This window comes from Mixophyes fleayi, chromosome 3 (genome assembly GCF_038048845.1).
Source record: "Mixophyes fleayi isolate aMixFle1 chromosome 3, aMixFle1.hap1, whole genome shotgun sequence".
Taxonomy (NCBI): domain Eukaryota; kingdom Metazoa; phylum Chordata; class Amphibia; order Anura; family Limnodynastidae; genus Mixophyes; species Mixophyes fleayi.
Window position 1 is genome coordinate 81562787 of NC_134404.1, and position 72089 is coordinate 81634875.

At 39.2% G+C, this 72089-nt stretch overlaps 1 protein-coding gene across 1 annotated transcript; it reads right to left on the reverse strand.

The window, feature by feature from the left end:
* Positions 1–6354: 6354 nt before the first annotated feature.
* AGTR1 (angiotensin II receptor type 1) lies at positions 6355–59053 on the reverse strand. Its single transcript, XM_075201904.1, has 2 exons — positions 58912–59053; positions 6355–7929 (listed from the first exon to the last, which is right to left on the reverse strand). Exon 2 carries the CDS (start codon positions 7889–7891, stop codon positions 6806–6808), a length of 1086 nt encoding a protein of 361 aa, XP_075058005.1. The 5' UTR covers positions 7892–7929; positions 58912–59053; the 3' UTR covers positions 6355–6805.
* Positions 59054–72089: the final 13036 nt, after the last annotated feature.

Sequence of the window (72089 nt, forward strand, 5' to 3'; positions counted from 1 at the left end):
ATAGGGGTCTATTTACCAAGCATTTTTCCTGTGGTAAACCCCCGAAAACAACAGTTTTCAGGGGTTTACCGTGAAATCACTATGTACTATTGAAGCATCGCAGCAGATATCTCAGATATCTGCTGCTTTGCATTTCCTATCGTTTTTCTGAGCACTCCCCATAACAGTGTATGGGAAGTGCTCAGAACCGCTATGTTTTAAAGGCTAACTAGAGAAAATTTTCTCTTTTTTTACATGTTAATGTACGCCATCTGAAGCTGGCGTACATTAACATATCTGAAAACTTTCGCTGAAGAGCAGAGATGGACAGCGCATGTGTGGAGGGATCATGTGATCCCTTCCTGTCAATCATCCTGCAGTTTGCCGGCAAGGATGTTACTGCGCATGCACCAACTATTCAGTCGGTGCATGCGCACCAACAAAAAAAGTAAAAAAAAAAAAATAGAAGATCATCGCAGCCTTGAAAAATGAGAAAAGACTGCGATGATCAGGTGAGTCACTTCTCAGGGACAGCAGGTTATCGGCACTGCTGTCCCTGAGAAGTTTTTTAATACATAGCCATTACTTTTCAATCCTTATCAAGGAGATAAGGATTGAAAAGTATCAAGTCAAAAAAACGAAGGGTCATAAATAGACCCCATAGAGCGAAACGCGCGTTGGCGTTTTGCCTCGCTATTCCCAGCATACTATCAGCATTCTACTTGCAGCTTACTCTTAGCATACATTTTCTCCTGATCGCTCCCCAGTTATTTATTAGGCAGGGTTTTCACATATACCCGCGGCCATAGGGAGATCATTGATATAGCTTTTTTCTATTTCCGTGATGCCAATATCATTGGATTATATTGCCTAAAGATTGCTAAAAATACCTTGGGCTTCCTTTACCCTATGTGGTACTAAATCCAATTTTGGAATATTTTTTTAAATAAGTTGGGATCTTTGCACTTATAAAGGTGTTTTATGACTTGTAGCAGAGGCAATGCAAATAATTTTTGCATTTTAACTCACTTTAACACTGTTTGTTCTTTCACATATATTTTTAATATTTCGCTCTCTATCTAACCAGATTATTTTAATGCATACCCAATAAACTTTATGTTTTATTCCTTGACCTTTTGGAGTGCCCCTGCCTAAATACACTTCTTGCCTTTCCTTTTGTTCCATTTACTAAATTAAGTGTTATGGGAGCACCCACTAGGAGTTCACTAGGTATTTGCATTAATTAATGCTACAAATTAGGTCTTCATATATATCTGGTGCAGTCTCCATACCTTCTTGTGTGACAATAACACAGTTGCAATTTACAGCCAAGTGTTAACCTGAAGCTTATACTGAAAGGCACCTGGCAATAGCCGCTAGAGTGTCTGTATCTCCACTCAACATATAGCGGGATTTGGTAACCAAGCCACTACAATATCAAGTGGAAGTTGGTAGCTGAGTCCTTTTGCTCACTGTAGTAGCATGGAATCCCTCCATGTCACACAGCTTGGAATACTGACTCACGCAGCCGGCTAAACCAATGATGGATGTTTCAGAATGACGGAACCTGAATCCCTGCTCAGCCTCCCCACAAGGTATCACTCAATCAATGTTTTGTGTCCATTCGTTATACCCATAAACTAGCGATCTTTCCTGTTGCAGGCTGCATGGTGCCATGATGTCTGGACTGATGTAACTGAATAACATAGGGATAGCTGAAGACATGATTAAATTACCCCCCACCCCCAACCCATGCAATCTGCATATCTCATCAATCTCAGTGATCGAAGAATGTATCCCATTATCTCTGGCACTCACATGGTTAAATTTTAAGAAACAGGATTCCTGTGAACATAAACATTTAACTATACTTGGCCAATCATATACTTAACTTTGAAAGAACCCTCTCTGTCTAGGTATGGCCATTGTGGTTATCTATTAAATACAGCACTCACAGTATAATTTTACAAAGGTAGTTGTTACTATACAATATACATATATTTGTCGTTAATACATGGTGCATAGAAAGTGTTTAAAACTGTCCATTTTTATTACTCAAGTCAGCCACCCTGTGTTCCCCACACCATTTACCATATTTACCATGACAGGACTCTTTGGTGAGCCATTTCGAATTCCTCCTCCTACTGAGAGTAATGCTGCCAGTGAAATAAGACCATGCATGTGCATAGTGGTGCGAACTGGCGAGCGATCTAGAGCAGTCTCTCCGGCGGATATGAACCCCATTAAAAAGGTAAGTTAATGTGCAGGAAATAATATTAGAACATGTGAAATTACAATTTACTTTATTAAACACTAAAATAAACATATGTTTCAATACCAAAGTACATTACATTCAGAAAAAAAAACATTAATTGAACAGTATATTTGTACCTGATACAAACAATTTAAACAACGTGTTACAAAATATAATACATAAAACAACACACTTTAAAAAACGATAGTTGTGATACTTCCCATGTGCCATTTTCTAAAAATAATACAAAATGTAACTTGAAACAGAGCAATACGGTATAGAGTCCAAACTGCTTTCTGGAGGACACATTTTCCACTTTAAAGACAGTAATACATCATTTTCATATTTTTGCTATTTTTTAGACTGAAATTTCACAACTAACCTGTATATCTCTATACCTACAACTTATGCATTTAAACAATCTTTTGTACACTGAGAATAATATACAGCTTTAAAAAGACAATTTATTCCACTTACTGCTGAAAAACCTGCAATAAAAGTGACGATATGTGTACAAATTTACTTTCTACACAGTTTACTTGTCTCAGTCAGAGACTCCAAGAACAAATGATCACTGCAAAGCGCATACTGTACAACAGATGTACAACACTGATTATGTCTCTTCTTCGTAATTATGTTGTAAGCTTATGATTGTTTTTGAGACAAAAATAAACATAGAAATGGCAAGGTCCACAAATATTATAAATATATATTTACATCAGTCGGACAGCCTTGGTTGATGAACTTCATTAAAAAAATGAATATGCTGTAAGAGTAAATAATAAAAAAAATATATATTATAAAGTAACTGGGTTTACCAATTGGTCACAATTTCTTGCCATTTTTCTGAACTAGTGCATCCCACAAATCAAGCAACTGATTTGGATAAGTGGAGGAAGGTAGTTTAATTTGTTGTAGTTTACTAAACTTGCTATCTAGAGTAATTATTCAGTATGGCACATCTGAATTACCATGGACGTCTCTTTACTATTAGGATGCAACATAGTTCCACCCACAATCGCAGAAGTCATCTTGACAACTCCATTTAGCAAAAGCTAAAATTTTAGAGCTGTACAGTATATAAAAATACCTTTGATAGCGTTGAATGGTAATATATTAATTTTAAATGTATGCACTTTCAGGCTTTGCGCACAATCCCCCATCTCCAGATCATGGCTGTAATGAACAAAAATACAATCTTTAAAAATGTTTATTTAAAAAAGATAGTATATATGATCAAAAAATACCTGCATCTGATACCACTCCCCAAGCCCTGGATTAAAAGTACCCATTCTTGGTATCTCTCTCCATGGGGGAAGCAATATTATGGGATTAAGTGATAGACTGAGCTTACTCTAAATATGCAAAAGTAACCATGAGAAAAATTATAAAAAACTCTATATTCTTGAGAAGGTAATGGATATAAATTTGGGTAGAACAAAATGTTATAAAGTATTTTCTGGTGAAATTGATGCAGCACGAATCCCTGAAAATGGGCCTGGTCGCAGAGGTGTAAACATCCTCCTGTATTGAAGGGTTTTATTGTAACTAGCTCAGGAGAATGTGCGTATATGCAAACCATATTTTACCGTGTTACAGTCTTTTATATGAGGGTTGAAAAATATAGTCCATGTTCCAGTAAGAATTCTAAAAGGCAGAATGACTTTTAAATGGACTTGTCAAAGCCCCATTTTATGTATTATTAACTTATAGCTTTATTATAATTTTTTTTTTAAATGTTATGATTGGACCTATTTAAAATCACGGGATATGTGGTTTCAAATTTCCATAAAATAACCCTTATTTGTATTTTGTGTACTGTATAAGTGCTAGACCTTAATAAAACACCAGCTTTACTGATGAACATTCAGAATGCAATAGGTTAAATTGGTGCCTTTTCAAAGTCAACAGTGCAAAAATAGTTCAACACAGCCAGCAGAAATATACCTATTTGTTACAGTATTCAGGTAAATGTAATCTAACGTCACAAACACACATCGACTTTTGATGTGAAATAGAAAGTGTAGAAGGTTTTATGTGAAAAAGGTATTTATATTTGCTATTAGAGTTTTTGAATCTGATTTGGTTGTATTTTCAGTCTTTTTTCATTAGCTTTAAAATTGTGTTGTTACAGATTGCTTGCTTTTTATAGCAGTACGCTAGAAATAGGGCAACATTTTCAACCCCCATAAAGAAATAGAAATATGGTAAGTAGATATTTGTTGAATGCTGTAGGTACATGTTTAAAGAATTTGATGTTTAAAAAAAGAAATAAAGTACTGTTAAAATGGATTGTTACTGAAGACAATTGTTTCCATTTAGCTTATAACATTCAATTTCAGATTCTTACATTTAGAATTGATAATGAGAGCTTTTATATAAATATTTGTGAAGATTCTAAAATGCCATTTGATATCAATTCTACTAGTATTTTCTTAATACTGATCTTTAAAATGACAGTAAGAATATACTGAATAATTAAAGATACTGTAAAATATTGATTATTAATAAAAATATTAGTCATATTATTCTAAGAAAGCTGTATCCTTCCTGTTTATTGTAATGTGTTTGTTTTATTAATGTATTTATTTTTACAACATATAAACCAGTGGCATTTGCAAAAATCTGCAATTGTATAATGCAATACAAGTTCATTTCCACAAAATATTTTCAAATGAGATGCAATTGTTTTTCCTTTTATACCAAAACTGCTGTCATGCATCACCCATTTTATTAAACTGACTGTATAAACCATAATTGAAACATAGGAAACTTTAAAGACTTTGTAAAATCAGTTATTCTTTCATAGATCGACATATAGAAGTAACATGTAACATTTATTCAATAAAATATTGAATGTGTTCTTACATAAATATATATTATTTTTTATGTTTTGCTAACATCTTAATAAAACAGAAAGCTTTCCTATTTCTAGGATGATAAACTTGGAGAGAGGTTATAAGAACTAAGAAAAATATTAAAGTATAAAGTCAGCGCAGATAAAATTAGTTGAGATATGCTCTTCTTATTTGTGTATTTCAGGAATAGGATCAACAGTAACAGCAAATGCCATGAAGGTGTTGAAGGATTTTTATGTAAGATTGATCATTGTTAGAGGACTTATTATACTCATACTTCAAAACTGGTTACACAGTGGCCTTCAGGAGATAAAGTAGGGGATGCTACAACAACATATCTCTAACCTGTGAATTTTAAACATCCAATTTTCTGTTCTCTGTAATTATTTGCTTCCAAGAATAATCTGAAACTGTAACTAACATGTTGCTAGATATTTCATAAATGCTCAATACTGTCAGTGAATGACATTTTAATTGTTTGTGGACTATCTAAACTATCTGCATTTTCAAGTAAATAAAGCATTTAGTGAAGCTGTTTTGGACACATTTACTCATGTATTGAAATATTCAACATTGATCCACCATCCAACTCCTGTAACTCATTACAGCATAACTAAAGGTGGCCACACACAGACTGAGTGAGGGATTGAAGTACAATTTGGCCATATACGTAGGTGGTCAAACTGGACGACATCCAACCATTGGCTCCTTGAGCCAAACTAGTGAACTGCTAAATGAGGGTCTGGTGGTGTAATCTTCTGGACAGATTTGCCATGTCTTGTAATAATAATATGATTGAATCTTAGTCTTATCAGTTTTGGGCATCATGATTGCATTGGAACCACACACACTATAATGTACGACTAACTTGCCAATATCACGTCTGATATTGCAGTGTGTGGCCAGCATTGAGTATTATCTTACTGCTGTAGACAAGTTGGTAAGCAGAAGCAGAAGAAATATTATCAAAAAGTTGCATTTACATAAAACTATCAAGTGTTGCATGTAAATGTAGAAACAAACTTGAAACATTTTCAGCAACAACAATTTATATTACACTATTATACATTTACAATGTAATAGGAATTAATAGTGTCAAAGTAAGCTTAAATAAATATACAAAATAAATAATGCTATAAAACTATAAGCCTTTCACATCACTTTTTGCAAAGCACACAATTAATAAAAAAATAAATTGTGATAAGAATATATATGTACATAAATATGAGAAAACATATAATGTAATGTATAACATGAATATGGTAAAGTATGTATATTCTATATGTAAAAAATAAACAGATAAATATGGTGCATTATGGAATTTTTTACAAAATGAGGTATTGTAACAAATGGTCATTCACTCATTCAAATATTTCCTTTCAGTGATGAACACATAAATTATATTCTTGATTGTGATGTAAGTGAGGCTATTTTACACATAGTGTTTTTTTTGGAGGTGGTTTAAAACATTCACTAAATCAAGCTATCACTATATTCAGCAGTTATTTTGTCAGCATTGGTTTTGTATTGCATGTATAATACACCATCTTTTATAACAGTCCCTCAGAATACTGTTCATTGACTGTCAAGTTACTTTCTCTGGTTTTTGTAAAGTTTTACTATACATGTACCCTTATAAAACCTAGCGTATTTCCCAACTGTAAATTGTAGTTGTAAATAGTGCAATTATTTTGCTAGAGTAATATCTACTGTACTAAACACTCTCAGTATGTAGTTCATCATGTTCACTGACCCTCAAAGAGTTTTTGACTGAGGAGTTGTGATGGTCTGAAGGACGATATGAAAGGGTACTCATTTTTGTGCTCAGATTTGCATGTTTCCTGATTTTTGGTGGTATGTATTTGAGAAGTTGCAGGAAGTGTTTCCTGAAATTCTTTCCGAAAAACCCATATAAAAAGGGGTTCAAACAACTGTTCAAATAAGCAATACAAATGGAGATTGGCATGCCAGTGTCAACAATGTCTTCAATATGACAGCTTTTTATTTTTTTGAGCTGAATCAAAATATCCAGGAAGGTTAACACTTGATGTGGAAGCCAACAGAAGAAGAACACCAGAACGATGGCCACTATCATTTTAAAAATATCATCATTCCTAGTCCTCCCCCTCTGTCCATGGAATGTGGCCTTCAATGTCTTGCCAATAAATGTGTAGCTAGTCAAAATAATGAAAAAAGGAATAAAGAAACCAAGCACATTCTTTGTTATGCCCAATCCGATCAAGACTGTTTGTGTATTGTTGGTATAAAGGAAAGCACAGACTGTTATGTTCGCTTGTTTAATGGGGATTATCTTGCGATATATAAATGTGGGTAGACTTGCCAAACACGCAGTGAGCCATATGGTGAAACAAATTATTCTGGCAACCACCATTGTACGTCGAATACGAGATCTCATTGGGTGGACGATAGCTATGTAGCGATCAATGCTAAGACACGTAAGTAAGAATACAGAAGTATATAGATTTAAGGTGATTGTTGCTGATGCCACTTTGCACAAGAAGGTGCCAAAAGGCCAATTATAGTGCATGGCTGTGTAGGCTGCCCATAATGGTAATGTAATCACGAAACACAAATCAGCAATAGCTAAATTCATCAAAAATATGCTGGCCACTGTCTTCATCTTCATGTAGCAATAAATGACAATAACAACAAGACTGTTCCCAAAAACTCCTATGACAAATATAGTGCTGTAGACTATCGGAACGGCAATAAATATGTAACCATGTCTTCCTGACTTGGAGCACTCAACTTCAAGCTGTTCTGTTGATATGTTCACCATCTTGAGATTTGTTTAATGCCGCTTGATAAAAAATATACCTGCAAAAGAAAATATATAGAGAAAAATAATTAGATACAATACATAACATATACATCCATGATTTATTTATACAAATTTTGTTGGATTATTCTTTATTTTGCATATTTAATGACACATATCTTATTTTTTAATTATATTTTGTATTGAATATGTTAAAATGTATTTATAAAGAAAAACAATAAAGGATCAAATGTCAATTGCAGTAGCAAAAAATTGTCAATACAACAGGAGATTCAGGTTACGGATAATATTATTGTGAAAGATAAACAACAGCATACATATCAAGTTCAACATTATTAGTGTGATGAATATTATAGTGATGGATATCTGACTGTATTATAATTTTCAATAAAAGAACATGACTAATGAGTCTAATAAATTCCTTTCCAAACTTTGGAGGATAGTGGTCACATCAGTTGTATAATACATATTTGGAATATTAGCTTCACCATCTAATTAAATACATTCTGGCTTCTAGGAATGTTTCTAAAGGAGAACTATATACAAGAAATTACAAGGTGTGAGCAGTAGATGATATTTAACAAATTCTAAATTGACAAGGAAAACAACATTGGTTACATCTCTCAATGAGAACAAAAAAGGTTTGCAGCCCAAATCTCCCATGGTTATTATAGTTTCTATAAACAGGTGACAATATATGGATGCTAAAATACCTACAGCATAGTGGTTATGTACAGAATACCTACATAATTGTGGTTAATTTGTTAGAAAACAAATAAAGGACAGTATTCTTTGCATTTCTAAGCATAATTTATTCCATTTATGTAAAATACTCATCCAATATAGATGTCCTCTTATAAAGCTATTATACAGTAGATAGATAATGTATTGCAGCAAAAAGCTATTTACCCTTGTTAGTAAAATGTAATGTCATCCCATTTTGGGCCTATTTATTAAAAATGTGTAAACTCCTGTGAAAACTACCCCATGGAAGACCTATTTTAAAAAGGTTCTTGGTGGTACAAGGAACGCAACAATCCTCTTTCTTCTATTGCCAAACAATGAAAGGAAAAAAATGTTTTAATATTTAGATAAACCATTTCTTCAAACATAAATATTTTACTATAATTATATTGTTTTTTTAGATATTTTTTTAAATATGTTTTTATGGAAATATTTTAGTAATAAATTGTGGTGATAAAATATTTTCTATCTCTGCAATAGACGGCAATAGAAAATGTGTCACCACAGATTACTAAATAGTGGCCTGAGTCACATAGTGAGTTTACTGTTCTGCACATCCCACTTTAATTTGCTATGGTGACCAGCAATAGTGACTATCATTGCATTACCATAGCTCAGTATCTCTGGATTTAACTGTGATAACTGTTGTGCATCTCATACAATAACCAAGAACACCAAGCCTCCGTAATGAGGTGGGGTTGGGGCATATTTAAAATACAGTAGATAAATATTAACTGCTGCCACTCTTTTTCTTGTGTTGATGTGGGTGGCATAGTGCTAAGCACACTACCTGAATGCTATCCCCAGTATTTTCCCCATCACCCACTACAGGGTAAGGTTGGTGGTTGAGATATTTTGTAGGTGCACACCAAGCACTGAAATGAGCAAAATTCTCATAGGGGATGGGGATGTCCATCTTCATAACGTAGTTTTACATATGCATTCTTTCACTAATAGTGAAAGTAACACCAAGAAGTACCATCCTGTTTGCCACAGCTCCCAATATACTCATTCCTGTTGTACTCTTCAGCATCTGGACAATTAGGGGCTCGTGTTTTTTTTTATTTTGGGGCAAGCACAATTCACTAGTTCTAAAAATAGTGGTATGTGTGCGCATGCTCAGAGGTAAAATAAAGCGTATTATACACCATCTCAATTTGCATTCAACTCAACATAATCCCCTTAATGGCAAAAGAACCTTATTGTTTGTATATAGTGATAATAGAAGTGGTGCCCTCCATTTTCTTAGTTAATCGGTCAGATGGCTTATTTTAAACCTCCTTGAAGCTTAAAAATATTCAACAATAGATAAAATACTAATTTTATTAAGATGACTATGTGATCTATTGCTCGAAAATGTTCAGTTAGGCTGGGTACACAGTGCAGAAAATTTCTTCCGGTGCGAGATCTTTAACAATTTTACCAACAACAGTATACGATAGTATGGTTTTTTACCTCTGAGCATGTCTACAAAGCACTGGTTACGTTTGCAGCCTTATGTAGACTGAGACGCTTCTTACGCTTCCAGCTGCTTGTGACCCCTTATGATTGAAGAGACAGAATGGGACAAGGGGGAAGAGTGTAAGGGCGGGTCAGAGCAAATGTGACTTATGTAGCCCAAAATTCAGATGTATATGCGCCTGCCAGGAGATGGGAAACTTGCAGGGTGCTTGTTCACTTCTGTAAGTTGCGAACTGATAGTGATGACGGTCAGCTTAGAAGCTTCCAGCTCATCATACCTGAATAAGATGTTTCTTTTTTTGGGATGCAATTTCTCTCTGCCCTTTAGACTGAAATTGAGTCTAACTTTACATGATGTCCAAAGTGTATATAACTTCCAAAAATTAATGTTCAAGATTAACACTCACTGAGTGCTGTTCAGAACAGAAATATCTCAGGATATATTATGCCCCCCACTTTCCTTACAACAAATTCCACCACCAGCAGCACTATTTATGTGTTTACCCCACTCAGGGAAGGGCGGGCAGACACAGGGCCGGATTAAGGGAATGGAGACCCCTGGGCTAAGGGCGCCTCCATTCCCCCGTGAGGTCCCCAATGTGAGCCACCCACCGCCCCCCGTACCCCATGAGGCCCTCCCCCCAAGCACTTACCTGTCACTGTAGTCCTCCGTCCCCGGCACGCTGTAAGCTCCTTACTGAGGAGATCTCGCGAGAGTTCACTCGCGAGATCTCCCCAGTAAGCAGATTACTGAGTGCCGGGGACGGAGGACTACAGTGACAGTGCTCAGCAGCATTGATCGGGCTGGGGGCGCCCCCGCCCCCGGACCGATCAATAATGCTGCTGAGGACTTTCAAGGGCCCTCTGGATGCCCGAGGCCCCTGGGCTATAGCCCAGTTAGACCTCGGGTTAATCCGGCACTGGGCAGACATTACCCCGGGGCAAGCAAATAGCACTGGCCCATAAATAGCGGCCCATCCTTAAAGGGTGGTTTTTGGTACAATATATATTTATCTATATAAAAAAAGCTATTTTGGTGTTGCTTAATCCATATAAATATTGTTATGCCCCGGCCCAGAGCTGGATTAAGGCTCTAGGGGGCCTGGGCACTTTATACAGGGTAACCCCCTATGATGTGACATGGTTATCATTTTAGACAAATACACAGGCAATACTGTGTGCACTACTGTTAGGTGCACACAGTTCTACCTTCACGAGCAGTACATGGTGAAGCAGGACATACCTCCCAACTGTCCTAAGTGAAACAGTCACCCAAATTCTTTCTTTCCCCGATCTGCATATCTCCTTCTACAATCACGCAGTACCGTTGCCCTGGAATCTTTTGCCCCAGCTGTCACTATCACACATTTGTCAGTCCCTGCCTCAACCCACTGTCTGGCACTTCAAATTTACCTGTTATCTTCCAAAATGCTCCGAACTTGAATAATTCCGGTAGGAATTCATGCATTCATGCAGACTTTCTTCCATCAAGTTCATTCTCTCCTCTTCACTAAAATGTCCTACATCAATCCTCCAACACCCACTTCAACGCCACATTCCCTCCCCCCTCTTCTAACTCCCCTCCACACTCGCTGCTCTCTACTTTTCTACCCCTTTCACCTCCAAACTTCAGTCCATGCCTCAACAGTCCCTTTTCAATCACTCTGCTAACTTTAATACTGTTGACCATTCACTCCTTTTGCAAACTCTCCAATCTATGGGCCTCTATAACATTGTTCTCTCTTGGTTTTCCTCTTACCTCACTAATCTCTCCTTTTCAGTCTCTACACCAGGCTCCATCTCCCCCTCCCACTGTCGGAGTTCTCCAAGGATCTGTTTTTGTTCCACTGCTCTTCTCCCTCTACACCTCCTTCCTTGGTGACCTCATCAGCTCCTTCTTTCTCCATTACCACCAGTATAGTGATGACAACCAAATCTGTACTTCCACCCCTGATATCTCCCCTCTTTTATGTCTGGCGTCTCTCAGCCATCTCGTGGATGTCCCAGTGCTTTCTTAAGACCTCTACATTTCTAAGAAATAATCATCTCCCCCCCCCATACAGGGCTCCCTTACCTGCCTGTCTGTCTTTCAGTTGCTAGCACTACCTTTTTATCAGTTCCTCAAGTCCACTGCATAGGGGTCATCACCAACTCCCTCTCCTTCAATCCTCATATTCAGTCCCTTGCCAAATCCTGTCATGTATCCAAGATCTGGTACGTTCTTACCATGGATGCCACCAAAACTCTTATACACTCCCTTTCAACTCTTACCTTAACTACTGTAACTGCCTTCCCTCTGGCCTACCCATCTCCCAACTTTCCCCTCTTCAGTCTATCCTCAAAGCTGCTACCCAATTTTTTGGGGTTTTCTCTCCTGCTGCTCTATCTCTGCTGTCCCTCTCTGCCACTTGCTAGATTCACTAGATTCGCTCCCCGTGGCATACAGACTTAAATTTAAACTCCACACCCTTCCTACATCTATAATCTCATCTTTATTCACACTTCTTCCTACCTTCTCTGCTCTGCCGACAAGCATCTCGCTACCACACTAATCACCTATTCCTACTCCCTCCTCCAGTTATTCACCCGGGTTGCTACCCCACATGTGGAACAATTTTCCATGGCCTATATGGTTAGTCTCTATTCTCCAAGGCTGCAAAAAACATGCACTTAAAGCTCACTTCTTTATTCAAACTTTCCTAACTCCTTTCCCTCAGCTATCACCTTCTCTCCCCCACTCATTGTCACCCTATATGTGATTTCCCCTTCCCTTTAACATATAAGCTCTCAGTAGCAGGGCCCTCTTTCATTGTACTCGGTTTGTATTAGTGTATCGCCTGCTGTACTTCTAGGTCTGCTTCCCTAGACCTTTATTATGAGTTCACATACTTCACATTAGACACCATCACTCTCACTCACAATATTTTAGTAATAAACTATTGTAAATTTTATGTTCAGTGCTAATAATAATAAAAACAATGAAAATCACCTTATATTATTATTTTATGACTTATACAATTTAACCTTTAATTCTCTTATTCTTTGGGTTGACACATTGATTTAATGTGTATTATTGCAATTATAATTTCCACATTAGCACACTGGAAAATAAGATGCATTGTTATATTACCACTTTGTTTTGATGTCGGATCAAAGTTGAAAAATCCTAATTTTTGTTTTCTTACTTAAAGATTAACCCAATAGCACTTGTATATCTTTCAATATTTTTTGCTGTGCAATCACCTATGCTGTTCAATGTCATGATCATTTTATCTGTAATTATATTGCTGTGACCTATGCCATGCAATTCAATGAAGACATTGTTGATTTGTGAGGGTTATCTTATCAGTACTCAGCAAGACTATTTATATAAAGAGGCTGAAAACTACAGGCCTCCAGTTTCCAGATCTCTGCTTGGGAAACAACTGTTATTGAAACAGCTGAGTAAAACTAATTTTACGTGCAAACCACAGATACAATATAACTAGTTCCACTATAAAAATATATTTTTCAAAACAATATAAATGTCGTGTCCGCAATATTTAATAGTATGTGTGCTGCTGTTTTTAAATCCAAAAAACAACAAAATTTTCCACTAAATTATTCACATTTACATTCTAAGCAATGTTTCAACAGGAGTATATTTAAAAAATGCTTAAGGAAAGGCGTGTAATATATATTGTTTATCCAATATGCCTGGGTATGACATATTTAGTGAGATGTATGTTAAAAATACCCAGGCAAAAGCCTGCTGTTCATGAGCTACTCCCCCATTAGCATCTAAACTCATTGCATTATCAATGGTCTACAGTTGGATAATTCTGAATGTAAGCAATATAGTGTTTGGTTAACCATGACAGCTGAGTGGAGGTTGGCTTGTCCAGTGAGCGGCCATTAGAAATCCTGCTGTTCTGTTAGTTTACAGGACAGGGGGTTATGGAAAATATTGCCTGGAGATTTTAGTTCATGAGCAATATCTCCATGCCATGGGATGACATGGAGATACATTCTCATACACTTTTCAATTGAATCCACTCCTATGCCACGCTCCTTTTATCCAATGGCTTGCATATATCATCAGGGTACCAGATGTCCACATACCTGTGCTTGCATTATTTTTTGTGTCATACAATGGTATTTGTGCAACGTTCCATAAGTTGATATTCTCCAGGTAAGGTAGAGAGAAGAGCAGAGAGTCAGAAAGACAGTGAGCAAAGCAAGTCAAGCCTTGAAACAGCTCAACATTTAGTATGACAAATGACATATTTGAGGTGATTTCTATGTACATGTCACAGATAGTTTTGTACCTATCTCACGTTACTGCAGGTTTAGCATTTGCCAATAAAACAGATTTTTTAAGAATGTTATCATCTTCACAAAATATGTAACAACGTTACTCTCATTAGAATGACTGTATGAATAAACAAAAAGATAAATCATGCAAAATCTTTTTGTGTCCCTTTAATAGTCATTTGCCAATCTCTTATATATTAACAAATTGAAGGCATTGTAATTGGCCTTGTAGACTATACAAAAATTAAATTACCTTTTACAAAGCCCCTGGGTTATAATTAGAATGAAATACTATCTTAAATTCCCCAATAAAACAGCTTTGCCACAGCGATCAGTGTCACATATACAAGACGACAAAATCCAGGAAATTCAATTAGATCTGAAAGTTCACCATTTATTCCAATTAAATGCTTGAAAACAAATGGGAAGTCATTATAACTTGGTTACATCCTACTTGATTAACGTTTTTACAAATGCATTGAGTTTGTGATAAGGCTTGGAACATAAAGTTACTGCTAGGAGCTTTAGTTTTACTCAGTACACTAAAAAACCCTAACTTTTTATGTTTTGTTTATATATAATTTGAAGATCAATGTATTCTTTATTCTAATCATGTATTTTCACAAATAAATATTGAACATTTCTGAAATGTAATCCAATGAAGAAAAATATACAAATAAAATAAATAAAAAATACATAAAAATAATAACAATTAGATTAATTCAAACCTCACACTAACTGCATAAAATGATAAAATGATAACACAAATATTATTACCACTGTGATATCTGGTGGCATGGAAGCTGCTCAAAGTTTTTCAACAGTCCCATGCAAGTTTTAAAAAATGTTTATGCTAAAATTCCGTTTTATTAGCTTATTATATAAGACAGAAAATAAAGAAACATCAGACTACTCCGTAAGTAAAATTTTAGCCAAGTGTTCTGTGTGGGTTAATTTTTAGACATCCTCATGGTGCCAAACATTTAGCATCGCCCAATAGTTTCAATCCAGGTACACTGTACATTTAAATATGCACAAATACCACTGTAATTCTAATGTCTCCTTACTCTTGAGACTTATTTAAAACAGAAATGAAGATTTGATGACCATTATATTTGGAGAAAGGAAGAAAATGGAGGTCTGTGAAATGATGTTTTGTTTAAATTTTTGCCTGTATGTGATTCTGCATATAGTTGTGCAATGTTGCTGCCTGAAGGTACTTTTTAAAAGCAGAATGGTAACATGCCATGCAGACAGCAGTCCTATAGGTACACTCATGCAGAAAATGTGTCCTGCATACTCACATATTTTCTGCATTACAAGACAACAAATAGAATTAATTTTGCTGCATTCTGTCTCTAACATACTAGTACAAATATAATAAAATGCTGTTATTGGACACTATTTCAGCATGTTGCAAACAATGACTTCTACGGGAAGCCTGTGATGTCTTCTCTATAGTGAATATTGCTGGGGATTTGGTATGCAAATGTGTTTATATAAACTGCCACTGATTCATCTAAGTGACCTAAACCATACTTTGTGTTCTGTTTTTATAATTCAGTGGATTAATATTTAATCTTGCACTTTTGTTACATGTCCTAACATGACAGTGTGACATCCCAAACATTATCATATAACACTTGTATTCAACTAGTTTACAGAATCCATTGTGTAGGAATACACACAAGGCTGGCTGCACTGCAAACCGTGATTAATGACTATGTGGAAAGAACAGCAACATCTCATTAAGCCAAATTTTTATTATGCAATATTTCTAGTAATCATTGAAGAAGTCATTCTGCTGCTGACTTTTCTGTTTCTGTGTGAGAAACAGCAGATTTCCAATAACCTTTTGTTCTAGTTAAACCAGCAGTTCAGAAGTTTTGAATTCACCAGTGCATTATTTTTGCTTTAGCTATAAGCATATTTCACAAGTTTGTGTTTGAAATAAAGTACATATTAGAACTTCAAACTGGGATAGTACTTTATCCATCACTCATCTCTCAAAAACATCTCATCAAATCCTTACAATATATTATTCATCACTTTGTATTTAGAGTATTAAATTTTCAGTGAAATAATAAATATGTGGTTGTGTGAGGAGGATCTCAGTTCAAACCAGAAATAAAAGATCTATCTGTAAATCAATCCACTGAGATGTTTAGCAGCATACATAGGTGGTTCCCAATTGGAAGTAGATGTAGGAAGTGATGTTTGTAGAATGGTAGAACACAGAATTCCCTACAAGAAGAGGGCTACATCAATTCAGGCAGCGACAGCACTGCTACACCTAGAATGGGCTAAAGACAGGGGCAGGCTGGGCTGGGGGGGCATCTGCACCCAGGCCAGTCCCTTAGTGGGCTACCTTGGACTGGGTCACTGGGTGACCTGCAATTTTATTCCTTTTAAAATGTTCCTAATAGGCTGCTGAGTCAAGTCTTTCCCCCCAGGCTAAAAGTTGCTTTCCCTCCCCTAGAGAAAGAGGTGCGCAATTTATTCATAGATATAGTGGGGGGCAAGTATGGGGAAGGCATAGTTGTTTACTCTAGTTTAGGGAATTACAGTATATGTTCATTTTTTCCCCTAGAGTAAATGTGTAGGTTTCAAAGTGAAAAATGTAATAAATATAGAAAACTATATGTATGTTTTTTGTTTTAAGACATGTAAATGAAAATGGAAACATTTAAAGATTGCAGAATATGGTGTTAAAAAATTCCATTGCCTTCATAGAAAAGGCACAGTTTATTTTAGTGCCAAGCAAGCACAATATAAATCAAACCTCCACACAGTAACAACGCTAAAAGGTATGACAGCGTTTGATTTTTCTGTAACGTGTACTATTTAATAGGGTTTGGGACCATTCCCCCTCTGTTTTATTCCCATTGGCAGCATATCGTTCTGACATCCCACACAGGGAAGCGTGGATACCCAACAAAAGATTTCTTTTGATTTTTTTTTAACTGGTAAGTGGTAGTCTTACTTATTTATCTTAGAGGAAATGGGTAAATCATGCTAATACAGAGTTCCAGAATCAAGTTTACGTCTTCAACTATCTATACAGTGACTGGCACAATTGCTTGCCCCTATGAAGGTTCATGGTCTAGTGCAATATGACCTTGCAGCAACCAAGGACTTCTACAAAGAGAAAAGGACAGTTATTATATTATAGGGATAAACCAAGACTTAATATCTGATTCTGCACTTTATAGTCTGGGTGTCAGACTTGAAAATAAGCATAGGTAATGTAAAATAAAGTCCCACAATAAAACAGTAAGTTTGACTAGGTAGATAAGAATATGTGTACACCCAAAAAGAAAATATCAGTACCCGCAAAACTCACAATCTTTGTATTTATTTGTGAGCTTTTTTTTTTAGCAAATTTGACAAAAACAGTCCCTCATCTTTTTTAAGCGTTTGAGTTAGAAATGTGATTAGAATGTGATAAATCAGTATATAAAACATACTTGCCTACGCTTTGGACCTATAGGTCCATAAAGTTGGCAAGTAGGTCCAAGGGACAAGTGTGAGAGGGCATGATAATGAAATTTGCATCATCATGACCCCCTCCCCTGCTGCGCAATGATTTATTTTGCTTCATATGCAGTGCGGGTGATGACTTGATGAGATTCAATGCAAATCGAGTAATAATGATGGAAGTTGGGCAAGATACAGGAGAATAGCCTATTCAGGCAAGAGTCGGAAAGTCTCATTCTGAGACAGTATGCAAGTAATATATAAAACATATGATATTACAAAGCAATTTATTAATGTAAACTAATCATTGTCAGTTTCTGCTGTATTTTACTATTTAAAATGCTCAAGCAGGCAGATTGCTGAAGTTTGGCATTGGGCTGGTGATATAACTGTATATATATATATATATATATATATATATATATATATATATATATCTATATATATATATATATATAGATATATATATATATATATCTATATATATATATATATAGATATATATATATATATATATATATATATATATGCATACATGTATATCTTAACGTCAGTTTTTCAATTATTGGGTAAAAATAAACCGTAGACAGATCCAATAAAATACTGTGTTATACTGTTTGATTTGAAGATGGAGAGAGGGCCACTTCTAAATTTCCATAAGTCACTTCTAAATGTCCACTTCGACCACTGGGGTATAGTATAGTATGAGCATGTCTACAAAGCACTAGTTACGTTTGCAGCCTTATGTAGACTGAGACGCTTCTTGCGCTTGCAGCTGTTTGTGACCCCTTATGATTGAAAAGACAGAATGGGACAAGGGGCAGGCACGGCGCTCCCATTAGGCAATTGCCTAGGGCGCCGGGCTCTGCAGGGCGCCTCGAAATTAAAAAAAAATGACTATGGTCATTTAAAACGGAAATCCTCGGGGAGGAGAGGAGGGAAGGGGCTATGCATCTTACCTGCATGAAGCTGCTCCTCTCTGCTCTGTCTCCTCCCCTCCGCTCACTGACAGTGACAGGCCGTGATGATGTCATCATCACGGCCCGACAGTGTCTGTGAGTGGAGGGGAGAAGACAGATCAGAGAGGAGCAGCTTCATGCAGGTAAGTTAAAGAAAGACATGGGGAGCTGAGGGGTGGGAAGCGCAGCGCCAATTTTTAAAGGGGGGGCGCCGATTTTCACACTGTGCCTAGGGCACCAAGGACCCTAGCACCGGCGCTGACAAGGGGAAAGAGTGTAAGGGCGGGTCAGAGCTAATGCAACTTATGTAGCCCAAAATTCAGATGTATATGTGCCTGCCAGGAGATAAAAAACTTGTGGGGTGCTGATCACTAGTGTAAGTTACGAACTGATAATGATGGCAGTCAGCTTAGTTGCGTCCAGCTCATCATACTGTATAAGATGTGTCTTTTTTTGGGATGCAATTTCTGTCTGCCTTTTAGACTGAAATTGAGTCCAAGTTTACATGAGGTCCAAAGTGTGTATAACTTCCAAAAATGATTTGTGTTCAAGATTAACACTCGCTGAGTGCCTTTAAGAACAGAAATATCTCAGGATATATTGTGCCCCCCACTTTCCTTACAACAAATTCCACCACCAGCAGCACTATTTATGTGTCTACCCTATTCATTGTTGTAACCTTTCCTTGCAGAACTTCTGCCTCCTGGTCAGACTCAGAGGGGTTAGAATGATAAACAGCCTGTGCTAAATATTACATGTAGTAATTGCCACTGCAGTTGAATTCCTGCCATGTATTCCTTGAAAACCAGATTATTATTATTAATTATTATTATTATTATTATTATTATTATTATTATTATTAACCTTTATTTATGGATCATCACATGCGGTCCACAACTCCATAAAGAGGGCAAAAACAAAAAGTGTATGGTAATATAGGACAATACAGTAAACGAATACCACCAACAATCTTTGGTGACATGGGATGAAGGTCTCAGTACAAATGACTGGAGCATACATGGTGCTTGGGAATGCAAGGAATACCAGGGTCAGGAAACTGTCTACTCTTTAAGGCAACACTTTGTGAAATAATAGCATACTACTTCTTCTCTGTTCCCACCACAAACAATTTAATTTCATAGCTGTGTTATTTTGAGGTTTTCAACTGGGATGCCCATGTTGCCTATAGCAGCCAATCAGATTGTAGCTGTTATTTTGTAGAATGTACTAAACAAATGATAATTATAATCTGATTGGTTGCTATAGACAACATCTCCACTTTTTCAAACCCGCAGTTTAGTAAATATAACCCCATGTGTCTTGTAGGTATATATTAAAGTAAAAGTAAGTGCCTATTTCTCATACTGTTTACTTACCACTTGTATTTAAGAAACAAATCTTGCATCATATGATGTATTTTGAAAGTATTCCATAAAGGAATGCATAACTGTCATGTGATTGATTTTTAATTTTTGCATCATTGTTACATTACCTATAATGTTCCCTTATTTTTCTGCATTTTGTGCTGGTGAACTAAGCACTGCTGCACTGTAACTGTTCTGGATGAATTGGCAATAAAGATCTCAATTACTTATTTGTCTGCCAAATTACTCGATAAATTATTTCCTGTTTGACCTTGTGGAATGTTGTAAAGTGCAGCAATCCAGAGGACTGTTGTGGGTCACATATCTCTTCTCTAAGAAGAACAGTCTGTAGATTATTCACAGTATATTCTCAGCACTAGTTTCACAGTTTGCAGCATGAAGCACACTCTGATCTATCTATCTATCTATCTATCTATCTATCTATCTATCTATTTATCTATCTATCTAATGGATTCTTATGATGACATATTACATTCACAGGGAGCCCCACTGTTCATTGAGCAGCCTGAAATTGTCTCTATTCATTGTCTCCAACGCAAACTCAGCACAGCAGTCGGGGCTGAGTATATATAAAACACTGTCTTGGTTTTGGGTTATTTATTGCCAATATTGTTTTCTAGTTCACATTTCAATATGCTGCCTTTTCTTCAACTCTACTGTCAACATCCAATTTCTACTGTTAAGCTTTTGTACATCAACCTTCCTTAAAATTGTTGGTCTTTGTTTCCCTATTTGGTGACAAACCCTAATGCCTTCTTGGTGACATCAGCTGTCATGTTAATGATATCTCTGTATGCTGGGCTTCTCACATTCTTAACCTGTCACCCTCATATGATCACCAGTAAATTAACACTAACACTCATGGCATATTGTCGATCTTGTCTTCACCAGAAATTTAACACTGTTCATTTTTTACACTGTTACCTGTTTATGCCAATTGAGAACACTTAATTTTATTTAGTGTGACTGATGAAGATTACATATATATTATATTATTTTATATTCCATTTTCTAATATACTAGCTTCAGATTCAGCCATGCTTGAATTAGTTTAGTGAACAAAAGCAGGTTCCCTCCCCATCTCAGGACAAGAGGCTGGTGGAGGTTGTGTGCACCTGAGTAGCAGCTCAAGATCTGCATATGAAATGCTTTGAGCAACTTCCTGCAGAAGCTTCGCTCCACCCTAAAGAAAGGTATTATCTCATGTAACATGAGGAAAATAAATTATTTTTTGCTGCCTGCTCTCACCCTGGTAAAACATAGCTCCCAGCTAAACATGAGAGAAACTGTAAGTAGAATGGAATGGAGGCCTGTGCATGTGAAAGGTCGCCTGATAAGCCATTTATATTAGAGGTGGGCTAGTATGAAAAGTGGATTATAGTGTGTTTGCAGTTTGAATGGAATTGTCTTTGAGAGCATATTGTATGGAGATTGCAAGTATTGTGTAATGGAAGTTAGGGTATGAAGTGTTTGGTTACATGGTAAAGCCTGTTACACATCCTTTGTAAGTGCATAATCTTTGTGTCGGTGGCAGTCATTTTTGCGACTTACAAATCGCAGACACCACTTACCGCGAAATGATGCTGCTGAAGGTCTCATTGTCAACTTTCTCATAGTCCCGACTGCTTGAAAAAGTGACCTGTGTCAATTTAGACTGAATAATACTGAATTATTGGTGGTGTTAAGGGGCAATGCAAGTAGGCAACGCTTGTATAATGCTTTTTACTAAGCCTTGTACATTGTACAAGCGACGCTTACTTGTATTGCCCCCTTAATGCCACCAATAATACTGTCGGCAGTCAAACTGACGTCATTCTATGTGTGCTGGGATATTAATCAGTATAAATTGTTAAAGGTCACTTTTTCAAGCAGTCGTGAATATGAGAAAGTCGACAATGAGACCTTCACCATCATCATGTCGGGGTAAGTGGTGTCTGCGATTTGTAAGTTGTTATTTAGCACCCAACCCCTTTGTGGCGATGGAAAAGGTTTCTGCAGGTTTGCAAAATTTAGATTGTGTAAGGCAATATGATGTTGTAGTTTTGATAATGGAGGTTGTATGATATGCGATTGTGTAGATTGAGTTTTTATATATAAGAATTGTATACATTTGAGATAACATTATAATTGATCAGTATAGCTAGATATAGTGGTAAGATGGCTGACAATGCTTTAACTCCTGCAATGCTGTGCAGTTGTGAGACTATACTAAACATTTGATTTATGAGACACAGTAAGAATATGATTTTTGTTCAGATCTGAGGTTATATTGTTGTGGAATATATTTGGAAATTTGAAATGTGTGTTTTGAATGGTCAAAATGGAGTCTCTCTCTCCCCACTATCCATCAGCTTCCCTCTCCCTTGACCAACACACACACACACACACACACACACACACACACACACACACACACACACAATACAGAGCACATCACATCACAGACACCCTTCACAATAGGCACTGATTTATACTATGCCCTCCCACCATACAGTGCAAGCTTATTCATACAATTTTAACAATAGGTGAAACTGATACAGACACACCTTTACACCACACAATATCTGAGAAACACCCACACAAAATGATTTGTATATTTATAAAACAGGCAATGAATGTAATGTATTGTATGGACATCTATGCTATTTCACCCCTGCTAATAGGGCAAACAAAACCATTAAAATGCACAGTGTGGAAGTTCTTAGTGTTTACCATAATACCTTAATAAACCAATAAAGACACGGACACCAGATTAACGTTGGAATAAAATGTATTTATTAAATGGCTAATATTAAACTAAAGGGGCTGAAAGGCGGACGAGAGCAGGGCAGTCAGCAAACACAAAACCAATAATGGTGGAAAGGTTAGACCATAGTACCACCAACCCAGGACAATACCTTATCTATTGGCCGGTGCGAAATATCTGTCCAACGGCAAGACTACACCCCCCTTATAACCACCAGTAAAATATTCAACATGGCTCAGAGTCCCATTCACTGGACCCAACACACGTGATGACAACACAATCCAAAAGGGGGAGTAGTGACCTATGATGAGATAACCCAAGCACCATATGCAAACTTACCGACTGCACTCCCACCAGAAAACCATAATAAACAACCAATAACTGACGGGTGGGCGGGAGGAAATCCGGAAGCAGAGAGGGGAAAATGGAGGAGAACATTTACATATATAACCTCATTGGTTACAAATAGAAGAAGCCCATAGGCTAAACACCTGATCACTCACCCACGTGATTTTAACTTCGTTTAGGCTTCGTTTAGGCTGAAGGCCACACTTCCCTTAAGTTTGTATAATATATTCTGTTTACTGGTTAATAATATATATGAGTGTGACAATTAGAAGGTTTATTAAGAATACAAAACATTTAAATGAAGCTACGTCTAGAGTGCAGTTTTTCTTGAAAATATAAGCATAAGTTTATTATATATAAATTGGTCCTGTGGATTTAACGGAAAAAAACCCTATATTTCCTATGTGAACTACATTTGCGAGTAGTTGTTTGATAGTAATAGTCATAAATACCGTTATTAAATGATCATCCGTACATTTGCCAGACTATTAGATAGCACATACCCCATGATCACCCTTTTACAGTGACCACCACCTTCTTCATCCTCACTGTCTCTTCAAAAAGGCTTTACTGTATTACTTGCTCAATTGCATTTCATGCTATGATGACATCTAGACAAGGTAATCTATGTTCTTTTCCTGATCCTAACATTTGGTGGATTTGTTAACATCCAACCTTCCTTTAACATTTTACATTATGTACCCTGACGGCTCTAACCAGTGTGCCAAAGAGAACCTCTGGCATTGGTGAGGCTTCTTCTTGTGGCCTCACCTAGGCCACACACACAGCCTCAGCCTCAGTCAGTACTGGACACATAGCCTAGAAGGGTGTGACTGCATGTGCCAAAAATAATCTATTGTCCCATGTTGTCACTTCCCTTTGACTATAATCTGGCAGATTACTGGAGGTAAATGTATCAAGCTGTAAATTTATGGCAGGTTTGAAAAGTGGAGATGTTGCTTATAGCAACCAATTAGATTCTATTTTTCATTTCTTTAGTACATTCTAGAAAATGATAACTAGAATCTGATTGGTTGCTCTAGACACCATCTCCACTTTTTCAAACCCACCAGAAACTTGCAGCTTGATACATTTACCCCCTAGTCTTTCCTCTAACTCTTATCTCATTCTATCTAAACTATTAATGCCCACATTTGATTCCTACACTCCTATCAGTCATGTTTCTGAGCTTTCCTTCTCTGCCCCTCTCTTTTCTCGGTTACTAAGTCCTGTCACTTCTGTGTCCTGTGTTTCTTTGCATCTTAACTCTGTCTTTTAGAATCACACCCATGTTAAGTGTGCACAGGGCACAACTACTCTTAAAAACTTCAGATCTTGACTAGTGGCAAACTGAGGCATGAAAATGCCATCATTAAAATGTGCAGCTAGATTTACAGTTGGGAAAGGTGTGTCCTAGCTCAACTCTAAATTGCATTGTAAAAATAAAGCCATCCGGTATTTCTATGCTACATGTTAAAACATCTAGTTTTCCCTGCATGCAAAAAATAAAATAACTGCATTTGTGCTCCAAGCATTTCAACATGGTTTGTTCAGAAACATTTTGGCACCTTTCTTTTTCTTTTCTGCTAAAGCTAAATGAGGTCCTTAATGTCTAGGCCAAGCCCATTCTAGATTGTCTACCTTTTGATGTGTCTCCAGTTTACCTATCATTTAAACTCTTCAACTTCTTCAAGATCTGTGACCCCTTACAGTGTTTTCATGGAGTTCAAATAACATTGACTGCCCTCTGTAAAGTAAATGAAAATGTCTCCTCCTTGTGCATCCTGAATAAAGATATGAGTTTATTCATACTGGCAAACTTTTTAAACCTCTGCTCCTGGAGATCCTGGAGCATAGGTCATGTGACAGGGGGTAGGAGGGTGTGGGGCAATGCTATTGCATGACCGTAGCCCCTCCCTCTGTTAAGAAATGCAAAAATTCATAACATTTCAAAGCAGGGGGCGGGGCTTGATGATGTGGGACTGTGTCATTAAGCCCCACCCCCATCACTTCCGGGAGAATGCCTGCACTCCCAGGAGTCCGGGAGGACTCCCCAAAATTTGTGAACCTCCCGGAAATTTCAGGAGAGTAGGCAAGTATGTGTTTATTTCTACACTATTCTTCTCTTACATGCTTTCTCTTGGATATTCATTTAGATCATGTCAGAAAATCCATGGGGAATTTTATGAAAATGATACCCTAATCTACCTGTTTAGTACATAAAAATAACTTCTGTGTTTTGGGACACATTTCTAAATGGATGGCTAATCACCAACATACAATTAATTTATCCGAAACCAAACTAATATGTTTCTCTAATTACATACAAAGTTTGGCTTTGTTTAAATTTACGCATGTTTTATCATCATCGTTATCGCCATCAACATTTTTTTATGTAGCGCCAGCAAATTGTGTAGCGCTTTACAATTGGGAACGAACAGTAATAAAACAATACTGGGTAATACAAACAAATAGAGAGGTAAGTGGGCCCTGCTCGCAAGCTTACAATCTATGGGACAATGGGAGTTTGATAATTTAGTAAACTTCTCAATAAAAGTGATAAAGAATACAACTTGCAATCAGATAACTGGTATAATGCAAGATTGAAAAGACTGAACTAGCGTTTAGGGTGAAATATTTCGGAAAACAGGGTCTTACTACATATACTGAATTAGAACATGAGAAAATTGGACAATATAAAAATGGGATTCAGCTAGATAGAAAACACATGTAAAAAAAGTTAAAAGCAATAACTCAAGTTGAGCAAGAATCTGTCCTTCAGTGGATGTCTCATGTAGTAAAATTATTTCCTTCTCACTGGCACATCTTAAAAGAAGATATATTTGGGTTAGAGGTTAAACCTCTGATTATATTACCATGACACTCTTGGGAAGGATTCTAAATGTGTATTGAAGACAAACTGGTTGAATGCAGGTCAATACTAAGCGTAAATTGGTGTTCAGTTTCTCATCATTGTGTTTTGAAGAACAAGCAAACTATGGAGCAAGTGGCTTTCTGGAGATCTTGGATATTCTCCCATTAGCCACACTGTGGAATTTGGCAATCCATGTAATCCCTTATATATATATCAAGCAATAAGAATAAATTTCAATGAGGGATTGACTCTATGAGTTTAGGCAAAATGGCCTCTTTCTCATTATCTGTTGAAAAATGTATAAAGTGACCTTACCTTTTAAGGTGCATATCGTTGCATTCAGTCTGATGCCTTCAGTTTTTAAGTGAATGGGGAGTTACCCATTGTTAGATGATTGAAATGTTCAAAGCAGCGGGATATGAGTGTGCTGATCTTATGGGATGCAGTGACTTGTTCACCCATGTGATTATATTAGTGAGGACAGGCCTGCATGTAACAGGGGCAGAGGCATGATGTGAGTGGAATTACAGCACAAAGCAGTATTGTAAGGCAGAAAACTGGTATCAAATACATCTCTATATAAAACAACAATGATACATACAATTTGTTAAAGGTACTAACTAAGTCAAGCATGTCACAGCTGGAGAACACTAAAAGCCAGGTTGCCCCAGTGCGTAATCAAAGCTGGGATCTACAGTTTTGAATAATCTGCAGAAATCTCAATGAGTGTAAATACCTTGCCTGATTCCTTAAACCACTGCTTGATTTTTCAGTGCTTTAAGCAAGTATGCAAAATACAGAAAGTAAAATCAAATAATGTTCAGCAACAACCAGTAAAGCAGCACATGCAGTATGAATATGTCTGTCTAGTAAGCAGCCATATCATATATTTCTGTCCAGTGTTCTAAACACTTCCAAACCTGGCACTGCCAAATGTATCTTATTGAGGGCTCTATTTATTATTATGCAGGGATAACACAGGTTTTGTTTCACCGCTTATTGCAGTGATAGAAAATCTGTTACCTCCATAATTTACCCACAGAATATCGCTGGAGTCATACTCAGCTGCCCAGGCGCTGGCAGCAGTCAGAGAAGTCATAATGCTTCACTGGCCAGTCTTGGTGCCTTAGCCCATGCATGGCCCAGCTTGCCCGTTCATGCATGCACAGTGGAATTGGTAGTCCTGACTTGGGCTTCCAGTTCCACTTTAAAAAAGCAAAAAATAGATAAATAAAAAACTTTTAAAAAAACCTCTAAAAATATATATAAAAAAACTTTTTTCTGCCATTCCATTCGGAAAAAACCCTTTAAATAAATAGGACATTTTTTTTCAGTGAGTATGCCCTGCTATCCTGTGATGGTGATAATGATAAGAAGATTGAGGCAGTATATTCGGGGAAACTTTTGCTGGGGGCTACCACTGTTGATAGCACAGTGGTAACCTTTCCTAGATAGAGAAAAACCCTATCTAGGAAGATTACCACCAGTGGAGATAGGGCTTTCCTCTCCGTAATAGATAGCAGGGGCAAACGCAGGATTTGTAGAGGGGGGGTTTCCACACCAGGCCACCAGTGGGCGTGACCAGCATGCATGGGGCGTGGCTATAATTTTAGACAGTGCTTGGCTGCTCTCCAACTCTTCCTAGCCCCATAATATACATCGACAATGCTGCATGCATTACTGTTAGGTGCACGCAGCTCTCCCTTCTCAAGCAGATCCGTATGAAGCGAGGCAGGGTCCAGCCACCTCAATTATACAGTGCCCCAGGCTTGAAGGGGGGTTTCCAGGCAATAGGAAACCCCCCCCCCCCCTCGGTTTGCCTATGGATAGACCTGTAAGTTAACTAATTGTGAAACTTGATTCTACATGAAAGTTTTTTTGATAACAACTAATAATTGTTGGAAAAATGATAAATGTAATCATTTGAAATGACACCTGTAAAACTTCCATAATGCATGGGTTATATATGAAACTGGTAAACCACACTGCCTCCTGGTGAACAGATGCGGTTCAAACCATAATGTGCTTTCCATACAGTAACAAACAAGCAAAACAATAAAACTTTAATTCATAGTTTACAGATGTCTCATAAGGAAAGCGTATTAAAATGGAGGTGAGTTTTTTCAGACTCTCTCAGTCCATTGATTCCAGATCTAGATTTAGAACAGAAACAGATCTGTAAGTTTAGCAGTGGACAAATATCTTCTGCAGCAAAACAAACCCTCCAATATATCCTTTAAATTAGCTTCCATTAAAGGCATTAAGATAGCAAAGATGTCTCATAATATTTAGCTGTAAGGTCATACTCGATCTCCTCTTTTGCAATAAGAGAGCCCAATAATCATATGTCCTCATCTGATAATACAGGAAGCTCAGAAAATGCAAACTTGGATGCATCTGTGGCTCTTCTCTGGGAAAAAAAAGATTTGTATAGGGATTTACACTGCTAAATGACATTTTCTTCTCAAGCCCCAAAACTACAGATTCACAATAATTACATCACAATATCTCCAAATCACACGTGGACAGTAGATGCAGGACTGAAATTAAATTTCACAGTGTAAATCTAGTAAATTGTAAACAAGAATATAATAAAAATAGTGAAAACAAAACAACCATAAAAGCAAATTAAACAAGTCTCCATGAGGCAAAGGTAAAGCAATATACTAAGTGAACCGTACGGTAGAGATCCAGCTCTATTTACTTGATTTGAAATTTCTCAACAAATGGGAAAATAAGCTTAAATAGATGTTGAAGAAGAAGCTGCTTTCTGGGGTTCCTGCAGCTATACTTACTATGCCACTTGCCGACATGTTGTCTGATTGTAGAATGTCAGATGAGGATCTGCTCTCCATCTCCATGTTGCAGGTAGGCTGTCTTGCAATTTCTTCATCATAGGTGATACGCAGGAGGTAAAAAAAAAAACTTGAGAACATCTTCAGCTCTAGCCCTTGCTCTTTTGGAGGTCTCCACCTTATTAAACTCATTTTTAAAGACAGTCCTCATGTTTTGGATCTTCCCCTTGATCCACTCTACTGTTGCTTCTGGATAATGAGAAAGGCTCACTCATCCAAAGCCAAGTTCCTCTTCTGCCTGTTGGAGTACTCTTATATATGTTCGTATGCTATGGAAACTTCACCCACAATTCTTCTAACAGAGCTGCAAACATGAGGGTTATAGACAAATGAATGTTCACCCACATTGCTCCACTTCGCACCTAAATCTGCCATTGATTGGTCCATACCAACTGCAATCCCTCATGTCTGCGTCCATAAAATTGTAGAGGAGCCAGTCAGTTGCCAGAGGTAGCTGAGAAAATGGTGGATGAACAGCTCCATAAAAGGAGGGGTGGAGGGGGTGGAAGGAGGGGGATGGGGATGGAGCAGGATGGGGATGGAGGGGGATGGAGGAGGATGGAGGAGGATGGAGGACAAGAAGAAGAAGAATTGCAATTAGAGGAGGTTAAAATAGCCAAGCCAATGTCTCCAAGGAGATGGAGAGGATGGTGAGAGTGCTGGACCAGCACGACTATGATTGTCAAAAGCGAAAATACCGAAAAGTCAATGACTGAAGAGATTTAATTATGCAGAAGTCACTATATCTGCTTAGAGATAAACTTTGTAAAAAAAGAACAAAGTTCCAGATTGAAAAAAGGTGGTCCGACCTAAAGAACAAGGAGCAAAGAAGGCTCAAGCGATTCAGAGTGAACATTAAAAAAAAGTGAGTATTAAAAGCAGTTGTTAAAACTTTGTAAAGCTAGTAAGTAAGCGGTGTTAGTAATTACCGGTAACAATAATGATTAGTATGAAACTTTGACATCTATTTACAGAAAGAAAAATGTGCTATGAAATGTGCTGGGCAGCTATAGAAAAATTAAAAATGAAAGATGCTGTTGCAACTCTTAAAAAAAATCCACTGACATAGAAATTTTGGAAATAAAAGAGGAACCGAAAGAAAGTAATTAAACATTGTTAAAAAGGTTAAAAAAACATAAGTTGTACCCGATACCGCTATATTAAAAATGGCATCTATATTGCAGTTAGTGTGGACTAGCACAGCAACATGTCTGGCCAGACCCAGGAAGGACATCAGCAGAAAGTGTCCAAGATGAGCAAATGGTTGTAGTCCCATTGTTGAAGACAATGTTGTGTTCTGTTTCTTCTCTAAACATAATTAAAATAATTTTCCTGTCTTCATTGAGATACTATTGTCATTTCTGATGACAGTTCAGAAGAAGTGAAGGAGGGCACAAGCACAAACACTGATTTAACTTCTGGTGATGGAAAAGGTGTGGCCGAGAAGATGGAAAAGCTGAACAAATATTTTAAAGAATTGAGGGCTAACATCAATGATGTGAAGAAAAAGTTCCACAAATTGGAGTAAAATTACTTGTTTCACATGTATGAGAAAGTACTGTTTGAAGCCTGTAGCCTGAGTAATCATTAAAATAATCATAAGTGCTACCAGAGTTTTTCTTTTTTTTACTAGATTAAAATGTTCTGCAATGTCTGCAATTTTGTTAGTTTTTTGTACCAGTTTAACGAAAATGTGGATAATGTTTACAAATGAATGATCTTGTAAACAACTTTCTAGTTTATTGGGTGCACTTGCTAGATAGCTAGGCCTGCAACCAACATTTTCTGAGGTACGGACACAGGGTGGACGCAGGTGTACATAATAGGTTTGATTATAAAAGTAGACCTATCTATCTATCTATCTATTTATATATATATAGATTAGGGATGTGCACTGGCGACTTTTGGTGTCTCGTGTTTTGTGTTTTGGATTCGGATTTTCTTGAGGTTTTGGGTTCGGATTTGTTTCGCAAAACACCTGCCGAAAGGTTTTGGTTCGGATTTAAGGTTTTGGATTCGGATTTTTTTTGAAAAAAGCATAAAAAGTTCAAAAATCAAGTTTTTGGGCTTATTTTCACTCCTACGCTATTATTAACCTCAATAACATTCAATAACAATCATTTCCACTAATTTACAGTGTATTCTGAACACCTCACAATATTGTTATTAGTCCAAAACATTGCAACGAGGTATCTTTCTGGACTGCGTAGTGGAGTGGTCCCCACAATATAATAAGAAAACCATCAACTGGTCTGAATCGCACCAAAAAATGTACCTGGACTGCGTAGAGGAGTGGTCACCACAATATAATTTAAAAACCCTGAACTGGTCTGAATCGCACCAAAAAATGTACCTGGACTGCGTAGAGGAGTGGTCACCACAATATAATTTAAAAACCCTGAACTGGTCTGAATCGCACCAAAAAATGTACCTGGACTGCGTAGAGTAGTGGTCACCACAATATAATTTAAAAACCCTGAACTGGTCTTAATCGCACCAAAAAATGTATCTGGACTGCGTAGAGGAGTGGTCACCACAATAAGAAAACCATCAACTGGTCTGAATCGCACCAAAAAATGTACCTGGACTGCGTAGAGGAGTGGTCACCACAATATAATAAGAAAACCATCAACTGGTCTTAATCGCACCAAAAAATGTATCTGGACTGCGTAGAGGAGTGGTCACCACAATATAATAAAAAAAAAACTCAACTGGTCTGAATTCCACCAAACAAGTATCTGGACTGCGTAGTGGAGTGGCCCCCTGTACCCAATTTGATACCGGGGCCACAATATAATAAAAAAAAACCTCAACTGGTCTGAATTCCAGGGAACAGATGGCGGACACTGGATGGACGTCTAAAACCAACATAGCAGTTAAGGGCGCAGTTCCTCTTTTTTGTGACTGCACAAACAATTAACGTAGTAATAGAAATGACAGGTTTTTTTTGTTTTAAATATAGAACGAAAGAAGGTAATACTAGAAATGGCAGTTATTTAGTTTCTTTTAAATATAGAAAGAAAGAAGGTAGTACTAGAAATGGCATTTTTTTTTTGTTTTAAATATAGAAAGAAAGAAGGTAGTACTAGAAATGGCAGTTATTTTTTTTTTTTAAATAGAGAAAGAAAGAAGGTAGTACTAGAAATGGCAGTTATTTCGTTTCTTTTAAATAGAGAAAGAAAGAAGGTAGTACTAGAAATGGCAGTTATTTAGTTTCTTTTAAATAGAGAAAGAAAGAAGGTAGTACTAGAAATGGGATTTTTTTTTTGTTTTAAATATAGAAAGAAAGAAGGTAGCAATAGAAATGGCAGTCCCTCTTTTTGGACCTGCACAAACAGTGATGAAAATGAAGGTGGAGCTGGTGGCATGTCACGGTCCTCTTCAGAGGACAATCTCCTGACCAGCAGGTCTTTGCACCGCTGTAGACTTGTGTCCGCCGGAAACAGAGACACAACATAAGCTTTAAACCGAGGATCGAGAACGGTGGGCAGAATGTATTCCTCTGACTTTAAAAGACTGACCACCCTCGGATCTTGGCAAAGCGTACGAAGGGCTTCATCCACAAGAGCTACATGCTTGGTGGAATCGCAATGGTGTACCAGCTCCTCCCTCACTTTCTCCAGCTGCTTCTGCAAAAGCCTGATCAGGGGAATCACCTGACTCAAGCTGGCAGTGTCGGAACTGACTTCTCGTGTGGCAAGTTCAAATGGCTGCAGAACTTTGCACAAAACGGAAATCATTCTCCAGTGCGCTTGACTCAGGCGCATCCCCACTCCTTTTCCTATGTCGTAGGTGGCTGTGTAGGCTTGAATGGCCTTTTGATGCTCCTCCATCCTCTGCAGCATATAGAGGGTGGAGTTCTAGCACGTCACTACCTCTAGTTAATTTAGATTGGAAGGCTTGTAAATACTTTGAAGATAAAAAAGCAGGCTGCACAGACTGTGGAGCTAGAAAGTGAAATTAAATGGACCACGTTACTTTGGTGGCTATCTATGCCCCCCCCCCCACCCTACACTTGTAGTTGAATATAAAAAAAAGCAGCCTGCATAGACTGTAGAACTAGAAATTCAAATATAAAAAGAAATGGACAAAGGCTGTTTGGTATCTGTCTGCATCAGATCCCCTCTCCACTAGGAGTAAAATAGAAAACTATTTAGCCGTTATATAATCTAGAATATAAATAGAAATTGAGAAAGGCAATTTGGTATCTGTCTGCATCATAATCATCAACATCCTCCTCAGCGCCAGCTACATCAATATCCTCCTCCCGGTGTACAACATTCACACCTTCATTAGCCAAATCTGTAACTGGACTGTGGGTGATCCTTCCAGCATATGCAGAGGGCGTGCTGCAAATGCTAGATGGAGTCACCTCTTCCCGTACAGTGATGGGAAGGTCAGGCTTCACAACCACCAACACCCTTGGACTCGCCTTGGGGATTTGTGATGTCATCTGTTTAGAAGGCAGAGTTCTTTGCTGTTTTGTTGTTGTTGCTGACAGCATAACTCTCTTAAATTTTTTGTAGGGGGTGGGAGGAGGGCTTAGATCCTTTGGTAAAGCTGGACCACTAGTCATGAACACGGGTCAGGGCCTAAGCCGTTCCTTGCCACTACGTGTCGTAAATGGCATATTGCCAACTTTACGTTTCTCCTCAGATGATTTTAAGTTTGTCTTTTTGCTATTTTTTGAGAACTTGGGCTTTTTGGATTTTACATGCCCTGTACTAGGAGATTGGGCATCGGGCTTGCCAGACGACGTTGATGGCATTTCATTGTCTATGTCATGACTAGTGGCAGCAGCTTCAGCATTAGGAGGAAGTGGGTCTTGATCTTTCCCTACTTTATCCTCCAAATTTTGGTTTTCCATTATATGTAGCACAAGAGAGCGTACCCCTAAGCCACACACACTTGGCAAAGCCTTTAAAAATTATATGCGGCACAGGAAAGTACCACTGGACTTATACTGCTGAATCAGTGAACTTTGTAATAGCAGTACCACTGGACTTATACTGCTGAATCAGTGAACTTTGTAATATATCAGTACCACTGGACTTATACTGCTGAATCAGTGAACTTTGTAATATATCAGTACCACTGGACTTATACTGCTGAATCAGTGAACTTTGTAATATATCAGTACCACTGGACTTATACTGCAGAATCAGTGAACTTTGTAATAGCAGTACCACTGGACTTATACTGCAAAATGAGTGAACTTTGTAATATATCAGTACCACTGGACTTATACTGCTGAATCAGTGAACTTTGTAATAGCAGTACCAATGGACTTATACTGCAGGATTGGTTTTGCAAATGTTGTTGTAATTCATTTTTTTTTTTATAACTTTTTTTAAATTTTTTAAACACTTGCGAATAATGGGGAAATAACTATGCCCTTAGAAGCACAGAGCACAGGACACAGCACCACTGGACTGAACAGGACACAGCACAGGACCCAGCAGCACCACTGAACTCAAAATTGACAGAGCACAGCACACAGCACCACTGGACTGATACTGCAGAACACAGCACAGCACAGCACAGCACAGCACAGCACAGAACTAAACAGCACAGCACGAGATCTACCAGGACAGAGGACCACCTAACACACCCTCCCTCTACCCTGATCAATGCCCGAGTGAAGATGGCGGCGACTAGCGGGGAATTTATAGGATCCGAGTATCGCGAGATCCGACAGCGGGATTATGACTCAGAGCCTCGGTTTCAGGTTTTCATTGGCGCCAATACCCGGATCTGTCTCGGATCCGACTCGGATCGGAAACGTTCAGGTGGGCTCGGATTCACGAAATCCGAGTGCGCTCATCTCTAATATAGATGTATTCCTACTCTGCCATTGTATTTTTTTATACAGAGGAATAGGAAAAAAACATTTAATGCTAATATAATAATACAGAATTGAAGAGATTGACACATGTCACATCAGTTACAAAAACAAAAGTTTAAAGACAATATGAACTTTCACATGTGTTTACAATGTATGTTGTATACACTTGCATACAGGAACACATAAATGACATATGGCGCATGTGAAACAGGTTTATTTTTGCTTGTCTATTAAAAGAACACTATTACCGTTTGATTGATGTTTTGACAGAGCACCATGTGACAAAAGTAGAGACAACAATATAAATTTAAATATACACACCTAGAAAAGCATCGCTGTTAAAGGAACTATCAGCAGTCTGTTGGGCTATTGGTCATGAGGGGTTTAGTACCAATTAACGGTAGTGTCTACCCTGACAGGGGACAGAACGACATGAGGATTACGATTACCTAGTACACCGACCTTCCTAGAAAACTACTGATCGCAATCCAGATGACTTCATATTCCGATTGGCTGTCTTGTAGACTGCTGAAAATGACGCGATTAGAAACACCGACTTCCCTTAAAGCGGCATAGGACGGACCCGCCTGTTATTTATTTCCTGTAAGTATCATCTTAGGGGTTAGGGGTGTTAGGGTTAGGAGTTCGGTTAATCCTAACCTTAACCTAAACCTGTTCATATCTAATGAACTAGGTTTAGGTGTACTAGGTAATCGCACTCCTCATGCTGTTCTGTACTCTGTCGGGGGTAGTCAGCATTGTGAAACTGACTACCATCGGGTCGTGAGTATGTACATACTGCAGGATTGGAACAATGTTGTTCCAGCGATGAATACGATTTTTAGTCTGGTTTAAAAATCTCGTTCAATGATACGATGGGCTTTGAAATGATAATTGTTCATTGTTGCAGCGTACACAGTAATGTGATATTAGGCCAACCGGTCGTTTATCATCTGATTGACCTTATAGTCGGCTAAAAACTCTGTAGTGTGTAAGTAGTCTAAGCTTGAGTTATTGTAACTGGTTGCATCCTATATTTCCTGCATATTGATACAAACATCTGTTTGAGTGTACACAGTCCAAACATTACTTTTTAAAGAAATGTTATTTCACTGTTCTGTTACTTCATTTAGACTGTCATATAAAGGGGTTTCACATTTTCATTTCATAAACATTCCCAGCGTTAGAGATAAGAAAAATTGTGGCAACATTTTGTGGGAAATGATTTTTAAGGCAAAAATTTTGCAGATGTCATACAATCTTTGGGCTTTGTGAAGTGGAGTCAAGTATGCCAGGAGTCTGATTGGAGGTTTCTTCTGTCTGCATATAAGCAGGTAAGTTCATTAATTGATTTAATTACATGACTTTCTGTTTTATGTATGTTTTAATGAAATATAAGGCAAATCTAGTTTATATAGAGGCTGTCCCACAATCAGTCGCCCCCCTTCAAAAGTACTGCTCCTCCCCTTCACCAACAAGAAGCTGCCAGCTGCTGGCCCTCAATGTCAACGGCGTGTAGTGAAAGGGTGCAGCCGTAAAAATAAAAACACCGAATGACTGTCATTCATTCATTCAATGTTTTAGGTGCCCCCTAAACCCTGGTGAACTAGGTAACTGCCTAGGTTTGCCTAATTTTAGCTTTGCACTGTAGACAGGTGGACTTCATTTCATTGACAGACCCCATTCTTGTGACCTAATTGGCATCCTAATGTGATAAGCTTAAAACGTTAAGAAAAATAGCAGGAAATAAGACTAATTACAAATGAACATCAATAACGGGTACTCTTAAAATAATCAACAGGGTATTTTTACTGAACTTAATACTTATTCTTGTCTTTTGCCTGAGGAATCAAAGAATGAAATTGCATATGATTACTCCCGAAAAAATCTAAACACTGAACTGGGTCAGTTGTATGATTTTTACTTATATTACCTGGTGGGGCAAATAAAACTCCTACAATCTTGGATTCCACCAATACCACTCTGGTTATCTGGCTCACTCAGTTTAGGAAATTATTGCAATATCTACAAACGCCATCTCTTCATATTATATGCCCCCAATATATTTTCATAAAGTGTCTAGATTACAGCTAAAATCAGTGTATAATTATCCTGACATAATCTCTGGGACACCACTTTGGACCAATGCCAAATTCAAAATTCAGCTTTTTTTCATGACAATGTGTCATAGTCCTGACAGGTCACCTGTTTTGATCATATTAACAAAAATGAATGATCAATTGCAAGAGAAGCATGATATTCACTGTAATCATTTTACAGATTTTTACAGTTCCAACATTATCAGTAATCTGAATTGTATAAAATACATCCTACTGTTTCTAATTCCCCTATAAGTAGGATTTTTAAAACATTACCCTTTAAGGCTCAAGGACACTTAGAACACTTTTGCAAATAAAACACCCTAACCAGTAAGTTAGATACACTCTGCTTAACCCGCATCCGTCCCTTTCTCTCTCAGGAGGCCACCAAAACCATCATACATGCACTCATCATCTCCCGCCTGGATTACTGCAACCTCCATCTCACCGGCCTCCCCCACTCCCATCTCTCCCCCTCTGCTCTATACTCAATGCGGCCGCAAGACTCATATACCTCTCCCGCCGCTCCTCCTCTGCCTCCCCTCTCTGCCTTACCCTACACTGGCTCCCATTCCGCTACAGAATTCTTTTCAAACTCCTCACCACCACTTACAATGCTCTCTCCCACTCTACTGCCTCTTATATCTCTAACCTCCTCTCCATTCGCACTCCACCCGCTCCCGGCGCTCGGCCAATGACCGCCACCTCTCCTCCACTCTGATCACCTCTTCCCATTCCAGAATCCAGGACTTTTCCCGTGCAGCCCCCCTTCATTGGAATGACCTCCCTTGCTCCATCCGCCTCTCTCCTACTCTGTGCTCCTTCAAACGTGCACTCAAAACTCACCTCTTTCTCAAAGCCTACCAACCATCCACTTAACCCCCATCTCCTCCACTCATTCTCCCCTCTCTCCCATTCCCTCAACTGGCTCCTCTTGTGCCTGGTCTGTTTAACCCTCCCTTAGGATGTAAGCTCGCTTGAGCAGGGCCCTCTTCCCTCCTGTCTCCTTACCCGTTCTTCTGCTCCGTGTCTATTGCATCTGCCTGCCTGGAGTTTCTGAAGTATTGGTACTTTTGTTTATTGTTCTGTACTGTTATACCCTGTATAGTCTACTGTTTTTACTATGTGCGGCGCTGCGGAAACCTTGTGGCGCCTAACAAATAAATGATAATAATAATAATAATATTAATACCTTTCATTGGCACAAAAACAATACTTTTCTGTTCATACTGTTGAGTTTAAACCTGACAATATTGGATTGGTTATGTGCTGGTGGGGAGGGTGGCATTTTTTCACATCTGTATTGCATGCCTACCCCATGCAGAGAGGAGCATTGTATTGTTGTAGATGAAGGTACTTATTAAATAAACTCTAATAAGGAGGGTATACCCAATTGTTTTACCTTTTTAGAGTGTTTAATTTGGAAAATAGACCCTTACGAGTGCCACAAAGGTGGATTATTCCTTTAAATCACACATACTAATCTCACCTGGAGAAAATAATAAGGTGACCCAATTTTTCTTAATTTACTGAGCACACCCAACCTGTGTAAGGCTACCTTGAGCTTCTCAAATAATCACCATAGCCTGCCCAGGATGTAACTATTATGGCATTTACTGCAGAAACCTTACATCATCATGTCTATCTATAACCACATTTTGTCAAGATATGGAAACTCTCTAAAATGATCTGTGTATGTCGTGTATTATATAGCTTAGTTTTAGTAAATCATCCTCATCAACATTTATTTATTACGTAGCGCTTTAAGATGAAGAGGTCTAGATATACTCTTTGCATATTTTTTCATAAAGAAACCTTATTTTGTGGCAGCAAATCAGTTGCCTTATGCTGGATGTTCTCTGTCACCATCCACTTTTAATTTTGGAAAAATAAAAAAATAATATGATTCATTCTGAAAAAATACCTAAAAAGCACCATAGCATAAAAAAAATCTATACGATCTATAGTCTATAATTTAGTTGTATTCAATCTGGAAGGGCTGTAGACCAGTAACCCATACTTGCCAACTTTTCCTTGTTGGCTTCAGGGAGCTCCCGGCGGAGGTGGGCGTGCAGGGACGGGGCTTGACAAAATCACATCATTTTGGCCCCACCCCTAAATGATTGGTAAAATTTTGGCCAATTACAGCAGGGAGCAGGGCTAAGAAGACGTGATATTTGCGTCATTAAATCCCCCCCCCCCCCGCCGCCACTTATCTATTGCGAGGGCGAGAATCGGGAGGTCTCCCAGAAATGCGAGAGTCTCCCGGACATTCCGGAAGAGTAGGCAACTATGTGTTAAAGAAAAGCAGCTAATGAATCTCTAGAAACTGATGTGTCTTTTACATTTCTGTCTCCATTACTGAAGTCATGTTGTCTTAACTGTCTGTCTTTGATTAAATCTTGGTCTCCATGAAAATAGCCATCCATAGGTATCAATACAAGGACATAGGACACAATTTCTGAACTATGTCACCATGCCACAAATGGCAAAGCCAACCACGTCTTGTCCTGGTTCAGCATCAGGGAGAATGCCAGACTCTTCAGTGAGTGAGGGAGATTACCCCTATTTTAGGGAGTCTCCCTGACATTCATGGAGAGTTGTCAAGTATGCAGTACCATTAACACGTCACAATATTATATAGCATATAGTTTTTAGGATCTGCTAAGGCTTTGATTTTATCGGGATTACATTATACATCTTATTGGCTTCCAGGTTACAGCTTGTGATACTGTGCAGGTTCATGCTCACAAGTACTTTATGTGTTCTGAGTGTATCGTTAATGTATAATAATCACTACAAAATCTAAAGTTAATAAATGAAGACAAATAAATATAAAAATAATAAATACATATATAACTGTATCCACAGTCCCCTGTTAAGCTTAACAAGACAATGTCACATATTCTGCAATCACATGAATTAAAATTTGTATCTTTGTTCCTGAGCCATGCACCAGAACTAAATTAAAATACATATAGTTGATATCACTGTACCTGAGAGAACTAGTCAAATACATTTTCATGATTCATTCACAGGGGCTGCACACATTTTACAAAATAAGCAATTATACAAAGTCATGCAATTGTGTATTTTTAATCATTCCATGTTTTTCAAGAAAATAAATCATACAAATGTATTCCAAAGTGCTGCAAAACAGAATAAATTATCCAGAGTGTAACTGTTCTTGGCATGGAAATTGGTCTAGCAACACAGGAGTTAAAATTAATGCTGCTATATTTTCTGTTAACTCTATTATTTATATATATATATATATATATATTTTGTTATCTATATGTATTCACTAAACATGCAATTTACTAATGTTTAAGGAAAGTTCTAAGGCTTGAAATACGTGTATCTGCCTACCTGCCCTAAGGTGATAAGAACATCTCATATGTCACAAACATGCCATATCAACTAATAAAATTCTATCTTTGATCAGTCTAGTGTAAATTAGACAAAATTTGCATGCAACAAAATAGTAGTGGATTCAAGATTTGAAAAATATTTCCATAGATACTGTATAATTTCTATATCATATTTCAGTTCAGTATTTTTTGTTTTTATTACCCCCAAAAATGATGTTCGTTCACATAAACTCCAATAAATAAATGTCAAGCAATGTGTTCTAATGTCATCACTTATAATAAGTGAGTCTTGGGGCTAGATTTACTAAGCTGCGGGTTTGAAAAAGTGGGGATGTTGCCTATAGCAACCAATCAGATTCTAGCTTTCATTTATTTAGTACCATCTACAAAATGATAGCTAGAATCTGATTGGTTGCTGTAGGCAACATCCCCACTTTTTCAAACCCTCAGCTTAGTAAATCTAGCCCTTGATGCCATCACTGCAATGTTTATTAGGAAAAGATGTATATTGTAAGAAATAATGGTCCCCTACTATAATCTTTTAATAATATTAAAAGTACCTTAGATTTCTGTGGCCAGTATAAAAACTTGGCCTACAGCCTTTGTTTTAATTTGATCACAGAGCTACCCGATGACTTTTAATATCCATATAGATTACAGTATAGAGAGCATTATCCCATATATATTGGTAGTTTGCTTAAACAGACATGTGATAAATACCAGCAAATCAGATGTTTGCTTTGCAGGGGTTTAGGATCTCATCCATTGTACACTTTGAAATAGGACAAATTGATTTTACTACTGGGAGTTATATTTTTTCATCCAAAGATATAATTTCACAAGAAGAGAAAGCTCTTGAGTGCCAGCATTCCAATACACACATGGAAATACTTTTTTTTAAGTGTTGTTTAAAGATTCTGGCAAGCATAATCATGTCAGGGATTTATGGACAGATAATTATTTATTTGTGGAACTATTTACACATTTAACTTTTCAAGAAAAATTGTACAGGCGAAAAAAGTCTCTACTTTGTGAAAGCAAGATTGCTAATAAATCCGCTGTATACTTTGTGCACATGAATATGGAAAGCATTTCTAAGTAATTTTACTATATATTCAGAGAAATGGGAAGATTTCAAAAAAGACAATTCAGAGGAGCAGAGTTGATAAATTTGAAATAAGCAAACATTTTGTTTCACTGTTACACAGTCTCATAATATACACAGTTCATGCTGAAGAAACACAAAAGATGTAAATTTATATTTGAGTCCCTTTTCATTTATTGAGTATTAGCAAAAAAAAAAAATTTGTATTATTATTATTGCAGTACCGTGTTAGCCAGAAAAATCTATGTGATGTTAAATACTTTTGTATCAAAAAAGACAACAGTATTATAGGAGTGATACCTTCATTGGCTAACCAAAAGAAATGTATATATTTGCTAGCTTTCAGAGCACAGAGGCCCCTTCATCAGGCAAGTTACAAATGAATGACTGAGAAAAGGGCACAACATTTAAGAGATGTTACATCAAGCAATTTGTACAGGGGGGAGGAATACATCATTAAGATAAGCTAAGGTAATAAAATGAAGGTTTTCATTAGGGATGGAAGAGTAAAATTCCTAGGAGTTTAGAGATCTGGAGCTACTCTGCTGTGGGGTGTGAAGTGTGTCCATATAGTGGGTCATAAATCCAGGTGTTATATTGAGTCCTTGACTTATTGAATGTAACTAGAAAGTTATTAAGTCAATTACAGGGTATATATAATCAGGGCCGCCGAGAGGGGGGGGGGGGGGGCGGGTACAGTTTACCCGGGCCCTCGCTGCTAATTAAAATTTATTTATTTTTTTTTAATTTTCTCTTTTGCGATATTTTTTTTTAACTTTTATTATTTTTTTTCCCGCGGGAGGGGGGGGGGGTCTTGGGTTTCTTGGGAGCTGGATGAAAAAAACCCCCAAAAAAACCCAATACTCACGTGATCGCGCAGCGCCGTGTCCCTCCTCTCCTCTTCTCCATTCACACTGACTGCCGGGCGTGGCGTCATCAAGTCACTCCCGTCAGTCAGTGAGGAGCGCCGCAGCCGGCATGAAGAAAGAAGACAGAAGAGGAGACAGAAGAGCAGAAAAGAAAAGAAAGAAGTTGACAAAAGGTAAGTAAAGAAACGGAGAGGCTAGGGGAGGAAAACAGAGAGGGACAGTACTATAAAGAAAGGGGAGAGAGAAACAGAGGAGGAAAAAAAAGTGGGAGAGAGGAACAGAGGAGGAAAAAAAGGAGAGAGCCACAGAGTAATAAAAAAAAAAAAGTGGGAGAGAGGAACAGAGGAGGAAAAAAAGGAGAGAGCCACAGAGGAATAATAAAAAATTTGGGAGAGAGGAACAGAGGAGGGGAAAAAAGTGGGAGAGAGGAACAGAGGAGGAAAAAAAAGTGGAGGAGAGGAACAGAGGAGGAAAAAAAGGAGAGAGCCACAGGGGAATAAAAAAAAAAGTGGGAGAGAGGAACAGAGGAGGAAAAAAAGGAGAGAGCCACAGGGGAATAAAAAAAAAAAAGTGGGAGAGAGGAACAGAGGAGGAAAAAAAGGAGAGAGCCACAGAGGAATAAAAAAAAATTGGGGAGAGAGGAACAGAGGAGGGAAAAAAAGTGGGAGAGAGGAACAGAGGAGGAAAAAAAAGTGGGAGAGAGGAACAGAGGAGGAAAAAAAGTGGGAGAGAGGAACAGAAGAATAAAAAAGTGGGAGAGAGGCACAAAGTAAAAAAGAAGGGGGAAAAGCAGCATGGAGGTCGCAGTGTGAGCATAAGGGCGTACAGTGTAGTTGTGATGAAGGGGCACAGTATTGTGTGTGTGATGGCACAGTGGGCTTGTTGCAATGTAGTGTGTGTGAGGTAGGTGGCGGCTAATTAATGGGCGCTATTTTGTTTGTAGGGTGATGGTGAGGCAATTTAATAGTGGGGACTATTAATTTAAGATGGGGTGGTTTGGGGGCTATTGAATCTTGGGGTGAGTTTAGGGAGAATGAGGTCTATTTATTAAATGTGACTATGAATTATTTAATGGCAGTGATGGTTGCGGGAAATAGGTATTGCTGGGGCTGTTTGCAGGAAGGGAAATAGGTTTATTTATTAAATGTGAATAGTATTATTTTAATGTTGGGGCTGGAGGAAGGCCTAATTATTAATCGTGGGTGCTATTGATTTAACGCCGGGGCTGGCTGTAATTTTCTAAATGTAGCCATTTTTTTTTCAAAATAGGTCCTTCAACATTTCTGGATCCGGACAAGCCACAACTAAAGAAACCAGCAGCCACAGGTGGAGAAAGTGAGAAGAACAGGTAGGAGAGAGCAGCACAGTGTGTGAAATGTTGTGATTCTAGTAGGGACAATACCAATTTTTGGTGAATGTTGTGCCCAATGTAAGGTGTAGGCCAAGACTGAACTGTTTGTGTACACACTGCATTGTTTGTATACTACACTGTGGTGGTAGATGTCCTGAAAGTCAGGAGTGCTTGAACATATGTGACGCTCTGGCGAATCGAGAGTCTAGTGATTTTAATGCTAGCCAGGCCCCAATGGCGCATTTGCCATGCCCCGAAATGCATGACCACACCTCCGAAAAATTTTGCACCGACGTTAGGCTAGCCACGCCCCAATGCCGCATTGCCACGCCCCTGAATGTATGACTACACACTAAAAATTTTTGGGGCTTACTCGATTATGAGGGGGGGCCCCATGAATTTGTTGTACCCGGGCCCTGAATTCCTCTTGGCAGCCCTGTTCAAATGTACACTGAAAACTCATATGTGACGCTCCGGCGAATTGAGAGCCTAGTGGTTTTGATGTTAGCCACGCCCCAATGGCATGTTTGCCATGCCCCCAAATGCATGACCACACCTCCCAAAAATTTTGCACCGCCGTTTGGCTAGCCACGCCCCTGAATGTATGACTATGCACTTAAAGTTTTTGGCGCCGCCGTAAGGCGTTGCAAAATTTTTTTGGGGCTTACTTGACTATGAGGGGGGGCCCCATGAATTTGTTGTACCCAGGCCCTGAATTCTTCTTGGCAGCCCTGTATATAATAAATCACCTACTGGGGTTAAGCACAGTCAATAAATGTCAAAAGAGAACAGAATCCCAAAAAGCTAGAGAACCCTAAGGTGAATCACTTAAATATTTAAAATGAGGATCTTGAAAAACTGTAAGACTTAAATGTGTAAAATATTCATTCCTATGCAGATATAATTATATTGACAGCACTATAGTTGACTAGCACAGACTTTTCGTTTGAACAGCTGTTTTCCCACTGCCTGGCTGACAAGATGACTTGAGCCATGCAAAACAAGTGCCCCTTCATTCCCTAGCACATGCACTCCCCAACAGCTCAAATCACTAGCACAGCTTTTCTTTCATATGCCCCTTGACAACAATTTTTTCTCTCGCATGCCACCTCCTGCTCTCCAGATTTTTCCGTCACATGACCACTGCCCACCAAATTTTCTATCACATACCACCCCCTGTCCACAGCTTTTCTCATATGCCACCCTGCCCACCAACTTTCATCTCAGTTGTTCCCTGCCCCCAACTTTTCTCTCACATGCACCCCTGCCCACCAGCTTTTCTCATACATGCCACCCCCTTCCCACCAGCTTTTCCCTCACAAACCTCTCTGCTCCCCAGCTTTTCCATCACAGATCACCTTATCATCGGATTATTTTCCACATGCCCATCTTTTCAACTTGATCGCCTTACCTGACCATCCTTCAGTGCTTACTGCTACGTAGGAACAGTAACTTATGCAGCCGTCCATCTGCACTGGATGGAAACAAACCTCCACCCTTACATTCAGCCTAAATCACATGAGGCTGAGCAACAGGGGCAGAGGAACATGTCTTGAGCTCCTCCAATCAGGGCTTGACACGCGCTCCTCTAAGCCCGGATGCTCAGCCTCACTAGAGAGACAGAGCAGCACTAAGGTCTCCCCTGCTGTTCTGTCAGTCTAGCAGAAGAGCCTCTATCCTTCCATTAACCTTTCAAGCACCAGCCTAATAGTGTTTTCTTAAGTCTGACACGAAAACTCCCCCTCTGGCTAAATATGGGGCCCAATATAGTTTTTATTAAAAAAAAGAAACATAAATGCATATGAAAGGCCCTCAGAGAGTGGCAGGTGGGCATACTTGGACCGTCCATGTCCTAACTCTTAGTTTGTGGTTTCCTACCTTATTGCCCTGATTTGAGTTATGTGCAAATTGTGCCAGAAGGTGTGGTCCCATATTTAGACAAATATGCTCACGACTCTATATCATTCTGTACTTTCATATTTTTTCTCCTGCATACTGGTCAACATTCAAACATGCACAATTGGGAAATAATAAGCTCTTTGATCCACCCAAACCCTTCCCCATTTCCCCAAATAATGCTCACTTTGGGAAGTCCATTTTCTTGAAAACTGCACCCTTTATGCAGTCTGTGACTTGGGACTGTCCTGACAAAATTGGGACAGTTGGGAGGTATGATCCTGCAGCACAAAATGTTTTTTTTCCAGGTGCAAATATGCTCTACCATTGTAGACTACATTTTATGTTAATTTTTGTATTAATGTTTGATGCAATTTACATAAAGTAATTATAGACAAAAAAGAAATTACTCAGAAATGGAAAAAATAGAAATAATTCAAAGATACTTTGAAAAATAGTTCAGGTTCAAATATGCATAAAAATAGTAAACCAATAGAATGAACCTAAAATTACATCAAACAAATCAAATATTTGGTCATAGGAAGTCAAATACCTTTATTATGGCACTGCAATGTATTCTGGATTTGGTATATGTCTATCTCCACAACAGTTTTTAAAAATGATAAGCAATATCTGTTATGGATATTATTTTACATGTGGTTTTATAATCTGACAAGAGACTCCCAATATAATAATACAAACATCTACCAGTAAGTAGATTTCACTGTTTATGCCAAGAAAAATGTATCATAGTTTGAAAATAAATGTCAAATGTTCTGGAAGATTACAACACTTCACGGAATTATTTTTTCAAGTAACACGTTCCACTTAGTTATATTTAATTTAGCATCACGATGACATCCAGTTTTCTTAAAAAGTACAGCAGGCAATACTGTGTACTCTGTCTGCTTTACAACTTGTAATACTTATACTAATACTACTACTTTTTGTGGCTTTCTCTGGTGTTTTGTGCTACTGTACACAGGATATTTACCAAGCTGAGGGTAGTACCACATGGATGTAGAGGTGACACAGTGGACAGTAACCTATCTCATGATGCTTTCAGTGGTGAAATGCTACACACTTGATTGCATGCTCTCAATGACAGGAATCTCTTTGTGAATAAAAAGTTAAATAAGTACAACTTATGACAAGCCCCAGATATTCTATTAACTGTGACTTGGCCAACTGTAGTCAAAACATTGAAAATCTTGACAAAATTTGTTTTTACAAATGTGTGATTTGCGTTGGTACACAGCTGACACTTCCTATAAACCAATGTCTGTCGTAGCAACAAGCAGTACAACTTGGTGAGTGAAACTAAGGAGAGCGTTTAGTTAAAATTTGGAGGGATTGTGCATATAAAGCAGGTACAGCATTTTCTATTTTGGTTCTGTACTAGTCATCAATTCCCAAACTAACACAAATTGAACAAACTTGAAATCATTTTGCTAAGTGCCCATTAAGGGAGAACATTCTAGCTGTAATTTTTCCCTCTGTCGAATATTTCTAAGCATAATAATTGTTGATAACAGTGGTGGCTGTTTTGGACTTTTCTTATGGAATTATTACAAATATTTAGTTATGATGACTGAGAACTTATCGGTTGCAATTATCTGCATGTGCAGGTTCAGAATGATCAACATGTACATCATCATCGCCCTCATCAGCAAGGACAACAAAGCTATATGTACAACTAATATGTTCATTTTTATTTTTGGAATTTGTTGGTTTGTGAGGTTTGCGTGTTTCTCCCAAAGGAGACTATGATGTCTTTCCATATGTTAGCTTGGCCAAAATTGCAAGCTTTGTTCCCTGGTGATCTTGACTGATTCTTTCGATTGACTCTTTGTATACATATTATGCACATGATCATTGCCATGTTATGCATGTCACACTGAAAACATTTGCAAACCTCTGATTTTTGGCTCACAATGATGGCTGTCATTTTACATAGTGTATGGCTTTTATTTATTGAATTGGGAACTTTCTTTTGCTTTTCTGAAAAGCTGTAGGTCATTAAGAATTAGAAAAAATGCCACTGTCTGGTATTAGAGATGGGTGAATCGATTCAGCCAATTCTAAAATTCGTTCAAATGTCAGAAACTCACTGGCAGCAAATTAATTTGCGAATCTTCCTGAAACTTCCAAAATACACCATTTATTATGTTTAACTCCAAACCAGATATTAAAAACACTTACAAAAGGGGAAGAGGAAGAGGAGGAGGAGGAGTAACGTTCTGGTATCAATACCTGTAGCCCCCAGAAACACTAAGTTCTTCATACAATTGCAATAGGAAATGGACGTCCATAAGTAATTCTCTCTTTAACAGTGGGAAAATATCTATCTTACATCTTGTTGCGGGTTTAAATGCCTCAACCATACCGAAATACAAGGCAAAGCATTAAATAGACTACATCTTAAGTGCGCTAAGTTACATAAGATGTGGTCTAATTACGCTTAACTTTGTTGGCAAATACTCTGTGCTTGCCCAACAATACAGCCTCTCTGGAGAGAAATATTTACTCTAATCTCCACTGACATTGGTGTACCAGATAATCCTGATCCAGAAGTAGCACCATTTATAACCCCCAACAATTTTGAAACATAATAGGTACTTTCTGTGACACATACTAATGGCTGCTATAGCTCAGAATTGGAAAAACTTTTCACCCCCCACTGTGGTCAAAAAACTCAATTTTACTTTGAGATGAAAACATTAGATATGCCATATTACTCCTCTGCTTTATCCCCTATTACCAAATTGTCCAAATGTTACAAGTGCATCACTGAGGGGAAAGAATTGACTTATATTCGGTCCAGTCCAAAATCAGATCCCCCTCCTTTCAATTTAAATGAATCTCCTCAATATTATGCTATAAGCTATAATATCGTAGACTATTACACTAGCTTGGAAAGCATGAAATGTTGTGTTAAATGTAATATTTTATTAGTAATTAGCTTTGTTTAAAGGTACGTCTATTTCCTCCTTTTGTACTCCCTTTTCTTTTTACTGTAGCCCCCTAATTTCCTTTTTGAAAACTATTGATAAAAATACTAACAAACAATTGGACAAATAAATATCTGTGTGGAGTTTGCATGTTCTGCCAGTGTTTGTGTGGGTTTCCTCCGGCTTCTCTGGTTTCCTCCCACATTCCAAAAACATACTAGTAGGTTAAATGGCTGCTTTCAAATTGACCCTAGTCTCTCTCAGTCTGTGTATGTGTATGTTAGGGAATTTAGACTGTAAGCTCCAATGGGGCAAGGACTGATGTGAATGAGTTCTCTGTACAGCGCTGCAGAATTAGTGGTGCTATATAATTAGATGATGATAATGAATAGTAAGGTCCCAGGTAATTTACATGACTGGGACTCCTGGATCTGCAACTTTGTCAGTATAATGGACAGGTGTCCCTGGAATAAACAGTAAAATTTGTTTAAAAAAAAAAAAGTGAAAACTTTAACAAATGTATTAGCATCTTCACTATCACAATATGTTGTTGCATAATGTTGAACTATTGCTTACTACTCTATAAACAAAATAACACAAAATAAACTGCATTATGTTAAGATCCATGACAATTGTATCATTAATACAATAACTGAAATGATAACAACTGGATACAAACGATTTTAGGCAAACAAAGTTTTGCCGTTGAACATGATGTTTCACAGGGGTGCAATGATACAAGTGTTAAGTTTCTCTTTTGCATTACCATTCCATGCAATCCTGTACCACATTGTGTTTGTAAATTCGCTATTTGCTAAATTTACAGTCTATAAATAAAACTGGGATAACAATGGTCAATTTAGTCTGCTGTGTGCAGGGCCGCCATCAGAGGGGGTAGAGGGAGTACAGTAGTATGGGGCCCCAACAGCAGAGTGTGGCCCCACCAGCCTTGAGCCAAAACAAATGTATTAGGGGAGGGGGCCTCCGCAATGAACTAAGGGATTTAGCGGGCACAATTTCTAGGCAGCAGCTTCTCCTGTGAGAGTTGGTGTGGGGAGAAACCTCTGCATGTAATTAAGGATGTGTAGCGTTCCCTCTTGTAGGCAGCATGTCTGCCTCCGCTCCAAAGATGTCGGTGGCCCCACAACTGTCACCATTTGCTTCAGCCACAGCCACTCAGATGCCTGGCTCCCGGACAGAGAGCTTCGACAAGGTAGAGAGGCTCCCTGCAGCATCTCTGACGTCATGTAATTAATAATGTCACAGCGCTGTCATCAATAGAGGGGAGCCGAAAGGGGACAGCAAGAAGATGGTGGCAGCCATGGCTGTGTGGTGGGGTTGGGTATTGGGAACACTTAATGTCAACATTTTACTGAGAAAACATCATACAGAATAATGCAAATATTTTACAGATTCCATTTCTAACACTGTCCATTTAAATCTTCATAATGTTTATGTAGAATCTGTTCTTAAAGTTAATGGAACTGGATTCAAATAAACTGGATAGTAGTAAAATGTTATTTTAAATATGTGTGCAAAATACACAACATTTTCTTAAAATAGAAAACACATGTAATCTTTCTTTGTTGGGAGAACATTCCACAGAAAAAATGGCATGGGATGTTCTCAGGGGTGATATCCTTTTCCAATTCCTCCAGGAGGCATAAACAGTTGTATCTAAACCTTGCTCGGAACGGGATGTATAGGATATTACAATCTAAAGCAGTGCCCTAGGGAACAGAGACTTCCAAACATGAATGGGAAAGCCACATTCATTCCAGATGCTAATTCCTACTTCTTACATCATACCACTGGTTCTCAAACATGCTAAATAAATTATTCTCATTCATGCCAATAATATTTCTAGTTTTATCATGGAATGTCCTTGAAAACTCTCTCAATAAAACAACAACAATCAGAGAAATGTAGAATCAGTGCATGCAATAACCTTTAATTAAACCTAATATTTTAAATGAATTTAAATCCTCTTAATCTACAGGTCTATATAAGGTAAAGGAAGTGTGAATTGTACTGAGTTCCTGTCTATATACTAAAGCAAATAAGCAAAGTTTCAGAGTGTTATGGACAGAAACAGACTCTCCCTAACACAAGAAACAGGCTCTCCCTATGACAATACTCTCCCTAACACCACACTCACCCAATCAGAGCACACTTCGTACCTTTTCCTTTCACTTCACAACTCACAAAACAGCAATTAATAACTGATATGTTTATGAGCAATATCTAGCTAACACAAGTCATGGACCTAAACCCGCCAGGCTGTCATTTTCCCCATGCTCATCAACACAGCTATATCACCTGCATCCTGTGTTCCCATTACTCATATACACCAGCACCCTCCTTTATTCCTGACTCCCCTACCACCCACATCCCTCAGCTGACAGCCAGACACCTTATATAATTTATTTTCCACTAACCTCCCCAACAATTCTCTTCTTGGGCTGATCTACCTGGTTCACTTTCTAGTTGTCCCCTTGCTCGCTATTACCTCCATTGCAATACCTTATCAACAGTGTGTCCACCACCTATGCCTGTTTCCACCACCAGTGGCTGGAAGTTTAAAAGTGCTCTATAATACCCTCTCTGCTTTGGTCACTCATATGGCTCTCTACCACTTTCCTCCTATTATCACTATTACCGCATGGTGAAAGATTTCTACATTGACAACAGTGCACACGCAGGAGAGGAGACAACAACATTATTGCTCACACATCTAAGCAACAACAGTGTCTGTGCAATAAGCCAGGGTGACTCTCTGCTGTAAGTGAGTTGGGGTGGGTGACTGTGCTGAAAGCAGGGCCTGATTAAGGGTTCTGGCCGCCCTAGGCTAATACGGCCGCAGCGCGCCCCCCCCTCCTCCGAATATATAGGTGTATAGGAACACTCCTGAATATGAATGTTCAGGTGTATTCTCCAGCATTCAAATTTAGACAGATTGTGCCATTGTCTCTTACCTGTTCTTGCTCTTCTCTCTTGCAACTTTGTTATCCTCTCGCTGGCTTCTGGAAAGTTGGTGTCCTGTTTTGAAAATGCAAAAATGTATTAAAATGCAAAATGTTAACAAACCCTGAATGATTAGGCCCTTTAGTTAAAACAAAACACTCCATTATGGCCAGCTAAAAGTACCCCATTGGACAGGCATATATAAGCAATATCTGAATATTTGTTGTCAATCAAATACAAACCTCTACCAGCCCCATCTCACTAATATTTAGTATTCTAGTGATTGCTGAGACCACCCATGTGACCACCACACAATCATGAGATTCTGCCCCCCAAAGCTGCTCTATTTTTTAAATACCCCTTGCAGCCATTTTCCTTAACCACAACCCCCCCCACAGCCATTTTCCTTGCAGCTATTTTCCTTACCTCCACTCTGTAGCTATCCCCCCCGTCACATCAAAACTCCCCCAGTCACATATATCAGCCCCCCTCCTCTGCCCTCCTCCATACATATCAACCTCTCTCCCTCCCTATAGATTTTCATGGCAGCCCCCCTCCCACCCTATAGATTTGTATGACAGTCCCCCTCTCCCTCCCTATACATATGCATGACAGTCCCCCCTCTCCCTCCCTATAGATATGCAGGGTAGTCCCCCCCCTCCCTATAGATATGCAGGGTAGTTCCCCCCCCTCCCTATAGATATGCAGTGTAGTTCCCCCCTCCCTATAGATATGCAGGGTAGTCCCCCCCCTTCCTATAGATATGCAGGGCAGTTCCCCCTCCCTACAGATATGCAGGGCAGTTCTCCCCCTGCCTATAGATATGCAGGGCAGTTCCCCCCCTCCTTATAGATATGCAGGGCAGTCCCCCCCCTCCCTATAGATATGCAGGGCAGTTTCCCCCCCTCCCTATAGATATGCAGGGCAGTTCCCCCCCTCCCTATAGATATGCAGGGCAGTTCCCCCCCTTCCTATAGATATGCAGGGCAGTTCCCCCCCTCCCTATAGATATGCAGGGCAGTCCCCCCCCCCTCCCTATAGATATGCAGGGCAGTTCCCCCCCTCCCTATAGATATGCAGGGCAGTTCCCCCTCCCTATAGATATGCAGGGCTGTTCCCCCCCTCCCTATAGATATGCAGGGCTGTCCCCCCTCCCTATAGATATGCAGGGCAGTTCCCCCCCTCCCTATAGATATGCAGGGCAGTTCCCCCCCCTCCCTATAGATATGCAGGGCAGTTCCCCCCCCTCCCTATAGATATGCAGGGCAGTTCCCCCCCTCCCTATAGATATGCAGGGCAGTTCCCCCCTCCCTATAGATATGCAGGGCAGTTCCCCCCCTCCCTATAGATATGCAGGGCAGTTCCCCCACCTCCCTATAGATATGCAGGGCAGTTCCCCCCCTCCCTATAGATATGCAGAGCAGTTCCCCCCCCTCCCTATAGATATGCAGGGCAGTTCCCCCCCTCCCTATAGATATGCAGGGCAGTTCCCCCCCTCCCTATAGATATGCAGGGCAGTTCCCCCCCTCCTTATAGATATGCAGGGCAGTTCCCCCCATCCCTATAGATATGCAGGGCAGTTCCCCCCTTCACTTACCTGTAGTTGTGCCAGCATCGCTCCTCTCCTCAGATCAGTAGATAGGAAGTGAAGACGTCCTGCTTCCTGTCTGCTACACAGCAACAGGCAGCCTGGTGATTGGCTGTGTGTTGCTAACCACTGACCACCAGTGCTTTTGATCGTCGAGCCCTCCACCCCCCCGCGGCGACCCCCCCTCCCCCTCCCCGAAAAAAAAGATTGAAAAAAATAAATAAATACTCGCAGTGCCGCGCCCACCGGGACCCAGCGCCCCAGGCTGCAGCCTGGTCAGCCTAGTGGTTGATCAGGCCCTGGCTGAAAGCCAAGGTGAGTTCTATACTGTGAGCTATGATGAGGTCTGTGCTGTGAGACTGTGCAATAGGCTTGGGGAGTCTATGCAGTTTGACAAACCATCTGTAGAAATGGGATTGTACAATGAACCAAGTGGCGGGGGCCTGTGTAATATGGCGAGGAGTCTGTTCACTAACGATGGGGTTATGTAACAAGATAAAAGGTCTATAAAAATGAATTTTTGCATTTTGGCAAGAGGTTTTATATTATCAATGGTGATGGGGTTATGCAATATTTTATAACAATTCCAAAGCCAGTCCACAAACACTTTTGCAATTTTTTTTAATATTGTCACTCAACACTATAGTAAATTGTAAAGCTTTTATAGTCTAGAATAGAAGGTACATTATTAACCACTGGTGCAATGAATGGGTGCATAGTTTTGTTTTAAAACAAATGCCACTGTATATTGTTGCTAATGATGCTAATGAACAAGAGACATAGATTGTGTTTCCCTTGATCTAATATGGTCAGTCCCTTGTTGAGGAACTCCACATTGACTAACACAGACTTCATATTAGACCCTGTTAGTGATAAGGTGCCTGGAACCTGCTGTAAATAAATCATTTTTGGGAGCAGCACTGGAATCAGAGGCTGTCCGGGACTTCAGCACCAAACGGGTTTGGTTTCCATCAATATTATCGGACTCAAAAAGGTTATTGATATTAAAAACAGTGCTGCTATACTGGAAAACTGTTAACCCTCAGTGCTGCAGGGAAGATTATAAGTTTAATTGATCTTTTTCAACCACAAGGATAGTGTTAAATGAGGGCCTTCGAAGAGAGATTTTCTTTATCAAAAAACAATTAGGCACAGCTGGAAATTTAGTTCATGGCAGTCATGTATTATACTATACATGGATGATTATGAAGAACAGATCAGGATAATTGTTACTTAAAGGCATCTTTTTTATTGACGTAAAAACAAACCATTAAGTAATCGCTTACATAAATACATTATTCTGAGAGACACTTCACAATTACTGGCCATTATCTACGTAATGTTCTATGTCCCATGGTATAGCACTTAGTCTATTAAAATACTAGAGTAGCATGGTGGTTTTATGTTTCTATAATGATTTTAATTGATTTGGTGTTTTTTGTACAATTCAGTTTTGAATGCAATTATGTAGACATAGTTTGTGACACTGATAACTATAATTTTATTGTTCCCAGCTGAACATCAGGGCCATCTTTTCCATTGGGCACAATGGGCAGGCGCCCGGGGGCCTCACGGGCAAGGGGGCCCCATCGGCAGGGCTCTTAATTAGAATAAATAATCCTGCAAAAGATAAAAACCTGCAAAAAACCTACAAGGGTCACTGAGCAAGTACATCTATCTATCTCTATATATCTATATCTATATCTGTATCTCTATACATCTATATCTATCTATCTATATATATATATATATATATATATATATATATATATATATATATATGTATATATATATATGTAGGGGCCCCGGTGCACTGCTTTGCCCGGGGGCCCATAATATTGTTAAGATGGCCCTGCTGAACGTACCCATTCTCATCAGCACTATTTGGTAACCCAAAGCCTTGACCTACACTCCAAGTAATTTGCAAAACTAGCATATATAAGTCAAAATTAAGAAATTAAAATGAGAAAACCTTTGAGCACCACTTAATGCCCAATGCCCCAAGGTCATGTTTTGCACTGATTAATAAAGTTATATGATAACTTACACATACAATTAGAATAAATTAATTTTTTTCAACAATGATGCAAAGAATGGTCCTCTGATCTGAACAGGTAATATGTTTAGCATTCAGTGAGTCCTTAAAGTTTGTAGAGAATTCTATTTCCATATCTAAAAAAAGATTGTACTGTTTCATTTAGATATTATAGACCATGCTTGTTCTACATATTTATCTATTGCATTTTGATGTTAATGTTTATAATTAATTAATTACAAAATACCTTTTAAATAAGAAATAAAAATAGGAATGAAATAAGAATGCATTAAAGTTGGCCAACTCTTATATAAGATGCAATTTGTTTTTCAATGCCAAGACAGCAAAGTTGACTCCATGTAGGGATATGTAGGAATATGATGATAATTAAATTAGACCAGACTCTACAGCATGTTATTTATTTGCACAAATTGCATGCAGTTTTAGATTTTTTTTGCACTATAGCGACTATTCATTTAGTTATGTAATCAGTACCATATTTTTATTTTTATGTATGAGAAGACATTGCCATAAATTATAATGTAGCTGGACAACCCCATTCATGAGATATTTACATATATATATATATATATATATATATATATATATATATATATGCACATGTACAGTGGTCACGGTTGGCTGGTATATGGTTGCAAGTCATACAGCCACTCTCCCTACTGAATTCATTTTAAAACTATCAGAGTACATTTTTCATAGTACCACTTCTAAATTTACATACCGCCACTTCTAAATGTCCACATCGATCACTATGCTCTATTGTTGCTTGAATGAGTTTTTTGCATTAAATGTTAAACCAGAGATAGACAATCTCTGGTAAAGCAGTTGCTCCTAAATATCCCCTAAGATCAATAATTATGATTATTATCATTTTTATTATTATTATTAGTAGTAGTACCGCAACTTTGTAATAATAGATCACCAAAGTGTAGTGTTCTGCAGCACAATATATGAGGAGAGAAGAGGCATAGCTGGTGAGGATTCTTTCTCCTTTACCTTATTGCTGAGGGGGTTAGAAGAAGGGAGGCAATAGTTAAGGGATAATTGCTGATGCAAACACAAAGTTAACTTCAACAATGATTCAGAATGAATGATTGGGCTTTGGTTATATGTGGTGTTGAGGGCAAAAGCTTACATCATTTGGGTAGGTGATCAAACAGTTGTGGTGTGAGCAAGGAAGGAACAGGTGAACACTTATCTTAAAATATGAGTCTCGAAGACTTGGAAGGAGACAACATCTGATATTTTAAGATGGCATATTCCATATGAGGTGCTGCTTGAGAACAGATGTGAAGGAATGAGGAAGATGATGTTACCAGAGTAGAGTACAGTCTAATGTCATTTGATGATCAAAGGCAAAAATCACATAGAAATAAGGAAGGAGTTAGAAAGTGAGACATTGATTGTCTCCTAGAACTATCAAATTCCGTCCACTTACATTTGGAATTCCACCACTTCTAGAGTTCAACTCTGACCACTGATCATGGCACAAAATGATTTAACAAATTACACTGTATTTTCAGATGTGTTATGTTGATAAAATAATCTCCTTATGAATCCCATAATGCATCTCTTTCCTATGACTTGGTCAATTATTTTATGTTGTTTATTATCACAGGCGGAAATGTTTAATATTAAATAAACATGTTCTTCATCATATCACTGTGAAAAATATTTTCAAGGACTCACTTCATGAAAGCTCTGTGTACTCTGCATCCAAAAAGAAGTCTTGTAGCACAACTTCAGCAATGTGTTTCACTGTGCAACTTTGTGGTTTACAGATACTATCTTTTCTTTGAGTTGAAAACTGCCAATATATATGTATTTATGTATATATGGATTATGTTCTAGCTCCTAGTTTCTGACACGTCTGCAAGCATGCATTTAAAAAAAAAAAAAGACATACCACACTGTAATTTGTCATACACCCCCTCATTATTAATATAGAGGCTCAGTTGATTTTGGAATGATTCCATCAAGAAACTATGGCAAAGTGGCTAACGTTGGATTTTACAAAAATCAGTTTGCTCTTGTTTCATGAAACACTAACCTGTAAAATAGTTTATGTAACTAATAATATTATAAGTAAGTATAATGTTGACATTACTCGGATAATGTTGATTTTAATCAAAAGCCAAATAGCGCTGAATTATGTTGTCATTATCTAAGTAACTAATATATTCATGCCAATCATTTTTAATCTAATGTGCTGATCTGTTTTATCAATGAAACAGTTTTGATGGTAACATTAATTTTGAAATAGCTAGAAAATAGGTTCCATTCCCTGGACCAGTATACTCAATGTTCACAATGAACTGTCAGTTCAGTTCCACATTCAGTTATACTTATCCAGGTGCATTTAAAATCTGGAATAGGTAACAATATTAATACTAAATACCAGTTAAGTTAGCCAATGTGCTATTAACAGATGTTCCGTGTTTACCAATGTCAAAAGGCAACCGTGGAACATTGTGCGAAGACAAATGCATTTAAATATGTGGCACATTTTCTATTTCATTTGAAACTAGATATAATCCCACTTTGCAGCCAAATTATTTCATGCACATTGAAGTTAATTTAAAGTTTATGTAGGTATTAGTGGCATCTTCGTTCGATAGTTCATAGAAACCAGTAGTTTAACAGGTCACACTGTAAATTATTCAATATTTTATGTGACTACATAACAATACTACAGTACAGCTACTGGATAATTAAAGTGATACAAATAATCTATGATCACAACTTTACAACATGTTTATTAACTATACAGCATAATTAATTATTATTTTATTCTTCTTGGTTTTATGTAATATTAATGCTTAGTATTTTTGTCCATAAATACTACGACTTGCTTTCCATTACATGTGATTTGAAGAAGTCACAGACTGAGATTAACAGATCTGAGCAGGAAACTGGAACACAGTCCTCTGTACAGTACACAATTGTCTAAACTACATAGCTGTCACCACTGCACAAACAACATCATTATCAGCTAATCTAAGAGTAAGCAGCAAAACAGATGACTGCTTCAGATAATAAAAATCAGAGACCTTGTAATAAAAACTGGATTAGATATAAGAAATACAATTTGTTTCTCGATATGTAATTCTAGTCAGCAGCAGTCTAAGAAACTGGCAGCATGGTATATATATATATATATATATATATATATATATATATAAATGTATATATATATATATATATATATATATATATATATATATATATATGTATATATATATATATATATATATATATATATATATATATACATATATATATATATATATATATATATATATTTATAATTATGTACAAACCTATTTCACTTAAATTTAAGAACTTAAACTTGAAATATATTCTTAAAGATTAACATATCATGTCAAAAGGTCTTAAACTATATAATTAGTGCCGTAATAAGGCAATGCATGATGTGCACAAAGAATGCAGAAAAAATGCATAAACATTGATGGCATTAAAACAAGATAAAGTTATGATGTTAGGTTAAGCTGCCTGAAACAACTCCAGTGAAACTGTAGAGAGAATAGAGAAAGACAGGCTAGAAAAATAACTTTCCGCATAATTTATCTGAATGTTTTCCTCTAACTGAAGGAAAACTATTGAAGGAAACAATTACTTACTATAGGTTTATGTTACAAATAGACAGCATATTATAAATTTCAGTTAATGTTTGACATGCTCACTTTTTCTTAGTCCCAAAAAAATAAAAGAAACGGAAGAATCACTTGCAGAGATTGATAGGAGTCAGATGTGTTTCATACCTCAAAAAATAGAATCCAGCACTAACGTATCAGTTTACAGCGTGAACTGAGCTCAGGTGACGGAGCAGATAGAGAAGCATCTGTGCTTTTCGAGGAAGCAGAGTTAATTTTTGATCCTACACTCACAGCTGTATATCAGTGTATTTCAGCTCTGTGTCTTATCCTTCACATCAATTGCAAGACACGCCTCTGCTGATCTCATCTTACAGTGTCTAGGAAAACATGGGATAGACATACAGTTAAAGTAAGAGAAAGAAGAAATTATGTCTACAAAGGAGACACACGATTCCTCTCAGTTGATGCTTGGAAATTAATTTTAATATTCTATTTTATTATTACTATTATTATTTTATATTTTACCTACTCTTGTTTAGAAGATTCAACGTCCATATCCTCAATTATATAAGTAACAATCCAATAAATAACATTGACTTATTTTCAGTCTCCATTATTAAATATCCTCAATGTGCAAAAATCCGCATCAATGGATGTGTTAATTAGAGATAGTCACTGACCCCCGTGTTTTGGTTTTGGATTCAGTTTTGGATCTGGATTACCGTCTTGTTTTGGTTTTGGTTTTGCAAAACCGCCCTTGCGTGTTTTGGTTTTGGTTTTGTTTGGTTTTGTTTTGCTATTTTTGAAAAAAATAAAAAAAATTTGGTCTAAAATAACCTAATTTAGTGCTCCACCAGTTTCTTAGATAAGTGAGGTAATTCTAAAGCTAATAAATTATGAAAAAAGCAGTTTAATCCCTGGTAGCCCATCCTTAATGCAAACACTTGTCTGCGAATTATACAGTCAAACCTGGTTGTCTACCTCCTCCATCTTTGATTATTGGCAATGTAGCCATCGTCTTTGGGTGTATATTACACCCTACACTTGTAGTTGAATATTAAAAAAGCAGCCTGCACAGACTGTGGAGCTAGAAAGTAAAATTAAATGGACCACGGTACTTTGGTGGCTATCTATGCCCCCCCCACCCTCCACTTGTAGTTGAATATAAAAAAAGCAGCCTGCATAGACTGTAGAACTAGAAATTTGAATATACAAAGAAATGGACAAAGGCAGTTTGGTATCTGTCTGCATCAGATCCCCTCTCCACTAGGAGTAAAATAGAAAACTATTCAGCCGTTATATAATCTAGAATATAAATAGAAATTGAGAAAGGCAATTTGGTATCTGTCTGCATCATAATCATCAACATCCTCATTAGCGCCCTCGTCACCTCCATAAATCTCATCCTCTTCTATTTCCAAAGTGGCATCCTCAATTTGTGTATCACCGGCTACACTCGGGCTGTTCAGGTACACATCAGCAGAACTGCTGAAAGGGCCCTTGTTTATGGGTACACTAACAGAATGCTCACGATTAGACATCCCACTGTTGGATGGACTCTCCACAGGGATTGTTGTCATTTGGGAATCAGAGCAAACATTCTCCTCTAATGCCTTACTGTTATCTTGCAGCTCGGCTTTGATGCGTAACAGTAGTTGTGCAGCAATTGTAGGCTCGGTAATTTTTTTGGGATCTGCCACTAATAGCCAAAGGTGAAGGCCTCATTCTCTCTTTGCGCCTGCGTGTGTAGAATGGCATGTTTGCAATTTTTTTTTTATCGGCACTTAACTGTTGCTCAGTAACACTTCGTTTTCGCTTCAACACAGTAATTTTTTTTTTTTTGTTTGTTTTTTGCACTGATTTGGAAACACTCTGTTGTTTGACATCGCCTTGGCCAGATGACGTACTGGGAACACTAACATTAGGACTGGTGACAGAACCTGGTTGCTCATTCTGATCATATGTGGACTGCTTTGAGCGCAAAGCACTTGTAGTGGTAAAAATTATTTGGTAGATACTGCTGACAGATATGACTTTTGACAGCCAGAAATATTTATGCACAATTATGGGGGACACCCCAAAAGCACTGAGTGCTAAAAATTATTTGGTAGATACTGCTGACAGATATGACTTTTGACAGCCAGAAATATTTATGCACAATTATGGCGGACACCCCAAAAGCACTGGGGAGTGCCAAATATTAAAACAAAATTATCAACCTCTATCCTCCTCTCTTCTCTAGCGATTTTTGTTAGAGCAATTGCAATAAGAATATTGTATTCTTTGTCCCTGCTCTAATCAGCCTGTGACTACACCCTGCTCTCTCCCTCTGTCAAATGGCGATGGATTGCTGTGGAGTCGTGTATTTATAATCTTCAAGTATCGCGAGAACCGAGCCCCGAGATCCGACGACGTCTCAATGACGTTCGGCCTCGATTTCGATTCGGAGCAGGCGGGAGAGTACCAAGCTCCTCAGCTCGGTACTCGGATAGCCAAAGTTTGGGTGGGTTCGGTTCTCGGGGAACCGGACCCGCCCATCTCTAGTGTTAATGACTGTGGGCCTGATTCATCAAGGATTCCAAAACTAACGTAATGGCATTTATTTTTTCAAGGGCACAGAAATCGGTATACACACTTCCAATTAACCATTCATTTGCATTACCACATCAAACTGCACTATTCCACGATATCGTAATTCCCTCTATAACATACTCTAAACACAGTAGTATACACCGATCAGCCACAACATTAAAACCAGCTCTCTAATATTGGGTAGTTTCCCTTGTGCAGCCAAAACAGCTCTGCCTCATCAAGGCGGGTGTCCTGTCGTATCTGGCACCAAGATGTTAGCAGCAGATCCTTAAAGTCCTGTAGGATGCAAGGTGGGGCCCTCATGGCTCGGACTTGCTTTTCCAGCACATCCCACAGATGCTTGATTGGATTCAGAACTGGGGAATTTGAATTCTATGTCATGTTTCTCAAACCATTCCGGAACAATTTTTGCAGTGTGGCAGGGCATATTATCCTGCTAAAAGAGGCCCGTGCCATCAGAAAATCCGTTGCCATGAAGGGGTGTACTAGGTCTGCAACAATGTTTAGGTAGCTAGTACGTTCAAAGTAACATCCACATGAATGCCAGGACCCAAGGTTTCCCAGCAGAACATTGCCCAGAGCATCACACTGCCTCCACTGGCTTGCTTTCTTACCATAGTACATCCTGGTACCATCTCTTCCCCAGGTAAATTACGCACACACACGCAGCCGTCTACATGATATAAAAGAAAATGTGATTGATCAGACCCGGCCAGGCCTCCTTTTTCCATTGCTTTATGGTCCAGTTCCGGTGCTCACATGCCTATTGTAGGCGTTTTTGGCGGTGGACAGGGGTCAGTATTAGCACTCTGTAGGAGCCAGAAACACTGCAAACAGAGACAGTAGCGCGGACCGAAGGGATAAGAAGAGATGCATGGATCAGAATTGGGATAGGATACAGCCACTACATTCCTTATTTTTGTGCTGAACTTTGAAAGCTGCATGCGACTCCATTCAGTATCGCTATAAATTTTATAAACTTTTATAAATCAATAAGGTATCTAGTATATAAGTTTTCCTATCATGTGTGACATTTATCAGTCAGTGTTAGATTCCAATGCTTGCTCAGGCTTGTACTTGTAAGCAGAGGATGAAATATAAATAGCTCTATATGTTGTCCCCATATCTTTATGATGTGTACATGCATCGGGAAACAAGGGAAGTGAAAGAAAAACGAAAAGTCTCCTCAGACCACTGGGTACATCAAGGAAAGGAAGGAACAACAACAATACTGTAAGACACTTCACTTCGATGTAGATATATGCTGGCATTGTGTAGTATTGGTATATGAAACATGTGCATATAGTATTCTAATTGAATTGCAGATTGTATGTACTCTATCACTGACATAAGATCCCATTTCACTACATGCAAAAAAAAAGTACCTATCAACATTATCAAAGCAATATTTGGTGTGCATATAGTAAGGTATAGAACATACTTGCCAACATTTTATATTTGGCTTCCGGGAGCTGCCGGGTGAATGTGGGCCCCGTGACGTAATGATGCAAAACGCGTCATTTTACAGCGGGGTGCGGGATCAGACACTGCGATTCCGGGTGAATTGCGGCATTTGAACTGAATTCTGCCCACTTCACTAGGAAGTGGGCAGATCAGGGAGATTGCCACACTCTCCTGGGAGTCCGGGAGACTCCTGCGAAATGCGGGAGTCTCCCGGACATTCCTGGAGAGTTGGCAAGTATGGTATAGAATAATAAGATTTGTAGTAAAATAGGCAGCGCCATACCCGCATTTCAGCAAAAACCATTTTGTCTCTATATAAGAAGAAGGGAGGACAACACTCTGGATTTGGGTTTAGGCAGCAGCCTGCAATCACAATCTGATCCCTGAGGGCCAGCCTACTGCAGCTTTAAAGCAGTTTACAAATCACAGGAACTGAAGGCTTACATATGTGTTATGTAGCAGAGGCTGGATACTGAAATATCCTCAGGAGATAGAAGGGACTGAATGCTGCACTAGTAGCAGCTTTAACAGACACTGAGCAATGCATAGTAGAAAGCAGGAGACATCACAGAAGGAGTACACAGGAGGATGGTCAGCATGCCAGGGCAGAAACCAGGAGATCCACAACTGTACTAAGGAGCAAACAGAAGCAAAGCCAAAGTCAGGGTTACAGAAAAAAGATACAAAATGATAAGTTAAGCAGGAGTCAGATACGATGCGACCAATCATTTACAGATCACAGGAGTATAGAGAGTGAGACAAGGAACAGCAAACAATTGATGAACTGGCACAAATCTTTTGGAAATGGAAGACTACAAAGGCCAGGCACAGGTGTTCAGGATCCCAAGACAAATGATGAGGTCTTATTCCATTGCAGAGCCCTACAACTTAATCCATTGCAGAGCCCTACAACTGGTGGAGAAGTTTGCTCCCTTATTCTTTCCTCTCCACCCTCTTCCTGCCCTCTCGATCCCATCCCCTTCCACCTCCTTCGCTCTCTCTCTCTCCAACGGCCTGCTCTTACCTAGCACACCTTTTCAACCTATCACTCTCCTCTGGTGTAGTACCCTCCTCATTTAAACACGCTCTTATATCTCCTATCCTCAAAAAACCCAATCTTGACCCCACATCTCTTGCTAATTATCACTTTCTCTCTTCTCCCCTATGTCTCCAAATTACTTGAGTGGATTGTCTGCAGCCGCCTAACCAGGCACCTCGCGGACAAATCCCTCCTTGACCTCTCCAATCCGGCTACCGCCCCCTCCATTCTACCGAAACTGCCCTGGCCAAGGTTACTAATTATCTCCTATCTGCCAAATCCAAAGGTCACTTCTCCGTCCTCATCCTCCTTGACCTCTCTGCAGCCTTTGACACCGTGGACCACCCCCTCCTGCTGCAAACTCTTCTCTCTCTCGGCCTCTCCGGTTCTGTCCATGCCTGGTTCGCCTCATACCTCGCTAATCGCTCCTTCTCTGTATCCAGGCCTGGTTCTTTCTCCTCCCCTACCCGCTCCCTGTAGGAGACCCGCAGGGCTCTGTTCTTGGCCCTCTACTCTTTTCCCTCTATACTTCCTCCCTTGGTGCTCTTATCTCCTTCTTCGGTCTTCAGTATCACCTTTATGCTGATGACATTCAACTCTATATTTCCTCTCCTGATCTTTCCTCCACCCTCCTCGCTCGGGTATCTCCACCATCTCCTCCTGGATGTCCGAGCGCTTTCTCAAAATCAATATCTCTAAAACTGGACTCATTGTCTTTCCTCCGCCCAGACTCCCATCCCACCATGACCTCTCTATTGTCGTCAATACCATCACCATCTCCTCTGTCACCCAACTTTGCTGCCTGGGTGTCACCCTCGACTCCTCTTTCTCTTTTGCCCTCCACATTCATTCCCTTGCCCAAGCCTGTCGCTTCCAACTACGCAACATCGCCCGCATCCGTCCTTTTCTCTATCATCCACGCCTCATCATCTCCCGCCTCGATTATTGTAACCTCCTCCTCACTGGCCTCCCTTACTTCCGTCTCTCCCCCCTCCGCTCTATACTCAATGCGGCCGCAAGACTCATCTTCCTCTCACGCCGCTCCTCCTCTGCCTCCCCTCTCTGCCTTGCCTTACACTGGCTCCCCTTCCCCTACAGAATCCTTTTCAAACTCCTCACCACCACTTACAAGGCTCTCTCCCAGTCTACTGCCCCATATATCTCTAGCCTCCTCTCCCTTCGCACTCCTGCCCGCTCCCTGCGCTCGGCCAATGACCGACACCTCTCTTCCACTCTTATCACCTCTTCCCACTCCAGAATCCAAGACTTTTCCCGTGCAGCCTCCCTTCTCTGGAACGACCTCCCTCGTTCCATCCGTCTCTCTCCTACCCTGTGCTCCTTCAAATGCAGGGCCGCTGAGAGGGGGGGGAGCGGGTACATTTTACCCGGGCCCGGCCATGCCAGGGGGCCCGGGCCGGGCCCTCTCCGCTAATTTAATTATTTATTTATTTTTATTATTTTTTGCGATTTTTTTTTTCCCCCCGGGGAGCTGGAAGAAAAAAAACCGGGAAAAAAACCCCGATACTCACATGACCGCGCGGCGCCGTGTCTCTCCTCTCCTCTATTCACACTGACTGCCGGGCGTGACGTCATCAAGTCACGCTCGTCAGTCAGTGAGGAGCGCTGCAGCCAGCATGAAGAAAGAAGACAGAAGAGGAGACAGAAGAGAAGAAAAGAAAGGAAAGAAGTTGACAAAAGGTAAGTAAAGAAACGGAGAGGCAAGGGGAGGAAAACAGAGAGGGACAGTACTATAAAGAAAGGGGAGAGAGAAACAGAGTTGGAAAAAAAGCAGAGAGCCACAGAGGAATAAAAAAAAAAGTGGGAAAGAGGAACAGAGGAGAAAAAAGGTGGGAAAGAGGAACAGTGGAGGAAAAAAAAGTGGTAAAGAGGAACAGAGGAGGAAAAAAAAGTGGAAGAGAGGAACAGAGGAGAAAAAAAAGTGGGAAAGAAGAACAGTGGATGAAAAAAAAGTGGAAAAGAGGAACAGAGGAGGAAAAAAAAGTGGGAGAGAGGAACAGAGAAGAAAAAAAAGTGGGAAAGAGGAACAAAGGAGGAAAAAAAGTGGGAAAGAGGAACAGAGGAGGAAAAAAGGAGAGAGGAACAGAGGAGAAAAAAAGGTGGGAAAGAGGAACAGTGGAGGAAAAAAGGAGAGAGGAACAGAGGAGAAAAAAAGGTGGGAAAGAGGAACAGTGGAGGAAAAAAAAGTGGGAAAGAGGAACAGAGGAGGAAAAAAAAGTGGGAAAGAGGAACAGTGGAGGAAAAAAAAGTGGGAAAGAGGAACAGAGGAGGAAAAAAAAGTGGGAGAGAGGAACAGAGGAGAAAAAAAAGTTTTGGGGGCTACTGAATGTTGGGGTAAGTTTAGGGACAATGAGGTCTATTTATTAAATGTGATTATGAATTATTTAATGGCAGTGATGGTTGCAAGAAATAGGTACTGTTGGAGCTGCTTGCAGGAAGGGAAATAGGTTTATTTATTAAATGTGAATAGTATTATTTTAATGTTGGGGCTGGAGGAAGGCCTAATTATTAATCGTGAGTGCTATTGATTTAACGCCGGGGCTGGCTGTAATTTTCTAAATGTAGCCATTTTTTTTCAAAATAGGTCCTTCAACATTCCTGGATCCGGACAAGCCACAACTAACGAAACCAGCAGCCACAGGTGGAGAAAGTGAGAAGAACAGGTAGGAGAGAGCAGCACAGTGTGTGAAATGTTGTGATTCTAGTAGGGACAATGGCAATTTTTGGTGAATGTTGTGCCCAATGTAAGGTGTAGGCCAAAACTGAACTGTTTGTGTACACACTGCATTCTTTGTATACTACACTGTGCTGGTAGATGTCCTGAAAGTCAGGAGTGCTTGAACACATGTGACGCTCCGGCGAATCGAGAGTCTAGTGATTTTAATGCTAGCCACGCCCCAATGGCGCATTTGCCATGCCCCGAAATGCATGACCACACCTCCGAAAAATTTTGCACCGCCGTTAGGCTAGCCACGCCCCAACGGCGCATTGCCACGCCCCTGAATGTATGACTACACACTAAAAAATTTTGGGGCTTACTCGACTATGAGGGGGGGCCCCATGAATTTGTTGTACCCGGGCCCTGAATTCCTCTTGGCAGCCCTGTTCAAATGTACACTGAAAACTCACCTCTTCCGTAAAGCCTACCAACCATCTACTTAACCTCCATCTCCTCCCTTCAGCTCGTCCTTCCTTCTCTCCCCTTGCCTCAACTGGCTCCTCTTGTGCCTGGTGTGTTTTCCCTCCCTTAGGAAGCAAGCTCGTATGAGCAGGGTCCCCTCCTGTCTCCATACCTGTTCTTCCGCTCTGTCTTTACTGCATATGACTAGCCGGAGTTTCTGAAGTATTGGGACTTTTTGTTCATTGTTCTGTATGGTTTCACCCTGTATAGTCTACTGTTAGTACTGTGTGCGGCGCTGCGGATACCTTGTGGCGCCTAACAAATAAATGATAATAATAATAATAATAATAATAATTGCAGGCATATCTGATACACTAAAAGCAGCACCCAAAGAGATGATGTTCTGCAGACAGAGGTAGCTGGTGACACACATGGCATTGGCCTGTATCGATGACCAATTAGTGCAGGATGTGGGGTGCATTGATACCAGATAGAGCCCCCCTCCCATATACAACTGTACAACAATCCTCCTGTTAGGACTCTGCCTTTATCTTGTATGTGGCTGCAATACTTCAATACCACCAAAGGTGCTGTTGTTTTGTCATTGAACATTCCACCTTGCCTGCAGAAGTTAATCTTCTTCCTTGATTAGTGCCTGCACCTGTTCCACTGCTTTATATAGCTGCCTCAGTCAGTGTTCCTTGTAGTTCATCGTTTGTTCCTGGCTTCTGCTGTTTGTCTGCTATCCTTCTGAATAACCAGCTCCAGTGTTACTTCGGTTTGGCCTCTGCCTGTGACCTGACCATCCCTGATTGCTGCCTGGATTCACCCTTTTGCATGTGATCCCGACAACGCATATCACTGCTTGGCTGACCCTTCGTCTGGTATTTTACTCTGCCCTTCGTCTGCGATCGCACTTCGTTCCACCATCCAGATTTGCAGCTTGGTCTGGCCTGTGCTTGTTCTGTGTTGCTCTCCAGTGCCATCTTCACACAGGCCACAATTGGCATTACACCCAACCTTGAGTCTGTGTTGCTATACACTGTACCATTAATCACTCCCTGCATCCGTGACTCAAACCTGATTGACCTGCTACCTTGGAGGGTTAACCCTTCATGTCCTGAAACCATTGTTGCTATGGACTAACTTGCAATACCTGATGTCTGAAACATATCCTTACTTGAACCGAATTGCTGTTTTCAGATTCCCTGCACTTATTGGCTTCCCTGTATATTTGTTTTATTAAAACACTTCTGCTTCTGCCGACATAGTATCCCTGCAGGAAACACATTTTAGGGCCGCAGCTCCCCCCACTCTTCGAGATAACCATTATCCGACTTGTTTCACGGCAAACGACCCATTAAAACGTTATGGAGTAGCCTTGCTATTTAGCAGTAGAGTTACTTATGTGAATAAGACTACCATAGCAGATAAAGCGGGTAGATACTTGATTCTAGTCGGTCTATTAGAAAACAAACCAGTGACCTTGGTTTCACTTTATGCTCCAAACTCACGCCAGATTCCTTTTTTAAGAAGAGTCTTCCGGGAAATAGAGAAACACAAAGAAGGTAAATTGATCGTCATGGGAGACTTTAATATTGTGGCAGACCCTAGGCTAGATAGGTCCTCCCCATCTCCATCTTCTCCTTATAATTCTACTCTTCCCGCTATACCAGGACCTTCATTAGCTTTTTCTAAGTTGTTAGCAGAGTTCGACCTGTATGATGTCTGGAGAATCTCGGAACCGAGTGGCAGGGACTACACGTATTTTTCCTCTGTCCATAATTCCTACTCCCGTATAGACCTTATCTTAACTGATAAGTGGACACTACAGGCCACTAAACAAATTAAAATTCTACCAATATCTTGGTCTGACCATGCCCCAGTGTTGTGGACGTGGCATAGGGAGCGACCGTACGAAGCTCCTAGGCCCTGGCGCATGCCAACATATTTATTGACACTTCTGGAAGCTAAATTAGACCTCAAGAACGCTCTCCACCAATACTGTCAAAATAATGCCCCGGAGGACACTAATATTTTTAATTTTTGGTGTGCTCTGAAAGCAGTTTTGAGAGGAGTGACGATTCAGACAGGTGCCCGGTTAAAAAGAGCTAATGCACACCGCCAAACTGAGCTAGAATTAAAATTACAAACCCTAGAATCCCAAAATAAGGAGCGCCCTTGTACTGAACTAAAGAATGAACTGACACAGGTCCGAGGTCAACTCCAGAAACTGTTGATGGCCAAAACACAACAAGCTTTGACTAAACTTAGGCAAAAATTCTATGTTGCAGGGAACAGAGCGGGGAAGCTTTTGGCTAGAAAGTGTAGGGGTCAAAGAGCCAAACATAGAATTAAACATCTAGTGGACGAAAGTGGACAAAAAGTATCTAACCCTAAAAGTATAGCTAATATGTTTGCTCAGTACTATGCTAAACTATATAATTTGAAAAAGGATAGCTTATTGCATCAACCGTCTCTGGCAGACATAGATGGCTTCTTAAGTAGTCTGCATATCCCCAAAGTAGATCCGGAGACCGCAGAATCCCTATCTGCCCCCTGGTCCCAAGCTGAAATACAAACAATTATTAAAAACCTACCAAGAGACAAAGCCCCTGGCCCTGACGGTTATATCAATGGCTTTTATGTTATGTTCCAGGAAGATCTCCTCCCAATATTAGAGCAACTATTTAACGCAGGAACATCACATGGGTCATTTCCCTCTGAAATGTTAGAATCTCGAATCGTCGCTATACCCAAACCGGGGAAGGACCCAGCATCGTGTCTCAATTATAGGCCAATCGCCCTTCTGAATTCTGATATCAAAATATATGCTAAACTGATAGCAAATAGGCTTAACGGACTTCTCCCGAATTTAATCCATCCAGACCAGGTGGGATTTGTTCAGGGGCTGCAGGCCTCGGATAATACGAGAAGAGTGCTTAATATTATAGAATGGTTCTCAGAGGCCCAGTCTGAGCTGTTAGTCCTCTCCCTTGATGCCGAGAAGGCATTTGATAGACTACATTGGGGCTACATGGAGGGGGTCCTTCTCCGGTTTGGATTCCATGGCGACTTTTTGAGGGCTATTTTGGCCTTATATTCCCACCCATCGGCTAGAGTGTTTAGTAACGGATTCCTGTCGGATAGATTCACGACCACAAACGGAACTCGACAGGATTGCCCCTTATCCCCGTTGATATTTGTCTTGGCAATGGAACCTCTTGCCATATCCATTAGATCCTCACATCTCTTTCCTGGTGCCATTGTTAAAAATACCTTGCATAAAATATGTCTATTTGTCGATGACGTTTTGCTTTTTGTAACTGACCCGGGGACTTTGCTTCCGACCCTTCATAATATTTTAGATACATATAGCCGAGCTTCATATTATAAGCTAAACTCCACTAAATCAGAAGCCCTTCCAATAAATATTCCCCATGAGAAGGTGCAACTCCTTAAAACATCTTTTCACTACTCATGGAAGATGTCGGCACTGAAATATTTGGGTATTCAAATCACTTCCTCACTGGAAAATACGATTAATCTTAATTTTTCATCTCTAACCCTCCAACTTTCAACTTTAAGTAAATCCTGGGTCTGCAGCGAGGTCTCCTGGTTGGGAAGGATCGCAGCCTTCAAGATGATGTTGCTCCCAAAAATGATGTATTTATTCCGTAATATTCCTGTTTGTATCCCCCAATCTTTATTGGATAAACTGCATTCAGTTATATTATATGTCTGGAAGCACAAACCCCCACGGATAGCCAGTTCTCGGATGTATTTGCCTAAACAACAGGGAGATTTGGAGTTGCCAGACTTGTACAGATACCATGCGGCTTGCTTACTTTCTCAGCTTCGTGACTGGTCCCTTCCGATGCACCAAAAACCATGGGTAGACCTGGAGAAAGCTCTTAAACCGCATTTCCCATTGGCAGATTTGATCTGGGTTCCAAAAAATTGGCGCCCTGTAAATTCCCAATTACCAAAGACAACTAGGGACTCCCTGTTGGTGTGGGACAAAGTGTTAAAGGTCAATTCTATGACTCTGGTCCCGACCAAAAATATCTCCTTAGCTGCAGTGGCTAAATTATTTCCTAATTTACATCTCAGCCTATGGGTATCAAACGGAATATCCTCATTCTCTCAATTAGTAGAGGATCAGAGTTTACTATCTTTTACACAAATAAAGGTAAGATTTCACCTCACTTCCCAGGAATTTTATAAATACCTGCAGCTCAGACACTGGTTTAATTCCCTTCCCAGACTAGGTCTACCTATTACAACACCACCGCCCTTGCTGTTCACTAAATTAACAAAAGGAGATAATAGAGCCAGCATTACCTTCTAGTACCGCTATACTCTCCCCTCTACATCAGAAAATAAAACTAAAATACAATTTCAGTGGGAATCTGACCTTCAACTAGAGTTGGAAAGTGAAGAATGGGAAGCCATTTTCACAAACTTGTTCCGAATGTCCAAATGTATAAATCACACAGAAATGATGATAAAATTAATTAATAGATTGTATCTTACCCCAACTAAACTTCATAAAATGTGGCCTTCCCAGTCGAAACTTTTCTGGTCGGCAATGCAATATACCGGGGGATTTGATGCATATATTCTGGAATTGTCCCCATATACAGTCGTTCTGGGTACAAATATTCCAGCTAGCCAATAAGGTTACTAGACAAAATCTCTCTCCTACCCCGGAGGTTGCGTTGCGGCAGCATTACCACCCTCAGTTTCCATCACATGCTAAATATGTCTTTAGTCATATTCTGATTTCCACAAGAGCCTCCTTAGCTCAAGGTTGGAAGTCAACACAGATACCCTTGATATCGAAAATAGTGGCCAAGGTGCAATTCAGCTTTGAAATGGAGACAGAGGGGATGCCCTACTCCACTGCCACCTCGCCCCTGATAATGAAGTGGTTCAGCTGGCATGTGTATGTTACGGACAGAGAGGGAGCGCGTCCAGACCGAATAGACTCTGATTTACTACCTGCATCTCCTACACTTAGCGAAGTTCCTCATTGTCCCTATTAGTAGTTCCATGGTGACCATTCGACCAGTGTAACTTTCACGAATTGGAAGGGAACCTATTAGG

Excerpts from the sequence above, each read along its gene's own strand:
- AGTR1 (XM_075201904.1), bottom strand. The coding sequence starts at position 7,891 with ATGGTGAACATATCAACAGAACAGCTTGAAGTTGAGTGCTCCAAGTCA.